The following is a 60948-nucleotide window of genomic DNA, read 5'->3' on the forward strand; positions in this document are numbered from 1 at the left end:
GGGTGGGCGATTCACTGCAGCACCTTGGTTACCACATCCCTCTCCCCCCAGCAGCACTGAACAGCCTTAGAAGGGGACGAGCCTTTCCACCTCTCTCTGCTTGTTGTAAACAAGATGCTAAGTGACTCTGGTGACCGGGGGATGCCTTGATAAGTGGAGGCTGGAGGCAGACAGGTGGGATCAAAACCAGAGCCTTTGCCAACCGAAGCCACGCGAAAATGTTGGCCTTAACTTCAAAGTTTCTCCAGCTAATAAATCAATGTTGTTATGGCAACAGGCGCTAATGTCATATGCGTCAGGAGTCGTTGCACCCAGGATGAGGCTTTCCACAGGGGGTGGGGGTCGCGTGGGTTAAAGCGTCCTCTGAAGGAGCAGCTAAATGCATTTCAGGGTGTCTTTGTGCAGCAGGTCGAGTGCCCAAACGGCGCAAGGACCCAGGCTACCTCTGATGGGGTGATGAAGTGGGGATTTTCTGTGATATTTTTATGAATTCTCCCTGTGCCTCCGTTTCCTTCTGAACTGGCATTGAGAGCCGGCGGGCAGAACCCGCGCCAGGGGCATTTGTGTCACGGCGCTGGCTGGGCCGGGCCGGGATGAATGGGCCGCTAAGGCCCAGGCTAGAAAGTGCTGAAACTGACTTGGATCGAGGGGGCGAACCCAAGCAGACAGTGGGAACCCCAATGGCTGGATAAGTCACAGCAAGCTGCCAAGCAGAGGGAGATGGTTCTGCTTCTCTGCTGAGCGATGAAGGGCAAAGTCCCCAGCTCGAGAACAAAGGGGAAAGGTGTCCGGTGGCTGGACTAAGGGCTGCCCTGTGGAGAGACGCAGGGCAGGGCTCTCACCTGGGACTGACAACAGGTTAGGGAGACAGAGAGCAGGAATGGATTCCACAGCAGCTTGGCTGGCTGGTTAAGCTGGCTTGGCCAGAATGGACGGTGCTAACCTAAGGATTTCCCAGTGCTGTGTTCCAGCTGACTGAGAAACCCGACTCTGCTTTGAAAAGGCTGCCTGGAGTCCCTGCAAATACCCATGGAAGTGCATGCAAAAGTAAAGGATGTCATGGTCTCTGACCTGGGGTCTCTCTGGGCCGAGTTCACGGTGTGAAGTGGGAGACTGGCAGCTCAGTCTCAGAGGTGGTAAGACCATGTGGCCTACCCTGATGGAAGAGTGAGACCCCAAGGGGTCTGCTGTGCAGAAGGGGTTCCTCCCAGGGCCGGTTGAAAAGCTGGGGAGAAGCACAGATCCCGTGGCTCTGTGACAGTGGGTTTCCCAGGGTACAGCCCAGAGGCCGAGGCAGGAAGAGAGAATGGCGTGTTGCCTGTATCTAAAAGTTTTGTTGCTCTAAAGCAGCAATTCCTTCCCCGTCTCCCCCGACAGCATTGACACCTGGCGTGTATCTACATCCACTGGTATCAAAGGTGCTCAGACCGGTATCGCTTATTCCAGTTTGTTCCTACCTGCCTGGCTTTAGCTCCCCGTAGAAGGCCAAGGGCAGCGAAGACCCCCACGCCAGGGGATTGCTAAAGGGAGCTGAGTGTGAGCCTGGGGTGGGATTGTGTCTTAAGGAGAAAACTTATAACGGCATCTGAGAGCACCCGTGTAGCTGAATAACAGACGTGAAAGGGAGGAATGTGATCGTGTGATCAGGGCAGGGAACTGGGAGCCAGGGCTCCTGGGTTCTATTCCCAACTTAGCGGGTGCAGGGTCTAATGGCTAAAGCAGAGATCCCCAAATTGTGAGGTTTGCCCCCTGGGGGGACACAGAAGACTGTTCAGGGGGCACAAGCCATCCCCCATGGGGATGGGGAGGGAGCACAACCCAGCTCATCTCCTGGCCCCAGCCACCAGCCCAGCCCTGTGCCCGGGGTCCCAGCTGCCAGCCTCAGCCCCCAGCCAAGGCTCCACTCCTGGCCCCACCCCAAGCTGTGGCCCCAGCCTCGGCCCCTTGTCCATGTCCCCCACTCCCAGAACAGAGTCTTCGCTCCCTGCCCTGGCTCTGGATAAGGGGGGGGAGTCACGAGGTAAAAAGTTTGGGGACCACTGGGTTAAAGTAGAAGACAGAGTTCAGAACTCCTGGGTTCTATTTCTGGCTCTGCCATATAGACTTCTCACCCAGAGCTAGCAAAACCAAACCAAACCCACAAGGGATATGTAACTTAAACAAACCGTTTCAGACCTTCCTCCCACATGCATTTGGAGTCCGCATGGCTTAGGCTAGAGGAGATGATTCAAGAAGTCTTCCACATTTAGAAATTTCACTAAACAAAGACATTCAGAGACAACAAACAAAAGCCACAGGAAGTAACATAAAGACCGTTACCTGATGGGTAAATGAGAGGAGATGAATGTCTGAAATGTAACTTGGAATGATCAAAATTCATACAAACTAAAACCCAAAGGCACTACATGTTCCTCCAAGTATTACTCTAAAGGAATTAAGCTTATTTCACTGTAATGCACTGTTCTGTGAAGGCAACTCTTGTCCAACCATGCAGTACGGAGCCTTCTCAAGTGAAGTCAAGCTTCTGCCCATTGATCCTGAGAACTAAACAGCAAGCTGTGAAAATTAACTCCAAAGTTAAATATTCAAATAATCAGAACAATCGTTGTATTTCAATTCACAACAAAATATTTCCTCTGGTGTGAATGAAACCAAACCAACCCAGCTCCAGGTTCTAAACAACTTGCCCCTGACAGCTGCTATATTGTACATAAGAACGGCCCTACGGGGTCAGACCAAGGGTCCATCCAGCCCAGTATCCTGTCTGCCGACAGTGGCCAGTGCCAGGTGCTTCAGAGGGAATGAATAGCACAGGGAATCACCAAGCGATCCATCTCCTGTCGCCCATTCCCAGCTTCTGGCAAATTGTAAACCCCAAATATGCTCAAAATAATTCTAAAATCTGCTTTGTATTTTTTTCTGATCACCAATTGGGCCTAACCACACAGGTAATGTAACTAGTTCAGTGGTTTGCAAACTTTTTGAGCTGAGCTGAGCCGAGCCGAGCCGCCCCTTTGAGTTCCAATTTTGGGTTGCACCCCTCCCCCAAGCCAGACAAACATAGACACATGCAGGAGTAGGCTTGATAGCCTACTCATAAAGCTAGGAGAGACGTTAGCACAGCTTGAATTAAATTACCTACACCTGGAAGTCTCAAATGCACAGCTACTTACCAGTGGCACAGCCCAGGTTTCCTCAGCAGCCAGCTGCTTCTACCTTGCAGTCAGCCTGCCCCACTAAGGCAGGACCAATATGTGCCCCTCTGCCCCTTCCCCCTTGGATTTTCAGAGTGCCAGGGTCTCTGGGAGCAGAGCCAGCGCTGGGCAAGGTGTCTGCTGGGAGTGGAAATCAGCGTGGCAGATGTTGATGCTGACCCCCAGGCTGGGTGGCCCACTGAGGTGAGTCAGGGGTGGAGATGGTGCTTCCTCTCCAACCCCTGTGGGGGCTGGCCCGGGTTCTGCTGCACTGGCATAAGCCACCTGGTGTCACCATTCCCCCCTCCCGTGAACATTCCTCCAGGCCCCCCCCCCCCCCGAGGGGTGCACCCCACAGCCTGGGTTACCGCTGTCCTCTCTCTGAGTTTCTCAGCTTCAGAGGACCTTGGATCCATTCAGGGTCACCCTCTTTGTGCTCTGTGCTGACTTACCTTTCACTCTGGGCTTTGCTCCCCCGTTAAGGCTGTAACGAGCTGCGCTCAGTGAGGTCGTCTTCCAGTTGCATGCGTCAAGTTTCAAGGTCTCAGCGCCACCCTGAGGTCCGTGTCCACTTCAGATAAACCAGACTGAAGGTGAAATCTAGACCCCGCAGAAGTGCATGGGGAGTTTGCCATTGCCTTAAGTGGAGCCAGGATGTCACCTTCAAGCTCTGGGCAGCTCTGGCCTTTCACAGCTGTGGGTGGAAGCTTGGTGTTTCTTATCCTCTTAGCCCTTTCTACAATAGGATGCCAGGGCTCCGGCTGTATCTCCGAAGGGTCTTTCTTCAGCCACTCGGAGACATTGGCTAAGTTTCGCTCTACCTGACAGCGCTAGTATGGTTTGAAAGGCCTGATGCCTGGGATGTCCCTTGTCCCAGTGTCTCTGGCCTCTCTTTGATGGCTGCTGAGTGCAATCTCTGGCCGTGCTGACACTGCGGGGGCAGAGGACTCTCTTCAGATCACTGGGACCGTTTTAGGGAAGGCGGTTGGCCTTGCAGCTGAGGAGCTGGGCTGGGACTCAGGTCTGATTGCCGTGGGGGCAATGGCTCCTTCCCCAAACTGTGCACTGGGGGTTTGGAAGGAGGAGCAGTGGTCAGGAGCTCAGTTGTGCAGCTGATGGGAGAGACGGTGACCAGCAGCCCGGTACCCCCTAGCACCAACGCGGGGCATTGGAGACTTGACCCCCATCCAAGTCTAGCTTGGGGGAACTAAAGGGATGGCAGTACAAGATGGTGTGGTTACAGGGAATATCACCCACCCACCCTTACTCAGTGGGGTCTGGAGTGCGAATTTGAATGTCCACCTGTCTGTGGTTCCACGTGCTGGGCAGCAGGGGGCACTGCTCTCCTGCAGATGCCGGGCAAAGGGAAACGATGGAGTAGCTTCTGTTGCGTCTCCCGGATCTCACCCAGCCGTCGGCAGCTTGACCAACAGGCGGACTTGTGGGAGCTCGGGCAAAGGAAGAGGCTCCCAGTCAGTCCCCTGTTATCTTTGCCTTTAGCTCATCCAGGCATTTCTTGGAGCTGTTCGGTGCTTGGCACCCTGCGGCCGCCAGCCAGCCCAGCCTCACAACCCCACAGGTGGCAAAGCAGTATCGCCCCCATTTTACAGGTGGGGAAACTGAGGCATGGAGCGGGGACACAACTTACCCCGGGTCACATTGTGCTAGAGCTGTGGAGTTCAGGCTTCCCATGGTTGTGCTCAGAGCGCTAGGCCAGGCTGTGTCTGTCCATAGATCAAGACTCTGTTTAGAGGCACCGATTCCGCCCGCTGCTTTCTGCCCCTCCCCTCCCCCACTTGTGCTGAGACCTGCAAACACTCAGGCAAGCCTGGAGCACTCATCATCGCCCCAGTGTCTCTGATACTTCTCTGTGAAACTCCGATGTGCTTTCAGACAATCCCATCCCAGCCACGAGCCCCGCCAATGCCCCCTCTGCTGGTCTCCACTTAAGTGTGGAAGCGGGATTGGGCCCCTATCTTCTGTGTCACGTGCATTTGTACTGGGCCTTCATCCCCTCTGTCCTCCTCCTCCTCTTCTTTTCTCCATTTCCTGCTCTGCAGCCGCCGCCTGCCCTCTGTCTGTTCCACCTGCCAGCAGCGAGCCTGGATCGCGTGAAGGGCCTAAATAGGGAAACAATAAGCAGATATTTATAACCCAGGTTTCAGGTTCAGCCTGTGGAGCTGGGAGGCGGAGAAACCACCTTGTGCTCAGGGCTGCTCCGTCAGCCCCTGACTGGTTTTAAAATAGAAGAACTGTGTCCATTTAGATCGGCTGCGGTTTTGCTTGCAGCCCAGAAGAGAGAAAAGATCAGGAGAGAAATAGCCCGGGCTGGAAGGAAGGTTCCTACAAGCTAATGATTGTTCCTCTTGGAAGCTGCTTCCACTCCCGAGTTCAGAGGTAAAGTGAAAGGGACAGAAATATCTCCAAGAGGCCAGGAAACAGTCTTGGGTGTGATGGTGCGTCACACACTCCAACTGGTGCCATCTGTGCAGAGCTTGGCCGAAAATGCCAGTGCATGCTCACGAGGCAACCGGCTAACAATGGGGCTGGTTTGTTTCTGTTAAGAACTCTGCTCCTTCCAACGTGAGCTGCCATGTTTGCAGCGGAAAGGCAGTGTGGAGCGCTGGCCGGGCCTCTTTTATGGCCCTGTTGTTTGACTTTGGGGAAGTCGCTTCTCTGTTTTCCCCTCTCCCACCCATGTCTGTCTTGCCAAGGCTGCTTAGCACAGGAGATGTCTCCCGCTGCAGGGCTCTGCTCTCAGCTGAGGTCTCTGACCCTGTAGTAATGGAAATAGTAAAACTCTGAAAGATTAACTCTATAAATGCTTCATCATCCAGAGAGACATTGTCATCACCCAGCCTTCCTCATCCAGAGATAGCAAAGCGCGTCGCAAAAGGTCATGTCATCAGCCGCATGGTACAGGTGGGGAAACTGAGGCACAGAAGCGGGCGGGCGTGACTTGCCCAAGGTCACCCAGTGAATCAGAGGCAGGGCTAGGACGTCTTCATTGACTATGAAGTCCAGGATCCAAGTTCCCCACCTCGTGTTCTCATTTCCACCTGTGTAGGATGGTCCCAACACAGGATTCTTCTGTTGTATCGATGGTAACGTTTCGTGCCGGGGGAACTGACACAAGGTGCGGGGTGACTCAGTCCCTCAGTGCTGACCCTATTGCTATAACAAGGGGGCTAGATCCTCTGCATAGCCCCAGGGACATCCAGGAGGGGATTTGTATCATGCTTATACCGGATCCAGCTTAGGAAGGTGCAGACTGGGCCGGAACTCTTAACTCGCTAAAGATCCTCTGAAAAATCCTACCAGGTAACTGACATGAACTTCACGCTAGGCCTTCTGTATGCACGCAGCACCAAAGCAGGCTAGTTATCTTGGTCTGGACCCCCTGGTCCCCTGGCATCCCCCCTGCATGCTGCCTAATCTTGTGCTGCTCCAGCCCTCTTGTTACGGAGCGAGCAAGCAGTGCCCCCCGCCTTGTCTGCCCTTTATGCTAACATGTGACGTGCTCAGGAGAGAGCCATACGAGGACACAGAGGGCGCAGCAGACAGCTCAGCATAATGAAAGCTCTGCCACAAAATGCGGGGTGTGTGTGTGTGTGTAGGGAAGGAGGGTTAGATCAGCCAGGTTTGCCTTTATAACCGTTGCTACGCTCTGCGCGGGCAGTGGGGAACTGGGGTTAGATCCGCCAGCTTTCTCCTTTGTAACAGGCATAAGGAGGGGAGGGAACTCTCCCGAGGACAGGCAGTGCTGGAAGGGACAGGATAAAGCCAACAGGCTGTTAGATTGCCTCAGTAATTCGGACACTCCTGGGGGGGGCAGAGTGGAATTCTTCTGCATGAATCGTTGGGGGGGACCCAAGTGGTGGATTCAAAGGGGCTGGGCTTTAACATGGGCACTTGACCTAGATCCCAGGAAGCGGGGGAAGCAGCCAGCACTAGAGTTCAGGGAACCAAGAGAGGAGCAAGTGGCACTCAGGGCCTGCCCCAAGAAGGATGAACATTGCATCCCGATGCAGGTGATGGCAAGAGATAGGCTGGACTAGCGGTTAGGGCACTCTCCTGGGGGACCTGGGTTCAATTCCCTGCTCTGCTGCAGACTTCTTGGATAACCTGAATCCATTTCTCCAGGCCTGTTTCCCCATCTGTACAATAGCTCTGCTCACAACCCATACAAGAGCGGGAGGGGCTCAGATACCCACCAGTGGGTATTTGAAGATCCCCTGCGCCAGAAGTCTCTCTGCCAGTTCCATTACCAGCTCAGCTGTGCCATGGCCTATAGCTGCAGTATCAGCCCTGGGGGAAACTGACTCTGGTCCTTGCCCTCTCTCCCCCCAGCCTGCTCGAAACAGGCCTGACTGTACTATAGCTGTGAATCTGTGTCCCGAAGACCAGCCAGGCTGGCAGTGTCAGGGGATGGGCTGAGAGACAGAGTGTGTCTCCTACGTCCCTCGGGAACGTGTGTGCATGTTTTTCCTTTTTCCTCTTATGTGCATCTGTGCACGCTCTTCTCTGTGCTCTTACCTGCCAAAAGAGGCTTGCATGTAGTACATTTGTTCAGCCACTAGATGTCTCTGGGAGCTGTGTCGAATTCCAAGACAATGGTCCCTGGTACACAAGGGAGACAAAGCTGGCACTCAAGCTGTGTGGGAGCCTGTCTGTGGTTTTCTTTCATAAATGCCTCCTGTGGTTCCACATACCATGACATCGCCCACTTCCCCACCCAGGCACATCAGTCTATGGTACTTATATGATCCCCATCAGCGTGGTGATGCACTGAGCATCTCACAACACTCCTGTGAGGTACAGCAGGGCTATGATCCCCATTTTATAGATGGGGAAACTGAGGCTCAGAGAGACTGAATGACTTGCCCCAGATCAAACAGAGGAGAAAAATGAACCCAGAAGTCCCAGGCTAGTGCCCTAACCTCTGGACCATCCTTCCTCACACTCACTCACTCTCCTGCCTTTCCTTCTCCTTTATCCTGGAGGGCTGTCATGAAGGCAGCTCTCTCTAATGCCTCTCACCTTGCTGTCTAACCTGCCCCCTCCTCATCTGGTCTGTCTCTGGAAAGGTCAGATGATTCCAAACCCCTCCAGACTGCCACACGCAGCAACAGGAAGTTTTGCTACTGTCCAAACTGCCTCAACAAGGGCTGTCTGCAGTGAATGATCCTTTGTGACTCTCTTTGCTAGGCAAACGCCTTGGTCCACAAGCCAGCACTGACACTAGGGGCTGAGCACATGGGGGCCCTTGGCTGGCTGTCATCTTGTGACACACACACACACAGCTATCGGCAGCTGCCAGAAGGGACTACTGACCCCAAAAGTCTCCATAAAATCCAATCACCTTCAGGGTCTCCTCCCCCCACTTCTCCTCCATCTCACACACACCAGATGGCTAATGAGGTGAAGGCTGAGTTCAAGTCCAAAAGATTCTTCCCAGTGCAGCGTTGAGCCTTGGATGGTTTTCTCTGCGCGGCGTGTCCTGCTGTCTGGTTTGCTTTGGCTGTCTGTCCCTGGAATGTATTTGTTGGCAGGCCTGATAATGAGCCTGTAAACAAAGGATGCTGCTGGCACATGTGAGCCCTGCGTGTGTGACGGAGATGGGCAACCTGCTGCTCGCATGTGTGTGTTTATCCTTGTGTATGTGGTGCAGGTAGTAGACTGGTGTGCGGGGGAGGGGGGGGAGTCATGCAAGTTGCAGGGGGTGTGTCTGTGTGTAGAGCTGTGGGGGGGGTAACACTGGCTGTAGCATATGGTGAGTGTATATGTGTGTAGAAGGGGTGTAGCAAGGGGGGTGGCCGTAGTGGGGTGATGCGGGGTGTAGCAAGGGGCTCTATGCATGAGCATGCATTTGGGCTCATGCCTGGTGCTGCGTGTAACTGTATCTGTGTGTGACTTAGGGAGCAGTGTAAAATATGAAAGGGGGGGGGGTATGACAGGTTGGCTGAATCTCTCCTTGCCATGCAGGTTGCAGTGTATCCCAGATCCACAGGATTGGTGCTACGGCCCCAGCTTTGGAATAGTCTTCAGTGGGCCAGACACCCAAAGAGTGTCCCTCTTCCTCCAGGGTAAGCCATGCGGCTTCACTATCTCCTTGGGCTGGACCTCTGGGCCTTCAGCGCCCCTTCTTCATGCCGTGAGCTCTGTTCAGCCAGTCCAACAGAGACAGATTTGCCCACTCGTCAGGGATTAAAGCAGCTCACCCAGCCTTTGCAGTGACATTCACACGGGTTTGCTAGTCACCTGGAACCCAGCATAGGAAGTCCTTAGGGTAGCCCAGAGAACTGAAGGTTAAAGCATATTCCATTCTGGTTGGCCCAGAGGCCAGCCAAGGTGTAGTGAATGCCTTGGTTCCATCTCTGTCCATCTGACCTTCATCAGACGCCAGGGAGAGCCCTGGCTTCTTCCAGAAATCAGATCTTATCCCCCACCTCACACCTGCCAATCCTTTGATCTCACTTCCCTAAGGAGAGGTGGGGAAATCCATCTCCCTCTGGGGCCTTGGTTGCTAGGTGCCAATGTCCCAGCATTTGGATTTGCCACTGTCTTCTTAGATACTCCATTGATATGGAGACTAAGGCCCAGGGAGCTAGGTGACCCCCACACCTATGTCTCCTAGCCTTCCCTGAGAGCAAACAGTCCCCTGCCACCCACTGGGTAACAATGCCGCCCATAGGGGAAACTGAGGCACACACAGGCCTCACAAAACTATTCCCATTTTGTCACACAGATTCCAGTCTGGTTTTGTGTCTCTGTGTGATGCAAGGGCCAGGCAGGCTGGTGTCTAGGTCCCACGGTGATGGGTGAGCTTGCAATGCCCTGAGATACCTGCCCAAGTGGTACTGGGCTCCTGCTTTGTGTCAAGTCATTTTCAGCCTTCCCTGTCCAGCAGTGGCAGATCCCTAGGGCTTCTTACATGCTGCCACAACTTGGCTTATTTTCTCTTGGCTGATGGACTCCTGAGCTTCCATGCCTGGGCCTCTATCCCAGGAGAGGAACTGAAATTCCCCATGGCTCTGTCCAGACCTCTCGGAAGCTCAGACTCTTTCCACAAACAAAACCCAAACTAGGAGGCTCAGAGTGAATATGAGTCTGATTCCCAGTTACTCCTGCACTTGGGGAGCAAGGATGGGGTGGGGGCAGTTTAAAGTGTCTTTAAGCCATCTTTGCTCTTCCCTTATTCAGGGGCTGTTCAGAAACCTGCCCGGCCCCCAGTCTAAATGAGAGTCACCGCAGGGCTGCTGTAACTTGCGGTCTGCTTCCCTTGCCTCTCCGTGTGTTCTGGAAAGCAGAGAATACCTGCAAAGAAGTATGCTTTGGTCATGCCCCTGGAGCACCCGCTCCACCAGGGACTGAGAGCAGGGCCAGAGTAGATCCCTTGTTCCTGTTCTGCACCAACTGGGGAGACCATTTCCACCCACTTCAAGGCCGTGGGCTTAGTGTAATCATGCCTATTGTTTCCTACCCGGCCTGCAGCCTAAATAAGAGCAATCACAGGGCTGCTCTAACCTACACTTTGCTTTCTTCGCCTCCCTATGGCTAGCAAGAACTTGGAGTCTTTCAGATGAGATGTAAAAACTAAGGTCCTGACCACTTGAGTCCCCTACTTAAAATTCGACAGGCCCAGCCAATCTTCAGAGTGTTCAAAATCAGGCTCTGGCTCTGAATATTCTAGCTGGATCCCCGGTCTCTAACTCCCCACCACCACTGCAGTTTCAAGCAGACAGTATTTTTCTGTCTTCCTTGTTCTAATTCGCAGTGGGAGGCTGTGCTAGTCAATTGCTGCATCCCACCATGAAAGCAGCTGCATTTCAATGGTGGGCGTGAGGCAATTCCCGTGTATGCTCTAAAATGCTTTGCCTGTTTACTATTGTTGAGACTAAGCTCTGTCAAGCCAGAGGTAATTCTGTAACAAACAAATGAGGAGATTGTACCATTCGGGAAACATACAGTCCATGCATATATCATGATCGATCCAGTGTGACTCCTCACCCTGCCTATTCCTAGCTATCCAGAGAAAGGGGAAAATTGGCCGACTAGTTCTTAAAATGTCTGCAACCCTCAAGGAATGTTTACACATTGCGCCACAAAGAAAGCTATTAATTTCCATTCCCTTCCAACCCAGGCCAGGTTGGGAACCTGTAGCGGAAGGTGGGTCTGTCAATTTCAGGGCTGTGAGATCAGGAGTACTACCTACACTCAAATTCCCCCAGGAGTTATAAAGTGGATGATTAATGCCCATAGTTCTGTGTTCAACCCCAAAATGGCAGCAATCCTCCATAAAATGCACTTTTCTTCCAAACTGGATCCACTTATTACACATGCAAAGGTGGGCAAAGGATTCATATAAAACACCAGGTGTGGGAAGACGAAATCTTTCCACAGTGTCACCTTTTCCCTGAGTCTTAGCTGTTTCCCGGGCAAGGCCAATGGTGCCCTGATTAACTCTGTGTAGCAGAGCAGCATCAGGCAGTGCCTAAGGATCTGCGAGTGGTTTCCATTATGAAACCATTATGATCCGCACAGACACACCCCTGGAACCCCGACCTGGGATATTCTATCTACTACCCAAGATCCATAAACCTGGAAATCCTGGGCGCCCCATCATCTCAGGCATTGGCACCCTGACAGCAGGATTGTCCGGCTATGTAGACTCACTCCTCAGGCCCTACGCTACCAGCACTCCCAGCTACCTTCGAGACACCACTGACTTCCTGAGGAAACTACAATCCATCGGTGATCTTCCTGATAACACCATCCTAGCCACTATGGATGTAGAAGTCCTCTACACCAACATTCCACACAAAGATGGACTACAAGCCATCAAGAACACTATCCCCGATAATGTCACGGCTAACCTGGTGGCTGAACTTTGTGACTTTGTCCTTACCCATAACTATTTTACATTTGGGGACAATGTATACCTTCAGATCAGCGGCACTGCTATGGGTACCCGCATGGCCCCACAGTATGCCAACATTTTTATGGCTGATTTAGAACAACGCTTCCTCAGCTCTCGTCCCCTAACGCCCCTACTTTACTTGCGCTATATTGATGACATCTTCATCATCTGGACCCATGGAAAAGAAGCCCTTGAGGAATTCCACCATGATTTCAACAATTTCCATCCCACCATCAACCTCAGCCTGGTCCAGTCCACACAAGAGATCCACTTCCTGGACACTACAGTGCTAATAAACGATGGTCACATCAACACCACCCTATACCGGAAACCTACTGACCGCTATTCCTACCTACATGCCTCCAGCTTTCACCCTGACCACACCACACGATCCATCGTCTACAGCCAAGCTCTGCGATACAACCGCATTTGCTCCAACCCCTCAGACAGAGACAAACACCTACAAGATCTCTATCAAGCATTCTTACAACTACAATACCCACCTGCGGAAGTGAAGAAACAGATTGATAGAGCCAGAAGAGTTCCCAGAAGTCACCTACTACAGGACAGGCCTAACAAAGAAAATAACAGAACGCCACTAGCCGTCACCTTCAGCCCCCAACTAAAACCCCTCCAACGCATTATTAAGGATCTACAACCTATCCTGAAGGATGACCCAACACTCTCACAAATCCTGGGAGAAAGGCCAGTCCTTGCCTACAGACAGCCCCCCAACCTGAAGCGAATACTCACCAACAACCACATACCACACAACAGAACCACTAGCGCAGGAACCTATCCTTGCAACAAAGCCCGTTGCCAACTGTGCCCACATATCTATTCAGGGGACACCATCACAGGGCCTAACAACATCAGCCACACTATCAGAGGCTCGTTCACCTGCACATCCACCAATGTGATATATGCCATCATGTGCCAGCAATGCCCCTCTGCCATGTACATTGGTCAAACTGGACAGTCTCTACGTAAAAGAATAAATGGACACAAATCAGATGTCAAGAATTATAACATTCATAAACCAGTTGGAGAACACTTCAATCTCTCTGGTCACGCAATCACAGACATGAGGGTCGCTATCTTAAAGCAAAAAAACTTCAAATCCAGACTCCAGCGAGAAACTGCTGAATTGGAATTCATTTGCAAATTGGATACTATTAATTTGGGCTTGAATAGAGACTGGGAGTGGCTAAGTCATTATGCAAGGTAGCCTGTCTCCCCTTGTTTTTTTCCTGCAAAACCCCCCCCAAGACGTTCTGGTTAAACTTGGATTATTGCTGTGCACATTGTAAGATGAGCTGTTGCCAGCAGGAGAATGAGTTTGTGTGTGTGGTTTTTGGAGGGGGGGTGTGTGGGGGGGTGAGAAAACCTGGATTAGTGCTGGAGGTGACCCACCTTGATTATCATGCGCATTATAAAGAGGGGTTTCAAAGGGGGATGGGCTGTTGCCAGCAGGAGAGTGAGTTTGTATGTGTGTGTGTGTGGGGGGGGGAAAGGGTGAGAAAACCTGGATTTGTGCTGGAAATGGCTCCACTTGATGATCACTTTAGATAAGCTGTTGCCAGCGGGGGAGTGGGGTGGGAGGAAGTTTTTTCATGGTCTCTGTGTGTATATAATGTCTTCTGCAGTTTCCACGATATGCTATGCATCCGATGAAGTGAGCTGTAGCTCACGAAAGCTCATGCTCAAATAAACTGGTTAGTCTCTAAGGTGCCACAAGTACTCCTTTTCTTTTTACGAATACAGACTAACACGGCTGTTACTCTGAAACCTGTCATTATGAAACCTGGGTTTTATGGATCAGGGTCTCAACTGCAAAAATGGACATGATGGTGAATGAAGTCCCAACCCCCAGCCGATCTGGCTGGTTTTAAGTCATCGAAGGTGTCAAACAAAGGGAAGGTCAATAGTAGGTGTGTCTGTCTATGAAAGTGCGGACCGTATGGGCTCCCTGTTTGTGCGTGTGTCAGAGCGGGTTAGTTTCTTAGCGTGAAATGGCTGCTAATCCTGTTGGCCCTGCAGAGCAGAGGGAGAGGGGCAGTGGACAGTGCACTGCACTATTATACAGGACTCTTGGGCTGTCACAAACTGCCTGGGTGACCATGGGCAAGTCATTTCCATTTCCTGCTCCGTGCCTCAGTTTCCCCATCTGTAAAATGGGGAGCGTGATGCTGACCTCCTTTGTAAAGCACTTTGAGATGACAGACGAACCCTTTATCAGGGCTGAAAAATGTTATTTTTTGCTTCATGCACCATCAAGAAAACTTGTCACCTGAATTCTGGCTGAATCTTCTGTTCCTCGTGGCAGTGAGGTCAACCACTGCAGAGTCTCCAGTTTCCAGGCTGAGTTTGCAGGGTGTAAAGTTAATTTAGGGTTGATAAATGGAGGAAAATTGGTCCAGAACATCCTAGAGAAAGCCTACTGTGTGGGACTCCCACCGCATGGTGTTCGGAGAGTCGTTTTTATAATTTTCTGGGCTGGCAGATTTCAAAACTGGGTTTGGTTTTGTTTGAAATGGCAAAGTTAAGAAGATGTCAACTCTGGCGATTAAGTGACCTGCCCTGGGAGCCTGTGGCAGAGCCAGGAACTGAATCCAGATTTCCTGCATCCCAGGCCAGTGTTTTAGCTGCAAGACCAGATAGGAAGCTACTACTCATGCAGAGTAAGAACATTTCGCTGTAAGTACTTTGCCTCTGAATGCTTCCATCACTTAGACACTGGGTACAGCATGCACGGCCTCCAGCCCCTGCAGTTCCTCCTGCCAGGCCTCCTGTTCGGCCATGAGGTAGCTGTTGTTTTAAACAAACATTAAGGAGAGAAAATCAAACACAGTTGCTGGGAGGCACGGCACAAACGGGCCAAGGCTAATGCACTTTGGTGAGGCACAGACAGTAATTCCATAATCCTGCAGCCTGCCGCTGAGACCTTGCAACTCGTATCAGGTGTGGCAGGGTCATCCTTAGCACTCCCGGACTTGGCTATCCTGGGCTCTGACACCGACAGGCCTCCATGGGTTTGGGACTCATGCACAACACCTCAGCTGTTTGCTGGGGGCGGGGAGGGGGCTGTGCTGCATTGCTAAGGCCCGGCAGCAAGATGGGACTGCAGGGGGGACTGAAGGCTCAAACCTGAATTCTTTTTCCCTGTGGAACTTCTACCTCTCACATTTCCCTCCCAGCTTTTCACTCTTCTATCCCCTCTGCCCATTCCTCCGGTCTTGCCTTATCCTTCCCCGGCCCTCATTTCACTGCTGCCTGCTTCTCTTTTATCCTCCCGGGGCCCTCCTCTCTCTCCTTTCTTTCTCCCTCCAGCATTCCCTTTCTCCTTGCCTTTCTTTCCACCTGCCACCCCGCTCCACTTGATTTCCCTTTCTCCTGTCTCTGTCCCTCTCTCGATTCCTTTCTTCAGTCTGATCCCTCTCCCTCTCCCCTTGTCTTACCCCTTCTCCTGCCTTATCCTACCCCTCCCCGTTCTTCACCCCTCCCCCCATCCCTCCTGCCTCCTTCTCCTTGTGTCTCTCTCTCCGTCTCTCTGCTTCCTTCTCTCTCTCTCTCTCTCTCTCTCCATCCCTCCTGCCTCCTTCCCCCTCTTCTCCTCTCCTCTCTCTCTCTCTCTCTCTCTCTCCATCCCTCCTGCCTCCTTCCCCCTCTTCTCTCTCTCTCTCTCTCTCTCTCTCTCCCCATCCCTCCTGCCTCCTTCCCCTTATTCTCCTTGTCTCTCCCTCCTGCCCCCTCTTCTCCCAGCCTCTGTCTCTCTCTCTCCCCGCCCCTCTCCCCGCCCCCGGCCGGGCTGGGCTCTCCACTCGCCGGCTGCGGCTCTCGGGCGGGCAGGGCGAGGGAGGCGGCGGCTGCAGCATGCGGACGGGCAGCGGCGGGGAGGCGGCGGCCGGCGGCGGCGGCGGGGCGCCGGGCCCGGAGGAGCGGCCGGCGGCCGGGGAGGAGCCGGGCCCGGGGGCCAAGCGCGGGCAGCAGCTGCGGGGCGGCAGCATGGGCGGGCGGGCCGGGAAGGGCTCCCCGAACGGGGAGTGCCGGCGCGGGGAGCCGGAGGCCGAGCCGCCCCGCGAGCCCAAGGTCTCCTTCTCGTGCAGCGGGGCCGAGACCGAGAGCGGCTCCCCCGGGGGGCCGGACGGGGCCGGCGGGGAGGAGGGCGGCGAGCCCCGCGGCAGCCAGGCGAGCTTCATGCAGCGCCAGTTCGGGGCCATGCTCCAGCCCGGGGTCAACAAGTTCTCGCTGCGGATGTTCGGCTCCCAGAAGGCGGTGGAGCGGGAGCAGGAGCGGGTCAAGTCGGCGGGGGCCTGGATCATCCACCCCTACAGCGACTTCAGGTACCGGACCCTGGGGGGGGGGGGCTGTAGAGGGGAGAGGCCGGGGGGGGGAGAGAGGGGCAGGGACCCCGGGTTGGGGGGGGAGGGACCCGGACCATCCACCCCTACAGTGACTTCTGGTACTAGACCCCTGGGGGGGCAGGGAGCCTAGGCGTGCATAGGGGGGTGGGGGAAAGAAGGGGGGCAAGATCAACCTTTCAGTGACCTCAAATACAGGGGGAGGCCGGGGAGGGATGCGGGGGGAAAAGAGGGGCAGAGAGCCCAGGGGGGTGAACCCGGGACGCGGGAGGGGGAAGAGAGAGACAGGGAGCCCAGGTTTGGGGGAGGGAACAGGACCATCCACCACTACAGCGACTTCAGGTTCTGGGGGAGCCCGAGGCCAGAGGGGCAGGGGGACCTGGTTTATCTCCTTCCCCCCCTCCCCTCGCCCCATCCCACTGATCAGCCCCTCCAGGGTAGGGAGGCGGCTGAGCACCAGGGGGAGAGGCCAGGGCTGGCTGGGAGGCTGGGCGACACTTTGGTGAGAGGGCACCTTGAGCTGTGCCTGGAGAGTGGAGGGGCTGAGAGGAGCTCGGGCTCCGTTTTACACCTTCCCCTCCTGTCTGGCCCTGGGGGCACGGGGTCCCTGATCCCCAGCTGAAGCAGCCGCAAGAGCCCCACAGAGCCCCATCTGAGCGGGCACCAGGCCGCCGGCGTCCCTTGGGGACAGGGAGTGAGGAATCCAAGGTGGGTGCCTTTGACAAGGGCATCCCTTCACCTTGCCCCTGGGCCGGGCTTTTCCTCCACCCAGGGAGGCCTCTGAACTTCTTTGCCCTCCCGCCCAGGTGCCTGTAACCAAACAGGAAGCCATCACAGTGACCCAGCAGTGTTCAGAGACCCAGCTTTGTCCACGGTCACTCGCAGAGAGGCAGAAATGGGAAGGCAGCTGCAAGGAGCAGGAATAAAATGTGGCCCAGCCCAGTGGGCGATGGTGCCCCCCCCGTCTAACATTCCACAGCTGGTGCAGGGGAGCTGCACCTCTTAGGGCAATCTCCTTCTCCCTGCCATCAGCACTGGGCTGGCCACGTAAACGGAGCGGTGGAAGGTAGGGTGAGCATAGCAGCGGCCGAGGATCTGGCCTCTCCCCTTATTTAAACATCAGTGATGCAGCAGCTTTGTGTGTCTCTCTCTGCCCCTCTCCTCCCCTGCGCTACAGGATGTTTTAATGAGGCCAGACTGTGTTCCTAGCTTTAATTCTCCAGGGTGGGTGAAGTCAGGTCCTCAGTGCTGAGGGTTTCCAGCAAGATTTTTCATCCAGCGCCATGGGACTAGAGCCCCTTGGGTGTCACAAAGCAGAACGCAAGCTACTGCAGCAGTGTCTGTGTCCTTTCCATCTGGCGTGTCATACAGTATTCTGTCCCCGTCCCCCCCCAAGCCTCCTTTGCCAAGCCCTCGGGAGAGCTTTGAATGCTCCCAGTGTTTGCAGAGTTAAATTCAAGCTGCTCGGGGGGTTGGGGGGAGGGAGGCGTATGATCTGATCAAATATAGTACAGCTCTGTGGGTTTTTGCAGTTGTTATTGGGGGGCTGAAAAGTGGCCCACGACCCACACTCTCCAAGGCAAAAGACTGCACAGAAGATGCAGCGGTCACCAGACATCTGGGTGCTCAAGCCCCCTTAGGTACCATTTTCTTCCTCCTTCCCTTGCTGTTCCTGCTCTACCTGCGTCTCTCTCCGGCAGCATTTGGTAAGTTGGTGGCTGGGGGGTCAAACAGCAATGCCGGCTGTCTCCACCTCTGGGGAGGAGGAGATCCAGAGCACCCATGCCGCTGTCAGACAGTCTTGCAGTTCGTTCCAGCCCCTCTGTCCTGGTAGCCGCTTAACCTTGTTTTCTGAACCACCGGGCTCTTTTATTTCCTTCATGGTTCTGCTGCTGTTTTCTGTCTGTTTATATGGGCATCTCGGCAGAGGATTGAACTGGGTTCCAAAGCTGTGTGTGGGGATTTTGGAGGATCTTCCTTATTATTAATCCCAGGGGTCGCCGTGCTCGTCTGGATCCGCAGGAGCGGCAGAGTCCTGTGGCACCTTATAGACTAACAGACGTATTGGCACAGAAGCTTTCGTGGGTTTTCACAGGACTCTTCGCCGCTTTTACTTATTATTTGTATCCTAACAGCACCTGCAAGATCAGGGCCCCGTGGTGCTAGGGGCTGTACAAATATGTAGTGAGAGATTGTCCTTGCCCCCAAAGAGACAGGGCAGTCAAAGGGTGGGAGGAGAATCCAGGGGAAACGATTTGGCTGAGGTCGTACAGCAGGCCAGTGTCCTAGCAAGGGATGGAACTCGGGTCTCCTGACTCCCAGTGGAGAGGGGGCACTGGACTGGATCGGGCTGTGGTTTTTGGAGGAACAGGCTGTCTGGTAGGTGACCTCTGGTTACATGCTTGCCGCAGTGCATGTCAATGTTTCTGTAGTGTTTCCCCAGTTCAGAAGACTGTAGCTCCTGTCTGCTGACTGTGATTCCTTACAGGAATTCTCCAGCAGGTCCTATCCAGTGGATCCCCTTCCCCCACTCCCCATGGTGTGGGTCCCTCTCAGGGAAGGGGCCATATATGCTGCAGGGCTGAAACATGACTGACATACTCAGAGGAAAGGCTCCCTGATATATGGCCTTCACTAATCCCATTCTAACAACCTGTAGGGTCATTAATCTTTTTCTATGAGTCTCTGTTGTAGCAAGCTCTACCTTTGCCCTCCTTGTCAATTACCACCACACATCATTTGTCTTGAGGCATTAATGCAGAACAAGCAGCTAACATAAAAAGCGTGATTCGCACCAGTGTAGAAGGGAAGGATCAACTCCATAGAAATCAATTCAGTCCCAGTGGTTTCAGGTCAGAATTTGCCCCTGAGTGTCTCTCTCCCCTGTTCCCCCGCCTTCATTCCATTTGTCGTAGCTTTGTTCTAACGTTATCTGGGGTGGTGCGTTTAAATGATATTAGACCACAACTTGCATTGACATCTGTTTCATCTTGACATTGTACTCTCGTCTCCATTGTCTGTCTTGACCTTGTCATAATGAGATCACTGTGGCAATGCTCGGGCTGTGTTTAAGAGAATTAGGAATTAATAGTGCCATGAAGAACACACTTGCTCCCCATGGGCTATTTCTCGCAGTCAGACATTGGGACCATTTCTAAGCATTTCTTTAAAATTGTGTTTTAACAAGAGCCGAGGGCAGACAGTGCCTTGCACTTTTGTGGCGCTTTTGTTCAGTGCTCTGCAAACACTATCCATTGTGCGGCTCCACTCCGCAGTGAAACATCTCCTCCTCTTCTATCCCATTTTACGGCAGACGAGACACTGAAGTCCCTGATTCTGCAATGGGCTCGGTGTCCGCAAATCCATGTCCTGATTACAGAAACTCCAGATGCCAGGGGGTTCTGCCTGGGCACCAGGCTTTGCTCTTGCAGAGCTCCTGGCATAAATGGGGACTACGAGATTTGCCCAAGATTATGCAGTGAGTCAGTGTTAGAATTGGGAATAAAAATCCATGTGTGTTTTGTTGTGGTGTGCTTCAATCACAAGGTCATCTGGTAGGCAGCAGCGAGGGCAAAGAACTAGGAGGCAAGAGCATTGGTTCTGTTCCCAGTTCTGCCACCATCCTGCTGTGTGACCATGGGCACATCACTTCCTCTCTGTGTTTTTTTTCCCCCTCCCACTCTTTGTTTTGTTTATTTAGGCTGTAAACCCTTTGTGGACAGGGACTCATTCGCTAGTATCTAGTGCAATGGCTTCCGCTCTCACCTGGGGCCTTTAAGTGCAGAATAAAAAGAACATATACACTGATCTGATACATACACAGAGAGAGCAAAATCTGTGAAGAATTTATCTCAGAAATCATATCAAGGTGCATACAGATTTGGCTTTATTTGATTTCCACTCTACATGCGGTTTCTCATCCCAAAATCTGATCAGGATAATGGAATATGTTTCCAGCAATGTTTTCCTTGCAAGATCCATTTTCTCATTTTAAGATAAAATCATTCCCATCTGCATATGTGACATCACTTCATAATCACACCCATTTGCAGAATGTATCTCATCACGGGCAGAGCACTATAATTATTCATGCAAAATGCAAGGGGGAGATATGCTCGAGGAGCTAAAGTTCCTATTTACACAAATATTGAATTACTAGGAGGCAACAGGGTGGCTGTTTCCTATCACTAGTTGCAAATCTGATAAAAACCTTGTAAATTACATGCTGAAACATACAATGCAGAATTGACCCACCCAGTGATGAGCTGTCTTGTGTTACCCTCTCCATTTATTTCCTGTTCCTGGTGCCTTTTAAAAAATGTCTAGTTAGCACTTTTATCCCCAGTTGAAGCTAAATTTTTAAAGCTAAGATGGGACAGATAACTAAGAGTCAGGACTCATGGGTTCTATTCCCAGTTCTGCAGTGGCCTTGGGCAAATTGCTTAATTTCTCTAAGCCTCAGTTTATCCCTCTGTAAAATTGAGACAGGAGGGTCAGGAGATGTAATACACCAAAGCATGTTTATTAAATGCTTCGAGATCTGTGGATGTATAAGACACTATAATAGCACCAAGTGGTGTTATAAAAGAGTTTTACAGCCAGCCGGTAGGAACAAACACACTGGGCAGACACAAGGGCCATCTAGTATAGTATCCTGTTTCTGACAGGGGCTAGTGCCAGGTGCTGCAGAGGAAGGTGCAGGAAACCCCACAGTAGACAGATGTGGAATAATCTGTCCCCACGTTAGGGTGCATCCTGATTTCTAGTAGTTAGAGCTTGGTTTAAGTCCTGAAGCCTGCATACAACCCCGGAACGTTAGAAACGAGAGCAATACGCTTTGGATGAGTCCGTTAGTTGCAGTGGCAAATGTGTGTGTGTCTCTGTGTATTTGCTTTGGGACTGTCTGGTGTAGATATACTCGGAGTTTACTCGGAGGATCAAAAATTGCCAAAGGAGTGACTGGGAGTCCTGTAATCTGACTCAAAGGCACCATTTCCCTGCAACTGCAGATGGGAAATAAACCTGAGCAAGATGCTTTACCAGCAGGACCTCACCCGAAAGAAAACCCTGCAATAGCTTTGGAACTGCCAGGCAGGGCTATGTCAAAGCAAGTGTTATGGCAGGTGTGAGTTTTAGATAAACAATTTTGTGCCAATTAGCTGAACCCTTTATACGCATGGCAAGTTGCCCATGTGGCTTTTGATGCTGCAAAGCATGCAGCTGCTGGTCTAGTAGTCTTTACCAGAATTTGTGTTGCTTCCCTGGGATGTCTGGCCTGTTGTTTCTGGTGGTGGTGTTTTTAAAGGGACATCTTAGCTGCATATTTATATGATGCCCTCTCTCTCTGAGCTGAGAGACCACTCTGATGAACTGGTCATTACTGATATCCTCGGTGATTCTTCCTTGCTGTGGAATTAATGCAAAGTGGTCGTAATTGATAGACAGGAGACAGACTTTGTAGTTTGTTCATCAGGAACATGAGCTAGCAGCTACTGCTTCAGGGACATGTTTTAAGGGTTTGGAAACTTTTTTTTTTTATGACTGCTAAGAATGCTGCAAAGCAACCCCCAAAGGATCCGTAAAGGAAATTGGTAACCGATGAAATGTCACACACAGCTGTGTTGGAAACCTTGCGTACTTGACGGTTTGAGATCGGGTTCAATAATGTAGGGCTCACTGTATCTTAAACACCTGGGCCAAACTTTTCAAACCTGGTTCCTACAGTTAGGCTCCTAAACCCACTTAAATAAGTGGCCCGATTCCTTTTTTCAAAAGCAGTGATGGCCACTGCTCCCATGGACTTCCGTTGGATTTGTGGGTGTGCAGCATTTCTGAAAAACAGGTTGTTTGTACTTAGGTGCCTCAATATTGATATAGGAGCCTAACCTTAGACAACTGGTATGACCCTTTTGGCCTTAGGGCCTCATCTAAAAGGTGCTGAGGATGTGGGGGCTCAGCACTCCTGAAAATCAGGACCTTGCTCTTTGTGTCTTTAAATCCTTATTTATCCTGATGGCTATTAATCTTCAAGCAGCATCATGGCTAATTAAACATTGCATTGGTTAATGGTAGGGGGATGACTCGCGTAATAGAAGGGAAAGAACCGGCATGTGTTGCTTGTTTACTCTTTTGACTCACCCTAAAATTTCTGCTTTCTGCACTCTGGTAATGAAGCATATTTTAGGCTGGGCTGGAAAAATATTTGATTGCTTGCACTGTTTCATTTTCTCTGGCATTCTGTTGCTGGGGTTTAGTTTACAAATGTTCCCTGCTCTGAATCTCTGACCACGGTGAGCTGTCCGTGGTGCTGAATTCTAATGCGCTCGAGATTTCTGCCCAGGAGGACTCATACCATAGAATCAGAGGACTGGAAGGGACCTTGAGCGGTGATCTAGTCCAATTCTCTGCACTCATGGTGGGACTAAGTTTTATCCAGACCATCCCTGACAGGTGTTTGTCCATCCTGCTCTTAAAAATCTCCAATGATGGAGATTCCACAACCTCCCTAGGCAATTTATTCCAGTTCTTAACCACCCTGACAGTTAGGAAGTTTTTCCTAATGTCCAACCTAAACCTCCCTTGCTCCAATTTAAGCCCATTGCTTCTTGTCCTATCCTCAGAAGTTAAAGAGAACAATCTCTCTCCCTCCTCCTTGTAACAACCTTTTATGTACCTGAAAACTGTTCTCATGTCCCCTCTCAGTCTTCTCTTCTCCAGACTAAACAAACCCAATTTTTTCAATCTTCCCTCATAGGTCATGTTTTCTAGACCTTTAAGCATTTGTGTTGCTGTTCTCTGGACTTTCTCCAATTTGTCCACATCTTTGCTGAAATGTGGCGCCCTGAACTGGACACAACACTCCGGCTGAGGCCTAATCGGCGCGGAGTAGAGCGGAAGAATCACTTCTCGTGTCTTGCTTACAACACTCCTGCTAATACATCCTAGAAGTAGTGCTTGTAGGAGGAATGGGGATGATCTGATGGTTTGCTCTGTTGTTGTTGCATCTGCAGTCTTGAAATTCCAGTGGCAAAATTAAAAAGAATTAGTGCAAACTTCTGCAGCAGGCTTCTGCGCCGAGGGAGTTGAGAACTCCGAAGCCTCTGGGACACGTAACTCCCTTCCCACCGTTCCCTGAGAACACTGGCATTGGCAGTGCTGTTATTATTTACGATTTGTATCGGGGTAGTCCTGGTGTCATGGGCCAGGACCGCATTGTGTTAGGTGTTGTGCAAACACAGCAAAAAAGCACAGGCCCTGTCCCGCAGAATTTACAATCCATTGTCTTCATAATCTTGTATTCTCTCCTGAGCGTTGGGTTTCTGTTAAGTCAGGGAGCAGGGTGCCTAATGGAAGAGGTGCCCAGAATTTACATGCTCATATCCCATCTTTAATCGCTTTTAAAACTATATTTTCAGTAGTGTGGAATGGATCCGTCCTTCCACGTGCTCACTCTCCCCTGAGGAATACTTACTAACTTGGCTTTACCCAGCTCTGCTATGCGATTACACAGGATAGCTCTTCTGAAAACACAGTAAGTGATCAGGGCTCGTTTGTCAGTCTCAGTGGGCCATATTTGGCCCTGATTCCCACGGGGTTGCAATGGGATTCAGGTCAGAGGAGAATTTTTCCCAGTGTGTCTAGATTTATTCTCTCCGTTTTTCACAGCTCTGCTTGGCTAATGCCCACTGGGACTTGCAGCGTAAACAGGGGTCAGTTTACAATGAGCCCTCAGCTGCGCACCTGGTTCTGCCACTGATTCATTACCTGACCTTGGGTGAGTCCCTGAACCTCTCTGGGCCAAACTTTCCTTCGAAAGAGCTCTGCTTCCACTTAGGCACCTGAATTGGTGGCCAGATTCTCCCAAGAGCCCCATGCAACGGGTGCTGGGCAGCTCTGGCCAACTCATTAGGTGCCTACATGGGGGAGGAGCAGTTCTGAAAATCTGTCTCCAGTTGTGGGTGCTGAGCCCTTGGCAATCTGGCCCTGAGCTACATTGGCGGATCTGCCCCTCTGTTCCCCCCCATCAAATGGCACGATGTTCCCTTCCTCCCCGGGGTGCTGTTAGACTCAATGAATTCTCTGTAAAGCACTTAAAGACTGGCTCTGAAGTATTATGGTGGGAGTTCTGTTCCCGGCCAGCAACTCAAGATATTGCCCCCTCCATCTCTAGCCTCGTGGAGGAAGACTTCTTCCTTCAGTCCATCAGCCGTTTCATTCACCCCAGACCTTCCACCTCTCAGCTACACCCCCAAGTGCCAGCCTGGAGCCTGGTCTGCCAGAGCCACTGCAGCTCTCTAAACACTCAGTTTGCAAGAGCTTTTCCATTGCCTCCATCACTCGCCTCGTGTCCCGGCCAGCCACCGTTGTGGGGCCTCTTGGTGTTGTGTGAACGGGGCTGGCTGCCGGCCACCCTGAGCGTCGGCGCCAAGTGGCTGGACATGCCCGGAAAGCGAGCCAGAGGCACGCAGGCTCAAAGGTGGCATGCAGACCCCGTGGCGGAGGCCAGGACAGAAAGTTTTGCTTCGGCGCATCCCCTAGAATCCTGAGCATTTTGCTGCAAACTCGCCGGGCAGAGCTACCCTCGAGAGTCTTCGGGGTGTTTTTGGATCTAGCGTGTAGAATTTGGGGCAAGGGGGCGAGATGGCTTGTGCAGTTGTTAATGGATTTGGGGGCCTTTCATCTCCATCAGTCTCCCCCTACTCCAGCGTTCCCTGAACTCTAAGTCCCCCCTGGGACTTTGAAGAGGAAGGGGGGTGGTCTTGTGGTTAAGGTGCGACATAGGAATTTGGGAGCCCTGGGTTCGCTTCCCTCTCTCTGCCTCAGGTGTCTGTTGGTAGAATGGGGATAATACCTGAGTCGCGGGACTACCTTCGCTCCTACAGGTGAGGCGCTCGGATACTGTGACGTCTGGGTAGCTGGAATCCCAACCACGTACTCGCCCCCTGAGGGGGTCCTGGTGGAGCTCTCTTGTCACCCGTCGCTACCTCTTTGACTGGCCAGAAGGGGACCCTGAGACCCAGAGAGATGAGGTGACTTGCTCAAGGTCATACAGGAAGGCTGTGTCAGAGCTGGGAATAGAACCCAGGCCCCCCAGGACAAAGCCACTAGACCATACTGCCTCTCTCTCCTCTCCGCTGTGTCTGTTCCCTCTGCAGCCTCTGGGGATAATTGAAGGGTACCTTGGAGACGCACCCCTCGCTGTGCTCTGACGTCATAATTGTGCAGCGGTGACCTCACTAACTCTTGCCTTGGTAACGTCTCAGGTGCAGGCTGTCGCTGGAGAACGGCCAGGGGGCTGGCTGCAAAAGGACTTTTGCTTTTCCCTTTGAAAGATGCAGGTTTACCTCTATTCACATGCCAGCCTTTATTGGGGGGGGGGGAAGAGCCAGCCCCCCTCCCCCAAATGTACACTAGCTCCTCAGCCAGCAGTGACCATGTATCCGTCTGCTCCCCCTCTCTGGGTTTTCAGTGGCTTGCGCCTGCCTTTGCTTGGGTCCTGCGGCTTTGAGACCTTTTGTGCGGCGAGATGCCCCCAGGAACTGCACGAATAAATTGCCGTCGTTAGCTGCCGTGATGCCATCCCTGCCATCTCCCGTGCAGAAAACGAGGGTCGTCGGCGCCGCACCACCACGCCCGGCGGCAAAAAACGCATCCCAGCCCCGTGTCATTATCTTATCGAGCCGGGTGTCTGGTGCACGGGGGACGAGAGGCTGGGAATTAGCCGACACGGCCAATTGCTCAGAGACCCCCTGAGGTCAGACAGAGGGCCGGCCCGTTGGCTGCATTCCTTGATTCGGAGAGAGGAGGGTGTGCAAGGGTTTTTCTTTAGTATCGGCCTGTTAAACCCGCAGCGGTCTCTCTGTCCCCCCCCCCCCCCCCAGCCCCCCTGAGCAGACACATGATTGCTCCGCTGCAAGGGGTTGGCGCGTTCCCTGAGCGGGTGAGCACCATGTTAACGAGGAGACGGGAGCAGCATGCTGATGTTAGGATGGGGCTGTGGGTCTCTGCTTCGACCTTGCAGGCACCTGGGAAAGGTCGTTGCTGGCCTGAAGGTGCGGGGAAGGGCTGGGGGAGTTGGGGACGGATAGAAAACACACTGGGGAGGCGAGAGTAGACCCCCCCCCCACCTTAATCCGCCCGCCTCCCTCCTTCTGACGGAGGTTGCAGGAAGCATTGGCTTAAGCTGCAGTTGTACGTGATTCAAACCAGCGTATGCCCAGCCTCTCTCTGGAGGCAAAAGCACCTGAATAAATTGCCACACAACACGCCAGCCCATGCCGCTGTCAGCATTGTGTGCACGAGGGGCCACGCAGTCCCTGACAGAGCGAGCGAGGCTCCCTTCCCCTGCCCACCACTTCCCCCCTTCCATGTGGAGCTGTGGGGAGGCTCTGGGGAGATGGGGTTTCTGGAGTCAGTTCTGGAGAGTTTCCACCTCTCGGCCCTGAATGGCCCCGGGTCAGAGGGCCCCGATCTGGCAGGAAGCTGTTTGTTCTCGGAAGGGAAGCGCTCTCAAGGGGTTAGAGCAGGAGACTGGGAGTCAGGACGCCTGGGTTCTATTCCCATTTCCAGCGCTGCCTTCCCGGCATGGCCAGGAAGGACGAAGGAGCCGTGTGGAGCTCAGGAAGTTGAGTGGCCAGTAGACCCCAGGTTGCTGAATTGGGGTCCATGCCCCTTGTCCCTGTAGTGCCTCCCCCAGCCTGGTTGGTTGTCCCAAGCAATGGGGGTTTGCAGATCCCTCAGGATCTCGCTCCATTTCCTGCTGCTCCGTCTCCCTTCCATCCCCTTAGCCCCCGTTTTATGGTCCAGCCCCATGCTGATCCAGCACCTTGAATGTGCACAGACCTAGCGTTAGAAAATCCACACTCTGCGGGGCAGGGGGGCCCTGCAGACACCCCCACCACGGGTGACCTCATCCAGCCCTTGGACTGCATGTGTTGCAGTCAGGCCCTACACAAGACAAGCACAGAGCCATATGAAGAGGAGGGTGGAGGAAGGGAGGAGAAGGGGGGGCAGGTTCCAGAGAGCTGGGTTTGGGGCAGGAGGGACGGGACACATGGGAAAGCTTTTCCCAGCAGCCCGACAGCAGGTACGAGGCAGGGAGCGGGGGCAAGGGAGAGGAGAGGGAAGTGGGATGAGGGCTCGTCTGGTGTCAAGGCACCACATGGCATGGTGCCCACTGTGCCTAAATGCTGCCATCAGACCACCCCTCCGGGGCAGAGCTGGCAAATCGACCCTTTACGTGGTGACTCCCCACTCTGTGCTGCTCGGAGCCCCAACCAGAAGTCTATTTCTGCAGGGCTCAGGAGCTCCCTTCACATGGGAGATGCCTCCTCCCCTGGCAAGGGAGAGCTCCAGCTGCTTCTCCCCCTGCACGGCCTCCCACGCCCGCTTCCCAGGAGCACAGTTGTGAGGATGGGCAGGGGCAGGGGAGCACGGTAAACCAAGAGGAAACCCAGAGGGCTTGTCGGTGATGTCTCCTTCTGCTCTGCTTCTCCAGGTTCTACTGGGACTTCACGATGCTTCTCTTCATGGTGGGCAACCTCATCATCATCCCGGTGGGCATCACCTTCTTCAAGGAGGAGACCACGGCCCCCTGGATCGTCTTCAATGTGGTCTCCGACACGTTCTTCCTCATGGACCTGGTGCTGAACTTCCGCACGGGGATAGTGATCGAGGACAACACGGATATCATCCTGGACCCGGAGAGGATTAAGAAGAAGTACCTGAAGACCTGGTTCGTGGTGGATTTTGTCTCTTCCATCCCTGTGGATTATATTTTCCTCATCGTGGAGAAGGGCATCGATTCGGAGGTGTACAAAACGGCCCGGGCCCTCCGCATCGTCCGCTTCACCAAGATCCTCAGCCTGCTGCGTCTGCTACGCCTCTCCCGGCTTATCCGCTACATCCACCAGTGGGAAGAGGTAAGGGGTCTCTCTCGGCCCGATGGCCTTTGGGCACCTGCCTGCCTCTGAGGCCGGCTGGGCTGCATTCCCTTCCTCCATCAGCGCACAGGCAGCTTCTTCCGGCGCTCTCGCCCCGAGTCCAAAGGGCTGAGATGGATGAGTTCAGGCCCCTCAGCTCGAGGAGGTGGCTAAGCAGGGGCGAGTTATGGCTCTGTAGCCAAAGGTGCTGGTTGCTTAGAACGCCAGCCGAAGAGCCCTATGCCATCAGCCCCTCTGCAAAACCGGTCCTTGCTGCCAAACGTGCAGTGGGTTTTGTTGATATGGGCCCCTGCCTGCTGGGAATGGACTGAGACTTGGCAAACTCATTTCACACAGGCCACCAAATTGCCGTCAGATGGTGATGACTGGCTGCCACTGATACAACTGTCCTGGCCTGGATTTTCTTGTCATCGTAGTAATAATGGGATTGAGTCTAACTTATTGTCTCGCTGGCTAAAAGTGATTTACAACCCTAAGCTAAGTCTCCCATAAGTCTCTAAGTCTAAGTCTCTCCTGGCGGTGTCCCCCATAGCTGGGGAAACTGAGGCACATGCACCGAATGACTTGCTCGAGGTCATCCAGGGAAGACGTTGTCAGAGCTGGGAATAGAACCCAGGAATCCTGACTTCCGGTCTCCTGCTCTAACCGCTAGAGAGCACTCCTGCCTTCATTCAGCTTGTGGCCCGCCTGGATTATTGTTAAGCCCCTCCCACCCCGCCCATGTACTACCCCTGCATCTCCTCCTGCTCCCTGCACCCCACCCCCCAGAGATGGCATGGTTGGGGACACCAGTCTCTGAAGGGTGCCAGCCTGAATAGCCAGCTCCTCCCCAGCTTGAGAGGCTGGTGATGGTGGTGGTGGGGGGAGTGGTTAAGGTGTGTATCATGGCCCCCCGTTTCCCGCCCCAGGCTGAGTGTCGCCCAGCTGACAAGCCCACAGGCACCCGCCCCTGTGGTTCCGTATCCGTGTCCGGTGTGAGCTGTGGTTACCTGAGGCATACATTGCAACCACGTGTGTGTGTTTGGGGGTGGTGTCTTTTGAGGCTCCCTTTGAATTGGGCAGGTCCGTCCTTCCAGTGGAGGTCAGCCCTGGGAGAGGATCGCATCCTGCAGCCCGGGTCATGGATCAGGACTCCGTTGCGCTAGGCGCTGTACAAACAGAACCAGTCCCCGCCCCAGAGAACTGACAGTCTAATACGCATGTGTCTGCAGCACGTGTGTGGATTCAGTGTGCTGTGTGCACACACGGGGAGACGCGAGTACCTCTGGGATTGTGTATCTGATAAGTGTGCGCTGTGCATTTGTGTGCCTAGAGATGTGAATGGACATCCGTGTGTGGCTGGGCGTGTCTCCGTGTGTCTAGGCCCTGGTGTTTGTGTGTGCACATTCACACCCTCGTGCACAGAGACAGCATGGACTAGTGAACCGGAGCACCACTGCCACTGACTCGACTTTGAGCAAATCCCGTCCCGCTCCCTGCCTCAGTTTCCCCTTCTGTAAAACAGGCCGTCTCACAAAGACGGTTGGGAGGATTCATTGCTGTGTTTTCTTGCCTCCATAGCACTTAAGTGCCTGCAAAGTGCTGTGTAAGTGCTAAGGAACATGCTACAGGGCGAGTGACTGTAAATGCGGGTGTTGGGGGCAGGTGAGGGTTTGGCGTGTAGCTGTGTGGCTAGGGGTGTAGCGGTAAAAAAAGAAGTGGGTAAACTACACTAAACCCCGTAGTCCCCATCTGAGAAGTAGGAAAACTCCCTTACCCTCATCTACGCTGCCGAGGTGGTGGTGGGGGTGTTATGTACACCTGGGGCTGTGCGGGTGAGCTGGGATGTGCCTCTGCCATGCATGTGCAGTGTGTGTGTGTGTAGCGGTTGCCTCTGTGTATGGGGTGTGTGTGTGTGTGTAGCCAGTTGCCGGTGTATGTGCTGGTTGTCTCTGTGTGGGGTGTCTGTGACGGTTGCTGGTGTGTGTACCAGTTGCCAGTGTGGTGTATCTGTTGCCGGTGTGTGTACTTTGTGATTGTGTGTACCGATTGCCTTTGTGTGTGGTGTGTTTACTGTTTGCTGGTGTGCATAGCGGTAGTGTGTGTGTGTGTGTGTCAGAGTATATATCAGTTGCCTTTGTGTGGTGTGTGTACTGTTGCCGGTGTGCGTGGTGGTAGCCTCGGGGGTGTGTGTGTGTGTGTGTGTGTGTGTGTGTGTACTGGCTGCCGGTGTGTGTAGCAGTAGCCTTTGTGTGTGTGTGTGTGTGTACCAGTTGCTGGTGTGTGTAGCGGTAGTCTCTCTCTGTGTGTGGCGGGTTGTGTACCAGTTGCTGGCATGTGTGGTGTGTACTGTTGCTGGTGTGTGTAGCGGTAGCCTCTCTGTGTGTGTGGCAGGTTGTGTACCAGTTGCTGGTGTGTGGTCTCTCTCTGTGTGTGTGGCAGGTTGTGTACCAGTTGCCGGCGCGTGTCGGTTTGAGTTTCCTGACCGCTCTGCTGCTTGGGTGTTGCAGGTGCTGGCGGCTGCGGTGGGAGCGCCGTCTGTGTGATGGGGAGCGGGGCCCCTCGCCCGCTGCTCCCTGAGCTCGCACAGGACCGAGGTGGGCCGTGAACTACCTGCCGCTCCCTGGCGTCTCTCGCCCTTCGCTGCTCTCTCTGGGGAGCCAGCGGGTGAGAGAACGCTGGGTGCGAAGGCAGCGCCAGCGCCCCTCTCCTCGCAGGGAACGGCTCTGAGCGGCAGCGGGGATGGGATTGACTAATGGCTCTGCCGCCCAGCCAGCGCTGAGAGGATCTGCAGTGCGGAGGCTGGGCACGGTGACATCAGCTCGGGAGAGAGGAGCCCGACCCCCCCGGGCTCTTCCCGGCCGCTCCTCTCTGCTGCAGTCCAGCCTGGCGAGGTCGGGGGCTCTGGGCTGGAGTTTTGCAGCTGGCAGCTCCAGGGCCCGAGGCCGCGTCTAGCACAGAGAAGCCGACCGACCGGGCTGAGCTTTGAAGGTCACGGCCACCCAGGGCTGCAAACCACCAGCCTTGGCCTATCTAAACAGGAGCCAAGTGCTGGGGTAGCGCCACCCGGCGGGTGCCCTTCTCTCTGCCCCTGCTGGGTGGTTGTTTTGGCAGGGGGGTGCTAATAAACAGTTAGGATTTGGGAGTTCCTGGCTCCTGGGGCTGCCTTCTGAAAGTCGGGCCCTGGCCCTCCTGCTGACAGGGGACTGATTGAAATGCCTACCTCGGTGCTGGCTGAGCCCAGCCCCCTTGCTTCACCCCACAAATCTCCGTGCACGGGGGGCTGTGAGAGGCAGCTGCTTTGTCCCTAAATTCCCTCGTCTCTTCCCATCCGAAGATGGCCTCTCAAAACCATCCCCATCTGCCTCGCCGCTAGCAGGAAGGGGAGCGAGTGCCCCAGACTCCTCGCCAGGGGCCTGCCTCAGTTGCCCCGGACTCTCCTTTCTCTGCCGAGCTCCCTGCCCGGCTCCTCATCGCCTTGTGGAGAGACAGGTTTGCTGGGCCTCATCCCAGACTTTAGGAGGAGTTTTCCCATGACCCAGAGCCAGCCACCCGCTCTCAGCTCTGCTCCACGGACGCCCAACGCTTGGCTCTGGGAAGGGAGCCTGGGCCAAGTCCTACATGGATGGTGCCACCTACACTATGCCTGGCTGTCTTCTGCCTAGGTGACCCCAAATGCTCCCCACACACACACACCCGTGATACCCCCCCCCCACACACACACAGCCTCACGGAGACTGGCTGTCAGTGGCCGATTAGCAAAGAGCAGCGGATACGTCTGTGCACGTCCCGCCATGTTTTCACGCACGTGCGTCTGCCTCCCACCAGGGTCGGTGCTTATGCTCCATGTTCACAGTGGCATCTGAATTGGGGATTTCCTGGCAATGGGATCTGGGTCTAAAGGGAGTTGGAACAAGGGGCCAGTGGTCAGAGCCCAGAGCGAGGAGCTGCCAGGTTCTAAACCTGACTCTGGCCCAACTCTTGGGCCAAACTGCCTCAGTTGCGCTACTTTTTTGTGCCTCAGTTTCCCTACCTGTAATATAGGGATGGCATTTACCTAATCCTTAAACCCTCTCTGGGTGGCAATGGGGACAAGGGATCGGGCACTTAGATTCCTTCCCTGGCACATTGCAGAGCAGAGGCTGACACAGCACAGTGATGGGGCCTTTGAATCCGAGGGAACTTGGGAATGATTGGGGCCTGCAGAGACCATCCTGCAGTTTGCCGGCTGTGATGTCGCATCTGATGTCATAAGCATGATGTCACAGGCTGTGGGTGTGACAAGGCCAGGAGCAGGGACGGTCTCACCTGACCCTTGCCCGGAGGGAGCGCACCGATTCCTTGCTGGGGTTGGGCAGGGATTGGGATCCAAGTGGCATCCCCTGCCCTAAAGGGAGATTGGGATTTGGGGGTCACACCCAGCTCTGAGGGCAGCATGGGCTTCTGGGTTTGCTTTCTGCTGAGCCTGGCCCACACACGGGGCCCTGGGTTGGGTCGCTGCTGGAACGCTCGGCAGGGACCCAAAAAGCCCAAGCTGCCCCATGCTGCCTGCTGCAGGTTTCCGTGCTGCGAGGAACCCCGCCAGGGAAGCGCCGCTCACACTGGATCAGAGCTGACAGCCCGCTCACTGCCGTCGAGTCCTGTCAGCGGGGAGAGTGGCCCTGCACCGTGACCCAACTCAATAGGGGGAGAGCACAGCGCTGTCACTCCCTTGTCTCTGTTGGACGCGGGAGACTCCTTCTGCGTAAGCACAGGGTTTGTGGGACCCCCTGTTGCCCAGAGCTCCGGGGAGCTGCTTCCCTGCACCTGATGGGCAGGGGAGCTGATGCTGACACATGCAGGGCTAAGTAGCGGATCCAGATTCTTGCTTTGGGCCTCACTTTTGTGCCATCATCCACCGTCTCTCCCATCCTGCCCCTCCCCCTGAGTCCCTGCACAGGGGCTCTCAACCTTTCCAGCCTCCTGTCCCCCTTTCAGGAGTCTGATTCGTCTTGCGTAGCCCAAGTTTCACCTCACTTAAAAACGACTTGCTGACAAAATCCGCCACAAAAATACAAAAGCATCACAGCACATTGTGACTGAGCAATGGCTGTTTCTCATTTCTACCATATAATTATACAATCCATCGACTGGAATATAGATACTGAACTTACGTTTCTGTATGCAGCACCCAGAGCCGTGTAAACAAGTCAATGGTTGAAATTTTAGTTTGTGCTGACTTTGCTAGTGCTTTTTCTGTAGCCTGGTGTAAGACTAGACAAATCTCTAGCTGAGTGGAGGTACTGCTCCCCGGAAGATCTCTGCGCATCCCCGGGGTATGAGTACCCCTGGTTGAGAACCACTGGGTAGTACATAGGAATTGGGTCATATCCCTTTCAATAGTTTGGGAGCCTTCAAGTGGGGCTTTCCTTTACTTCAAACCCCCAGCTAACGAGCTGAAACCGGGGAGAAAGGAAGACTCCTTATCTCTGCTTACAGCTGAGACCCAGAGAGAGAAAGGGACTGGCCCAAGGGAGTTGGTGTCCGAGCGGGGAACTGAACCCCCATCTCCTGGATCCCCTGTTCCTTAACCTGCCAGGAGCACGACGGCAGGAAACCAGCCTCGGCTGGCAGCACTAGCTGCTCCATTAGCTCTTTTCCATCTCTTCTGTCTGTAATTCCTTCCCCTCCTGTCAGTGTCATGCATGGGTGCAGCAGCCCTGCCTGTGGCCAGCTCCCTCCCCGTCAAATAGCTCCTATTAATAACCATGGCGGGCGGCCGTTTGTAATAAATATTTAATTTCGTGCCGCCTGCTTCCTTCCTTCCAAGCGGGAACGTCTAAACTGCTGTTTCTAGCCCTGTAGTGTGAGCCCCGCGAGTCCGAGTCAGTTGACCCAGGCTCTGAGACACGCTGCCATGTTGGGGGGGGGGGGGGGGGTTGGTTACCTGCAGTGTCCCATGTCCTTCGGCAGGGAAGTCAATCCCCTGCGTGCTGTGTGAGCATGGTCCACCCACATGCCTCTGTCCCACCGTTCTGAAAGCTGAGCCCTGACAACCAGAGAATGCCCCCTCCCCGCCCCGTGCTGTGTTAAAGGCCTTCATTCATCCCTCTCGCCTCCTGTCTCTCTCCCCGCCCGGACTCATCCTTCCTCTCCTTGGATGACCCAGGGTCATAATGACGTGTTGACGTTACAGTGTCATTGTCACCCTTGGAAACAAAGGACCATTCCCACCTCTGAGCAATTGTTTCAGGCTCTCTGCAGACTCATGCAGATGCTGCTGCATTGGCCCCATGTGGGGCGTGTTTACAAGGTTTGCTCTAACAGGTAGAGACTTGGGGGTTTTTACTGGAAGTTTGGATGATGGCCAACAATTGAGAGGTTTGTCCTTGCCCCCTGCCCTCCCCTTTAAACACACGCCCATTGGGACATGCTGGCCTACCCCAGGCCCTGCTGTGGACACTCAGCGGTATCTCTGTTTTCAGAGACTCCCTGGATTGTCTCCTCTCGCAGTGCAGAGTAGCGTTCCCTCTGCTCACCCCAGTCCTGCCAGCAGGTGTGCGGGCTCAGATTCCACAGGGATGGGCTGTGGTCTAAGAAGCTAGATAGAAAACGTGTCTCCCCTGGCTTCTCCTGGAAGTGCCCTTGTGGGGTATGGCCGGCATCGGTTTCAGAGTGGTCCATGTCCCACAGTGCCCAGCTGTGCCCAGGCCTGCCAGGTGACTGATGCCCCGGAGGCGGGCGTCTCCCTCTGTTAAGATTTCATACATGGCAGTTACAAGCCTGTATCAAGCCGCTGCTGAGAGATCTCAGAGCCGGTTGAGGAGGGATGGCTCCAGAGACCAGCCCTGCAGCGGTGGGATGGGGGTGCCAGGCTCGCTCACTAGTGATATCGGGGGGGAAGGGGCGGGAGGGCTGCCTTGGTCTGGGCATTAAACTAGGTAGAAGCGAGTGAGAGGATTTGAAGCACGTTTAATATCTCCCTTCTGGGGTCTTTGAAACAGTGCAAGATGCTGGGTGCAGGGCAGATGTGGGTTGGGAAATAATGCAAAAATCCCCTGCATCTGGACGTGCTATGGAAAAGCCTTAGCTTAGATCTGAGCTGCAGGATCCTTCTTGCGGTTCCTGGAGACGGGGGAGTTTTACCCTCAAGCTGTGGGGAGACTGTGCTATGAAACACCCATAACCCCCCCCACACACACACGTGTTCCTGCCTGTTTGTTGCCTCCTGGCTCCTATCTTCTGAGTTTATTGACGTGCGTGTTTTCACACTGTCAAGACCCCTGCAGAAGCAAGTCCTGGACTGTCTCCTCTCCCACCCCGACCTCCCCCTGGTTCTAACCACTGGATCACGTCACCGGTGATAAAGGGGGGTAAACTCATGATGCTCTCAAGCTGGGGACTTTGTCGTGCCATAGTGTAAGCTAACAACAGTCGCTCTGAGCTAAGGAACAAACTTTTTAATTCCTGTGCCACACGCCATGAGTCATTGGCACGGGTTAGTCCCCTGTGTGCTGTCATGTGGCTATGGACAGTCCTGGGTAAAATGGTCAGTCCTGTCCCGTATCCTGATTCAGGCGGGGGCAATGCTGGATCCAACAGGGGAAGCATGTAGGAATTGCTAGGATGCACCCAATGCTGGGGAGGAACAGGGGTAAGTGTTCACAGCTCCAGCCTAAGTGTTCTGGCTTTTATTCTCAGCTCAGCCCCTGGTGTGTGGTGTGATCTTAGATGTGTTGCATCCCCTGCTCTGCACCCCCTCTGTAGTACGAGAAGGAGGAAGAGGATGGTCTGGTGCCTACAGCACAAGGCTGGTAGGCAGGACTCCTGGGGTCCAGTCCCAGCTCACTTTCTGCCAGTTGCCACTGACTCGCTATGTGACAGTGGGCACATCCTTGCTCCGTGCCTCAGTTTCCCGATCTGTGGAACAGGGCTAAAATTGGGGGAGGGGTATTGTGAAGCTTAATTGCTCCCTGTTTGTCAATTGCTTTGAGATCCTCAGCCAGGTGGTGCCGTACAAAGTGTCACGTATTAGAAAAGCCCCAGGCAGGGGAGGAGCCTCTCGTTGGCCTTGGAAACAGAAGCCCAGTGGGATTCAGGAGCCAGGCAGCTGCACTGAGTTTCCACTTTGCCGGGGTGCTCTGGGCGAGGGGTGGGCTGCAGAGCATGGTGCCCCTAGGAGTGGCATCCCCAATGCGGCCCTGTCCCGTCTGCTCCACTCGGGAGGAGGGAGTTCGACTACCAGTGGGAAAGGGCTGCTGCCGGAGAGGGCCATGGCTGGATCCTCTGTGCCCTGCGCGGCCCCCGGTGTTTGAGAAGTGAGGGAAGCTGAGCTGAGCGGCTCCTTCAGTGAGAGTGAAACGCAAAGCAGCTTCCCTGAGAGAACCCCAGATCTGTCCGCTCGAGAGGCTAAAACCCTCTGTGATGCCTCACATCTTAACCCTAGGCATGGGCCCGAGAGAGGACTGGTGGCTCCGTGGCTAGCCCCTGGGAGACCTGGGTCCAATTCTCTGCTCTGCCCCGGGCTTCCTTGGGCAAGTCACTTAAGGCTGAGTGCCCCAAAATCGCTACATCCCTTTGCAGGTCTGAGCCCCCATCTGTGAAATGGGGTTAACAGCCGTTCCCTACTCCCAGGGCTGCTGTGACGATCAGTGCATTAACAACGGTGAGATGCATCCTAGATGCACCCTTGGGTGTGAGACCCAAGTCAGCCTGAGGTCCTGATCCATGTGGGCAGGCCCCTGTGTGGAGCTGGCTGGGGGCCTCAGTCATACCCTGTGATCCCCCAGTCAGCCTGGCCCAGGTTTTATCCTCTGAGCTTGGCAGGATGCAGGCTCTTTGAAACCCCGTGCCTGCAGCGTGCGAAAGGTTGGTGCACCCCTTTCCTCTTCTAGCCTGCTCAGGTCTCCTCCCAAAGTGACTCTCTCACTGCTCACAACCGCTCTTTAGCAAATGCAGATTTAGGCACCCGGCCTGCATCTTCCCAAGCCGAAAGATGTGGGCGTGGGTCCATTTCTAGCCCTCATTGATAAAATTGTGCTAATCATCTTTCCCCGTGCTTGGCAAATGCAACCTCATTCTCGCAGAGCCCTGGCAAGGCAGGAGATGTTGTTATTCCTGGGGGGGGACTGAGGCAGACTAGTGGCCACACTCCCGAAAGTGGTATATGTTTTTAGCGCCCAACTGGAGAGGGCTGGGGGCTGATTTTCAGAGCGCCCACAACTCCTGGCAACTTCCGCTGCAGCAGGGGCAGCTCAGCGCGATGTGTTAAAGTCAGGCCCTAGCGTGAGCTGGATTCCCCAATGAAAGGCGGTGCTGGAAAGCGGTGGCTGAAATGATGTGCCCCAGGTCTTCAAAGTGGGGGGGGTGCTGTTGCGTTACAACGGAGGATCCCAGCTCCCCGGGGTCTGCTCACATCGCTGGCCCCTGCCTCGTGCTCAGGTTAAAACTTGTGTGCAGTCCTGCCTCCTGGAGGGTGGCCGGTGATGCTGCGGGCTCTGCATTTCTAGGTAGGTGCTGAGCTCTTAACTGTCCCTAACGGGGCAGTAACATAAGATCTGTCTGTGCAAGGTGCAGATTTCGGCTGGTCTAAGCTTACGGCGCTCAGGGTGAGAAAAATCCATCGCTCGGGGAGGTTGTGTGGTTATAGCACAACCCCTTTTATCACTGTAGGTTGCGTCTACACTACAGGGTTATGCCAGCATAGCAAACAGCTGCTTCTTTTTCTCCTGAGACCTGCTACCAGGAGCCCCCCACCCTCCGGCTCACCTGGTGTGAGAGGGGAAATTCAGTCCCCTGGCTTTTTCCACCCCATTCCAATGATCTGGGGGTGGGGAGCTTTGCTGTGGGATTAACTTGCTGGGACTTGGGCCCACAGCAGCTGGCTAACCACAGCCCGTGGGGGCTGCTAGCAGAGTCCCCTGGTGATGGGACTCTTGCATATTCTCATCACCAGCCCTGTTATCCGCCAGCACCGAAATTAACCAGTGAATTTCCACGCCAGAGGTCTGATTCCTTCCTGGTACTCCGTCACACCTGGTTATGTCTTGGGAGTTACACCACGAATGATTCTAGCTCCGCGGTGAGAACCCGCTTCCATATCCATGTCCCCTGCTGGCCTGTTAGAGACTCCCCAACCGCCACCCTCCAAAGCAAACTTCCCTATGCTTTGGGCCTTTCAGGATTTGAACCTGGAGCCAGACAGGCCGCTCGCATTTCAGCCCCGTGTGTCGAACAGGCCGAATAGGATCCTAACAGCCCTGAGGGTGGAAATCTGGCTCTGAATTTTGCACCATCTCTGCTGTCAATGAGGCTGGTACTCGGATGGCATCATTTCCTTCCCTCCCCCCACCTCCCGCACATGCCCTGATTTCAGGGTGGCCTTTGCCTGGCTGCGGGGGTGGGGGAAGGAGAGGAAAGGGTCAGTCTGGTGTTTTGGTGGATGGGCTTCTCTGTTTGATTTGCCAGGCCTATGGGGTGAAAAGCATGTTGAAATGGGGTTGGGAGTGGGGGGAGATCCAAGTGCTTTGTGCCCTGTTCAGTTTGGGGGAGCTCTGGGTGTGCCCCTGAGGGGTCATGGGGGGGTAAATCCAGCTGTAGCTTAACTCAGATGGAGTCATTGGGGTAGTTGTTAGTAGTAGAGAGGCAATGTGACTCCTTGGGCTAGGGCCCCTGGAGTCTATTCCTCTCACCGGCTAGGACACCTAGGTACTACTCCTGCTGGTTGAGCTTTGGCAAGTCACGTCTCCCCGTGCCTCAGTTTCTCCATCCATACAATGGGGTAACGACCCTCCTTTGGAAAGTGCTGTGAGATCTACGGGTGGAAGTGCGAGGTGGTATCATTATTGAGGGCCCTGTACAAACATACAGGGAGATACAATGCTTGCAGTCTAGTGTTAGCCCAGAGACCAATGTATTTAATCCTGTGGTGCCCACACACCTTTAATCCGTCAGGAGCCCAGGGTACTGGAAAGGGAAGTGGCTGCAAGAGAGCACATTTTCCATAAACCCCGCGATTCATCCCTTCTAGGCAGCAGAGTTTACAGGCTGGAGAGAGAGGCAGGGTGGCCTAGTGGCTGAGACTCAGGACACCTGGGCTCTGTTTCAGGCTCTGCCACTGGGCAGCTGGGTGGCCTTGGGCAAGTCCCGTCCTGCTCCGTGCCTCAGTTTCCCCGTCTGTAAGATGGGGGTAATGGTACTGCCCGCACTTTGCGATCTGCTGAGGAGAGCTAGGGATCGTTGCGGGTCAAGCTTTGCTGGATCGGGGCCCAAGAGCAGGAAGACTGAATGCAAAGCACATGTCAGTGGAGGCAGGGGAAGCCCAGGTGCCTAAAATAACGGCAGGCTCCTGCCGGGAACAGAGACCGCTTTCAAGCGAACAGATGTCAGTGAAAAGACGGGCCCACAACGGCCGCTGGCTGCAGAGTTCCTGCTCTTATTCATGAGAAGAAGAACGCAGCATCTGCCAGCATCGTGCAGCCGTGTGCCCGTCCTGTATATAAACAGTGCCACTCATGCCAAAGGAGTCCGTTGCCCTGTTGGCCCAACCGGCTTGCCAATATTCCCATAAAGAAAGAGCCCTGGTGTCTTTAATGTCGGTGCAGAAACTCTGCGCTTTAAAGTCTCCTCCTCTAGATCCGCTCACAGCGCACTGCGCGGAAGTCGATTTTTTCCCCTTCAGAATGTGCCCGGCTCAGTTAACCCAGCTGGGATTTGAACCCATGGTTCCTGAGCATCTGGGAATTTCGAAGCGGGCGCTTCTTGTGCTAAGCAGCCCTGTCTTGGCTCGTTAGCATCATAAGCAGCTGTGAATCAGAACCCATGTGAAATGGCTTTCTTTGTACTGTGGATATAACAAGCAAGCGGCGAGAGGGGGTGGGTGGGTGTGTGTGTGTGAGAGAGAGAGAGAGACACACAGACCGACCGATTGCCATCGGGCATATGGAGACAGTACAGATGGTCCATGAGGGCAGCTAAATAGTCCCTAGCTCTTTGGCCAGGTGGCTGCAGGCTAACAAGGCACCAGTTTGCCCATGTTGTGTGACCCCCTGATTCTGGTCCTGCGTGTAAGAGGACGTGAGGGGCGGAAGGAAAGCAGTCCTCTCTGTTAACATACAGCAGGTGATTCCTGAGCCCCGGCTCCCTAATGCCGGGCAGCTGGGCCTGGAGCCGTGCAGAGCGTTGCTGCCGGTGCCCTGCGGAGCTTGCCCGGTTTCGGTTGCAAACTCCCAGCTCAGCCCAGGTTCGGGAACCCTTGGAGAGCACCAGATTTGGCTTGGAATCAGGTGCCACACGAGTGTGATGAGCCTGATGCTCAGGGGAGGGGGTTGCAAATCCCCCAGGTCAGAGTGGAGTGAAAGGCCCCAGTGAACCCTGCCACTCATCTCCGCTAGGGAAGCTGCTGCTGCGTGCCTGGTACAGGGCACTGCTTTGCAGCCGCCCCCCGTCGGGTGCTGCTCCCTCTGGAGTGGGCCGGTGCAGGCTGGGACAGCAGGGGGAGGACTGGCTGGGCCTGGGCACCGTGGTCTCATGCTGTTTGTTTCCCCCCTGGCAGATCTTCCATATGACCTACGACCTGGCCAGCGCGGTGATGAGGATCATTAACCTCATTGGCATGATGCTGCTGCTGTGTCACTGGGACGGCTGTCTCCAGTTCCTCGTGCCCATGCTCCAGGACTTCCCCAGCAACTGCTGGGTCTCCATCAACGGCATGGTGGTGAGTGCCGGGGGGGAGCCACCTCCTGCGCAGCAAATAGAGCTAGGACACGGTGCTAAGCAGGGCCGGCTCGAAGGTCCCTTCCCCGGCCAGAGCCGGCCGGTTCCCGGTTCTCCTGGGGCTGGGCTGCTCTAGTTCAAAGTATCCCGAGCGAACGGGGCTCCCACCGCATCCCGTAGGAGACGATTCCTCCAGCCTTATGCCATCAGCCTAAAAGTGCCTTTGGTCGGTTTCATCCCGTGACTGCTGGCCAGTGCCCCCCAGTGGCTCCTCTCCTTGCCCGGGGTTGAACCCCGCCCATGTGTGTAGATGGGTATGTCCTGTCCCCGGCGCTTAGCCAGCCTAGGTCTGTCCAGTCCTGCAGCCCCTGCAAACCTCTTCATTGTTTCCGATGCTTTTTTTTATCCTCAGCTCCCTCCGGTTTCGTCCCCTGTGTTCTGGCGCCAAGGGGCGCTGCACACCGGCATCTGGGTGCTCTCGGGCTGGAGTCGCATCAGCTCCAAAGGGTGCTGGGAGCTGGATCTCCCGAAGCCAAGACCCATTCAGAACCCCTCTCCTCCTGCTAAGGTGATGAGCAGACACTTGCCTTCTGCCATCCCTGCCCCCTTCTGGCAACTCCACATGGCAGAGTCTCAAACCTCCCTGAGGATGCTCCCTCCCCACTGCTGTGGGGGCAGCTTCCGGGATCCTGGCTGTGATCTGTGGGGCGGGTGATAGTTAGCCCCTAGCCAGCTGGTGCAGCGGGGAGCGGAGCCAGTCTCCCGGCTGAGCTGTCCTGGGGGAGACAGGAGGATACGTCTCGCTGTGATGTCATGGACACAGGAGCAGGGCTTGTTCCTCTCCCGCTCTGGTGCGTCATTAGCCAAAGGGGCTGGAAGCCAAATCAATGCCCTGAGGCCGGGCGCTGTGTCGCTGGCAGAGAGCTATGGCTTGGAAGTACACAGCCCCCTCCCTCCTTCAGGGGAGCTAAGCAATAGCAGACAGAGCAGAGATGTTGTGGCTTCTCTCTGCTTCCTCCCTCCTCCCCCCATTCTCCTCCAGCAATAAAACTGCTATTAATAAATAATGGGACGTGCTTTTAATTGCATTATCGCGGCCTTGCAGCAACATCATTAACAGATCTCCCCATCCCTACGCACAATTCCCTTCCTCTCTTTCCATCTATCCCCTGTAGCCAGTCTGCATCTCCTCCTCTCTCTCTCTCCTTGTGTTTTCCTCCCTCCATCTGGGTCTTTCTCCCCTTTCCTCCCTTGCCTTCCTCTCTTTCTGACTGTTTCAGTCCCTTTCTTCCTCCCCTCTCTGTTTACCTCATCCGCTTTCATTCCTCCGTGTCTTACGGTTTCCGTCTCTCTCTCCCCTCCACCCCCACTTTCCTTGCAATGACTGAGACACAAGAAAGGCTTTTTCCAACCCAAGCAGGAGTTCTAGGAAGGGGAAGGTATTGCCTCAGCAGGATCCACGACCTTGAGGATCAACCTGAAACCGAAACTCAAGCCCCTAGCACAACAAGCCCGGTGTGTGTCTTGGGGCATATCACGTATGTGAGTGTCGGGCCCTGTCAGTGTTATTGATGGGGCGGGTACCTGCCTTTATGTGTGCGTGTGTGTCTCGTGCAGTGGGATTGTGATGCACGTAACTTTCTGCACATGAATGTGGATGCTTATAGGATTCCACCCCGCTGCCTGGAGACAAACGCTGGGGCATGTACAGAGATGCTGGCTGGCCAGTGGCAGGAGTGGTTGTTAGATGTATTACTGTAGCACTTAGATTGGAAAGAAGTTGAACACCGTCCAAGGGAAGCATCGCCGAATGATCAAAAAAGTCTAATGGTTCGCATTCAAGTCAAATGAAGAGATCCATCTTCTAACTAAACAGGTCCTGCTCTCTCCAATGGTTGCCCAGTGTTCTCAGGTGGTACGGCCTTTTGCTCCGAATGCCTATCAATTTCCCGGCGAGAACCACCTTGGACGTGTACCTAATGCAAGAAAGATGGAAAAGGCCCCACGGAAGACCTGAAACACAATGGCTGCATGGTGTTGATAGACTCCATCACAGTCATCCTACCTCGTCACGTGCCAGATTGGGCTTAGGACAGAACATCATGGAGGCACATAACACATTCGATGGTCCCTGCACTGTCCATGACAGCGTGAGAATTAACAAGAGGCCCAACCGAGATCAGGGCCCAGTTGGTCAAGGGTAGTTTGCCATTGCCTCCGATGCATTTCTGGTGTTAGGAAAGGCCAGCGATCAGCCTCAAGATAACCCCAGGTCACCATGCGGTGAAGGTTGGGGCTCTAGTGGCTGCCATAAGGGGAAAGTGCATCTGTGAGGAGGACGGAGCTGTCTGGGGTCTGGTATGAGACTGTGGGACGAACTCCTCCAGGAAACGAGGACCATCCCAAACCTCCCCACCTTCTTCTCCAAGTGTCCTTTGACCTGCCTTCTCTAACATCAGCATGGAGCAACCTGTGGATTAAAATTTCCAAACCAAGACACTCCCATGCACACTGCTCCCCTAGGGGAGAGGATGAGAGAACAAACCACATGGGACAGATGCTAGCCCAGTTGCTTATGCCTCATTGTAAGGAGCTCAGCTCCTATGTTCATGGGCACAGTATAAGACTCTAGTGAGAACAGAATAGAATATGCAAGGCAAGGTAAGGCTGGAAGGTGTGGGTTGCTCTCTGGCTCTGGGCTCCAGGTTCTGTTACAGTGAATGGGATGAAGTCTGGGGGCTGGGAGTCAAGACTCCTGGGTTCTTTTTCCAGCTCTGTCACTGACTTGCTGTGTCACCTTGGGCAAGTCACTTGTCCTCTCTGTGGCACTGTGTAATCACAGAGGAAAGGAATAATGAAGCTTCCCTGTCTTCGAGGGGATCTCTCTATCCCTCACGGACCCATCACAGATGTAGCTACCGTCAGCAATAGTTCGGTGCAACGCTTTAATTCCACGTACTTCTCTGCTTCGAGGAGTGCACTAATTGAGCATCACACCGCTCTGTGAAGCAGGTGTGGTGTACTGCCTGTTTTACAGAAAGGGAAACTGAGGCACAGAGCTGGAACTCAGGAATTGCTGCCTCCCAAACCTGTGCTCTGACCGTTATAACACACCTTCCCCAGAACGGCATGCTTACTGGTCTCCGCTTACGGGTGTCCATGTACTATCCCCTCTACATCCTGCTTTCCCAACACACTGGTAGCTTTTCATTTCTTGCATTCTCTCTCCTGCCACACAAGCCAAGTATTCCAGCACAAGTACTTTAATAAACTCGGTGCCCTCCAGACTGTCTGAGCTCATTCTCTTCACCGGGACCCGCATTCCTCCCTCCCAACCGAGGCTTCTGTTAGCTCCTCATCCATCAGTAGGATTTGGCAGAGTCCCAGCTCACTGACAGATTATATAAACCTACCCTTGTCACGTCGGCCTGGTTCTGGGAGCCAAGTGACAGGCAGAGTAAAGACAAAACGCTCCCAAGCCAAGGGTGGATCTATGTGGGGGTGATAGGGAGACAGGAGATTGGGAACCGGACACTGAACAAAAGGGTCCAGGTGCATTAAAGGCCTTTGGAAAAATGTACTGAGCAGATCTTTTGAAGGAGCCTTTGCAACCTGGACTATGCAGCTCCGACCGCTGCCGACGCAAAGCAGCGCCCCCTGCTGGTGGAGTTCCATTGGCACCCAGGGACTCGGGCGTTCTCCTTCCAAGATCTGGTCTTTATTTTGGACCTAAACATGTGACCTCTGAGGCTGGGTCAGTTGCATTTTGAAACAAATCGTTAATACCAGGGATGCGTGCGTGGTCATGTGGTGCACCGATGTGTCTGCACATGGATGTGGATGCTCATAGGATTCCGCCCTGCTGCCCGGACGCAAACACTGGGGCGTGTGCAGAGAGGCTGGCTTGCCCCTGGGGCGGGGGGTGTACGGTAGAGCATGTGCATGGCCATTTGGGGGTGTCTGTGTATGCATGCGGCAATGGTTGTGTACGTGTGTGGTGACTCAGCTGTGTACATGTCTGCCAATGCTGATCGGGAGAGTCGTTATGCAGTCTGTGTATAGATAGTTGGGGGGGGGGGTGTGGTAATAGTAACAGTGGGAGATTAAGCTGCCCGCGTGTGTGGATGGGGAGTGTGTGAGAGCGTTGTAATGGCCGTGCGTGTGTGAATGGGGTCTGTGCGTGCGTCCGCGTTCCCCAGCCAATCTGGAAGGGTCAGGAATGATCCGTGTGTTTTGCCTCTAACTGCATCCCAGCTGCCCTCTCCCCTCCCAGCCTGGCCCACAGGGTTGCCACTTCCCTCTGATTTCAACCCAGCCGGTTTATGTGAATCTACACACAGACTGATTATTTTTTCTCCTTCTTTTAAGCTGGGCAGCCCTGGAGTTTATGGCTCATGGCCTGGTGGCTCCTCCCATTTCCAATCACCAGAGGAGGAGAATCCGGCCCCTCCCATGCAGCTGGGACTTGGGCTAGCACCTTGGGCCTGATCCTGCCGTCTCGCAAGATGCTTTTCATGAGAGTCCTGCCTGAGGCAGGACTGCAGGATCAGGCCCTTGGCGTGGAAGGGAAGATGCTACTCTGTGGGACGTAACGGGGACTTGGGGTGGAATTCAGTGCTTAAATCCCATTGAAATCAATGGGAGTTAGGCGCCTAACTACCTTTGTGGATCCTACTCGGGGTGGTGCCTAGACCTTGGGCTGCTCACGCTGTCTGCCCAGCCCTTGTCTCTATGCTCTGTTCCCTTCCTCGGTCACCCAGAATAGTATAAGGCCCCATCTATTTATTCAAGCCTTTGGCTGATGACGCGGACTTGTGCTATTCTAGGCTGAAGAGTCATTTCCCAAAAGCTCGGGTTTGCTTCTGAGCGTTGTTGACGGTCGTTAATAAATTATGGATAATATTTTCATTTTTGTAAAATGCGCTCGGGGATGCATGCGTTTTCATAAACCAGTAAAAACAACCAAATAACTAAACCGGGGTGGGGGAGGGCAGGACTGATTGCACCTTGTTTCCATTGACGCTATGCAAGAAGTGTAGAGAGGCAGCATGTTCTATGGACACCTCCAACCGCCTTGTGTTTATTTCTTCCTGACGCTGGGTCCAAAATCATGTCTCCCGACGCCCCAGCAAGACGCTAGCAGAGGGGTTGTGTTTTAAAAGCGGGTCCCAAGGAAGATCTGAGCAGCCGCTTCCACACGCAATCTCTCACTCGCTCACTACACACACACACACACACACACACACACACACACACACACACACACACACACACACACACACACACACACACACACACACACACACACAGAGCAGTTGTCTTTTATCAGCTGGTCTCCGGGAAGCGGAGAGTTGGGTCTGAGCAGCTCCTTCCACAGCCACACAGGTGCGCGCACACGCTGAGTGACGCCTCTGACGCGAGTTATTCGTCGCTGCTGATGTTGTCTTTGCAGAACGATTCGTGGAGCGAGCTCTACTCCTTTGCCCTGTTCATGTCAATGAGCCATATGCTGTGCATCGGGTACGGGAAGCAGGCCCCTGAGAGCATGACGGATATCTGGCTCACCATGCTCAGCATGATCGTCGGAGCTACCTGCTACGCCATGTTCATTGGCCACGCCACCGCCCTCATCCAGTCGCTGGACTCCTCCCGGCGCCAGTACCAGGAAAAGGTAAGGAAGCGCGGTGTGTCACGCTGAGGGGCGGGTTGCGGCCTGTGTTTGAGTGGGAAGCCTGGAAGATTTTTTCACACTGGAGACGGTGCAGGTCTGCGGGGTGCTGGGACGCAGCGTGACTGACCCAGGCGCTTTGGTTGGGGGTACTGCGATAACCACGTCCTCCTCCGATGATGATCACAGAACCAGTGCTCTGCTGGGCCCGATCCTGTGCAATGCTGCTGAGCGCCTCCTGAGCTGGCTTCAAGGGGAGCCCAGGTTGTTCAGTGTTGGCCCCAAAAGCACAAGTTGGGGTGTGGGGGATGCTGCGCCCTGGGGGCACTATCTACCCATGGAATGTCCCATCAAGGCCCTGCTCACTTGATCCCCAGGTCCTGGGAATTCTGCAAGAGCAGGGATGTTAGCCCATGTGCCTGGGCTGAATTCCTGCCTGGATGATTACCTTCTGCCCCCTGAATTCCCCCTCTGAGGTTTCAGCTGGGTGCGGGTTTTTTTTCCTCATTTCCAAGCTGATGTTCAGTGCAGTTGTCAAACAGCTCCCCCGTTTCACCCCAGAGGTGGCTGCATTGCATGGGGAGGCGAACTGAATCCCTAGGTGTCACGTGTTCACCGTTTCGGGATACAGGATATTATGTATTTTATTGCTGTAACTGCAGTCTGTGCCTGGAAGCAAACTGGGGCTTTGTCCTACTGCACTGTGGATAGACTTTGACTCGACCCTTGTCTTCAGAGAATGTGCTGAGCGAGGGTTTTCTTGACACTTAGACAACATCCTTCTCTGAGGTGGAACTGGGTACCTTGGACAGGGAGACTTTCAAGTCACCTCCACTTAATAGCGCCGAGTCCAGGACCATGGACAGAGATAGTGTCTCCAATAGGATCAATAGCTCAAGGGGGATTCAGACCTGCACATGGAGACACAAGCCCCAGCCATCGTCAGAATCATGACCCCAAGTGCAGGAACTGAGCTGTTATATTAAGGGGGAACCAGTGCCCTTATATTAACAGGGAGCCAAGAGGCGTGTTGGAAGAGCCAATTGACCAGATGCCCAAGGGATGCAACTCTTTTAAATAACACAGAGTAGGTGCATCTCCCGTTACCTTTAAAACACAGGCATAACCCATGGAGACTTCAGATCCGAGTGTCCAATGGGGCATCCTGATCAAAGCCGGGGCCACGCAAGATGAGCCAGGGCAACCATGGGGTCTGTGGGCTGCACCCTCGTATTGCAGGGGTGGGGGGATGCAGGCTGAGTGCCGGGCTGAATGCAGCCTGGCATTATAGAGGGGGATTAACAGGGCCTAAGGTTTAGGAAAACGCCAGCAGATGGCCCCTGGTTCAGGCAGGAGAATTTTGGCTGCGTGGCTTTCTTGGGGACGGATCTTGGCTTTGAAAACTTGCATTTCCCTTTGCTCCGGCTGTGTCGTGGGGGCAGGGGGCTGGCCCATCCTGGCTGTGTTACGAGAGGCAGGCGGTCTGTGAGCCGCAAGGCGACTAATCATCCTGCTGCTAACCCCAGAGTTTACATCCTCACCAGATTGCCGTTTCCCTTCATTAGCCGGTGTCCCGGGGGAGCCCGCGCTGCCGGAACACGGCCTGCTCCACATACGCCTCCCCAGGGAGCATTTGGGGAGCTCGTCAAGACAGGCCTGGAATCCTGAGGGCTCCCGTGGGGCTGGGCGCGCGTGGCAGTCGCTCCTCCAGCAGCCAGGGATGCAGCTGCTTCTTGGGTCCTGGAGTGGGGGCAGGGGGGAGAGATTCTCACTGGAGGAGCCTGCCCACCCCGCATTGCTCAGGCAGACGGACCGCCCTGCTCACGGCTCAGACCCCTCCCTCGGTGGGAGGGCCCGCATTTGTATGGCGAGTGCCCCACGAGCCTTACACCACAGACGGAGCGTCCTTTAGAAGGGGGCCAGATCCTGAGCTCCTTAGTGAGGACTCCAGGATCTGGCCCACTGAGAGAGCCTCTTCCGCACCCCCATTTCTACTGCGTTCTCCCTCCCGGCCCCTCGGGCACCCAGCTTCCTGCCCCCGCCCCCGTGCCCGTCTCCCTGGCAATGGCTCGGTTTGGATGCCTTTCCAGCACCCGAGGGGATGGGTCGATGCGGAGGCATTTGCAGTCCCAGTGCAGGACAGAGCCGGGCTGTTCACAGATGCCGAGACAAAGCTGGGATGTCCTTGGTGCACGCCAGAGCCAGGAGGTGGGGAGGAGAAGGTGACTTTGCTCTTCCATCAGAGCGACGTGGAAGGGCAGCTGCTCAGGGGCGGGGGGCTGTGGGCACAGCTCGGCTCTTCGAATAAATAGTCCCCGTCCCCTCTTCCTCCCCACAGTGTCCACACAGAAAGGAGTGTGCTCTGGTGGGTCAAGCGGGGGGCTGGGAGTCAGAACTCCTGGGTTCTGTTTCCTGCTCTGGGATGGGAGCGAGGTCTGGTGGTTCAAATGGGGACCTGGGAGTCAGGACTCCTGGGCTCCCTTCCAGCTGTATCACTAAGTGACCTGGAGGCAAGTCAGAGGCTTAATTTGTGCTTGTAGGCCACCCACACCGCTACCATCCGGACCCCCGCAGGTTTGCGTGTCCTCCTCCTGTGGGTCCAGAACACAGCTGAGAACCAGTCCCAGGAACTGTGGCTGCTCCGGGTCCCTTTGCTCTAACCACGTCCTTCTACACAGCTGGAAATGGAACCCAACAATTCCAGCTCCTAACCCCTGCTACTCTAACCAGTAGTCCACACTCCCTCCCAGAGCTGGGAAGAGAACCCAGGAGTCCAGACTCTTAGCCCCTCTGTTCTAACCATTAATAATGCTGCCTTTCGTTTGTATAAAGTGATGACAGGGAGTTGAATCCCTGCATCCTGCAGCTCCATTCCAGGCATCCCCTCCTCTCTGACCCCGCGGCAATGGGATTACGTGGCATCAAACCAGTCCTGTTGTTGTACAGAATTATCCTTAGGCAGGTTGAACTACGCCATCCAGGCCAGGCCACGGGGGCTGTGCCAGGCGGCTCAGTGCAGGAGCAGTTGGGAAGGGGGGTGGTGTTTTGGGTACTCCCAGGATGGGGGAACTCAGTGTCCCAGCAGAGCCCAGTTACTGCACTGATACCAGGGCTGGTACCTCCAAGGCTACAGCTCAACACGGGCATAAAACACAAACTCCTTGAACTGCTCAGGTCAGGAGGATGCAGGGTGGAAACCAGGCCAGGGCCTGTGGGTTTGCTGGCAGGGGGAGTTTTGAATTCCTGGCACCAGCTGAGCGGGGTTTGGTTTTTCCTGGATTCTTTAGATCTTTCCATTTGTGAAAAGTCAACGTTCCTGCAGTAAGGACAGAACCACTGAGCACTAGCTATGGGGAGGGGCAGCGTGGGGGGCGCTACCTGGCAGCCGTGCCCTGCCAGCGCCAATTGGGACCCTGGTCGGGAGAGCTTCCCTGGCCCCCATGATTGTCCCTCTGCCAGAGGGTGTTTCCAGCTCACTCCATCCTTTTGTCGCCATCCATCCCAGAACCAGGGACCAAGCTCCCTCGCTGCATGGGTTTCTCCTGTAGGGAGAGACGGGGCTCCCGGGGCTGCTAGTGATTGGAGCAGCTGCCAAAGGGAGCGGGATGCAAGGCTGGTGTGTCGCGGAGCAGCCAGGCCCGGGTGGCTGCTCTCGGCTCTTCCCTGCAAGGTGACCTCCCCACTCCACCCCTGGAGCTGAGAAAGTGACACTGGCAAATTGCTGCAATGGAGTGAGGCTGCCCAGGCAGCTGCTCTGTGCCAAGCGCCAGGCAGCAGCCAAGTGGCCTGGCCGGAGCGTGGCAGGGAGGGGAGCGAATTCATGGGCAGCAGTTACAGAGAGCTGCAGCGTGGGATGGCGACAGCTCAGCTGTGGATACAAACTCCTCCTATCACCCCCCAACTCCCCCCCACGCTCCCTTGCACTCCCCAAGCTCTTGCCCCATCTCCCACTCCCCACACCCATCCACCTTCCTTCCCCCCGTATTCTCCCGCCTTCTTACCAGCAGGAGGCCGGATGCCTGGGTTGCTGACTCGCTGTCTAACCTTGGGGCTCTCTGTTTCTCCATTTCCCCCATCGGTACAATGGGGGTCACGGTGCCAGCCCATAGCAGAAAGAGGGGCCAAGCTGGGAGATTGGGGTGCAGCTTCAAGTTGGGATTCAACCCCCCAAAAGCCTGGGGGGAGAGGTTCAGAAATGGCTGGGGAGGGTGGGGGGGGGAGTTCAGGCCTTGTATTCCCAGCTCACTGGGACCCTGGGGTTGGGCAAACAGTCAGATTCTTGCTGAAAGTGACCCCATCTCTGGTGCTGAGGTGGGAAAGTCAAAGAAATTAGCACACGGCAGCTGAGAACTCCTGCTTTATCACAGCCCAGGCTTAATTTGGGCTAGAGCTTGCCAGGGCTGAGCTCCTCCGGGCCGGGCAGGTCAGAGCCCCCAGCTCCTCCAGGCCGGGCAGTTCAGAGCTCCCAGCACCTCCGGGCCGGGCCGGGCAGGTCAGAGCCCCCGGCGCCTCTGTTTGCCGCATAGCTTCTGAAAGTAAAAAAAATTGCTTGAGCCCTGGCACCTCTTTGATTACAAATGAAGCGCTGATCAGAGCCTTTACCCAGCTGGAACCCCCAGAACCAACTTCCTGACCTAGAACCACCTGCTGCTCTAGATGTAAAACATCTCGCTGAGCTAGAACGACCTGCTGATTGAGCACATCAGCCTCCATTCAGACCCCGTGATTCTCCGAGCGGATTCCAACTCTGCCCCCCCCCCACCCCCCTCCGGCCTTTCCCTTCCTCAGCTGCCCGCACCTCACTTTCCTGCATCTGTAGCTGTCCAGCTATCTATGATCCCCTTCCATGCTGCTCATTAAAAAGGAAGGTGCGGGGGGGGCCTCAGGTGGGAGCCGGGGGCTGTCGCTGTGTCTCTGATGACGGTGAGCTGGTGAAAAGCAGCAATTTCCCCCCCCCACTGGGCTGGGAACTCATGTGCTGGGGACTTTGACAGGCCGTGCAGGGGTGGAGGAGCCAGACAGCCGTGGAGCGTGTCAGGCGAGCAGAGAGACCTGCCAACGGCTGGCTGGAGTCCTTGGAGCAGGAGCCCCTCACTGGCCGGGAGCGAGCGTGGATGGGCAAAGACGAGGGGCTCTGCTTGTGGTTCTCTCGGGGGGAGGGGGGTGTCTCTGAGCTTAGCTGTTGGGTCGGGGCTGGAGCTGACAGCAAAGGGACCAGGGCCCCAAGAGCACCCAGCAGCACGCACACAGCTCCCCCGGGTGCCAGTGGTTTGGTGCCCATGGGTGATGCTGTGATGCGGGGGCAGGTAGGAACCGGCCTTTGCTGCCCCTGGGTTTGCAGGAGGGGCGGGATCTGAGATTGCACCAGTCTCTGCTAAAGGCCCCAGGTGACAGAGCTCCCACCCACACTGTCTGAATAACTGAGAGGCCCTGACCCCGAGCCCCATCTCCAGACACCTCCAGGCTGCTGGGACATCCCGCTATAGCCCCGCTCTCTGGGATGGGCTGACCCAGAACCAAACGCCGGGGTGCGGGACGTTTGGGCTCTCTGCCCGCGGCCGCACCCAACGCCTGCGATTGGTTTTGTCCCCCCGGCAGTACAAGCAAGTGGAGCAGTACATGTCCTTCCACAAGCTGCCCGCCGACTTCCGGCAGAAGATCCACGACTACTACGAACACCGATACCAGGGCAAGATGTTCGACGAGGACAGCATCCTGGGCGAGCTCAACGAGCCCCTGCGGGAGGTGAGGAGCCCTCTTTGGGGGCTGGAGGAGGCCCCCGGGGTGCAGGTGTCATCCCTAGAGCGAGGCGGGGGCTGCCCTACCCCAAGAGCCAGGCTGGGGGGAGGAGCCCGAGGGAAACGAGGGTCCCCCTTCTCCACACCTCCTGTCCTCCTGCCTTTGTTTTCGGTACCTGGGTCCGTCTCTTCCTCCCACTCACCCCCTTCCCCGCCACATCCCCCATAGGAGATTGTGAACTTCAATTGCCGGAAGCTGGTGGCCTCCATGCCCCTCTTTGCCAACGCGGACCCCAACTTCGTCACGGCCATGCTCACCAAGCTGAAGTTCGAGGTCTTCCAGCCGGGCGACTACATCATCCGCGAAGGCACCATCGGCAAGAAGATGTACTTCATCCAGCACGGCGTGGTGAGCGTCCTCACCAAGGGCAACAAGGAGATGAAGCTCTCGGACGGCTCCTACTTCGGAGGTGAGTGCCCGCGGGAGGCCCCCGTGCTCGCTGGCCTTATTCCGCGGACACTGCTGCGGGGGGATGGCAAGCGTCGGGCTGGCACTGCCGTTCTCCAGGCTGGATGCTGCGTCCTTGGTAAGCGGGAGCGGCCTTCTATGCAAGCCCCACTAGGACAGCGCTTGGTTCCCGCGGGAGGGGGCCGTGGGCTAGTGTTTAAAGCTGTGACCAGGAGCCAGAACTCCTGGCTTCTATTCTTGGCTGGGCCACAGACTTGGCCAGGTCGCTCCTTCTCTGCGCCTGCTCCCTGTGTCTCCCGGGAGGGTTGCGAGGCTGGCTGTGTTAGCCTGTGACGTCTCCTGATGGCGGGCACGGTTTTATGGTAACGTCCTGGTCCCCCTCTCACCCACCCCCCGCCAGAAATCTGTTTGCTGACGAGGGGCCGCCGCACGGCCAGCGTCCGGGCCGACACCTACTGCCGCCTCTACTCGCTCTCGGTGGATAATTTCAACGAGGTGCTGGAGGAGCACCCCATGATGAGACGGGCCTTCGAGACCGTCGCCATCGACCGCCTTGACCGCATAGGTACCGGGGGGGGCAGGGATGCTGGTCCGATCCACGAGCTGGGGACACGATGGAGGGGGAGACACTCCTGGAGCCCATCCCCTCTCACGCTGGCTTGCCCAGGCCCCGTGCAATCACTCCTGGGCTCAGGCCTCCGATGGAAAGGGGGCCCACCTGGGGGACAGCCTCTGGCCTGACTCCTGAGGCCCAATTGCTGCTCTGGAGCTGAGTTCCAGGAGCTCTGCAGAAGTTTGGCTGCCCTGGAACCAGAATGTCCCGGGGAGCAGTTGAAGTGGGAAGAAGCAGTGATAGCAAAGACAAGGGGAGGCGTTGGGGGTGGATAGAGGACACTAGACATTAATAGGGAGAGTGTGGGTATGAGCTGGCGTGCGGGCTGCAGTCCTAGCTATCTGTGTCGGGTTCTCTCCCCAGGTCAGGGGAGGGGTGGCTACCTCTCTGGATCTCAGTCGGGCGTTGGACCTCAGGGCCTTGTTCCCTCTTTAAAATTGCCCCACAAATCCTGCTGGGAACAGCCAGTTAGATTAGCTCCCTCCTCGCAGAGGCTGGGCTTGGAGAGCCTCCTCTGCCTGCCTCTGGTTTCCCGCCTCCTTCCCCTCTTTGGATCCCCAGGGGCGTCCTGCAGAGCTGGCAGCCTGGGCATTGACAGCCCTGGGTACCCGAGGACTAAGGAGCCGTGCACACCTGCTCATCAGTTTCCTTTTTGCTCCCCCAAATCCCTCTTCAATCGCACCTCCTGCCCCATTCCTCTCTGTCCCACCCTTCCCAGGGGAGTCCTGGCTCGCCGAGACTCCCCCATGCCCCTTCCCTGCAGCCGGGGGAATTTTCCCTTTGCTGGGGCCTGCGTCTCGATCAGCTAGCGAGGGAGCCAAAGGCTGCGAGAGGGGCTGTCAGTGAAGGCTGATTTATGGTCACTGGGGCGTTTAAAACCTAGGCTGTAAGGACCAGCCCTGGACCGGCCAGGGAGGACGAGCCAAGCACGTATAGGCCAGAGCTGGGTACATGATGATTCTTTTGTTCAGTGACAGTTCTAACATTTTCCAGACGTTTCGGTCCTTCGAAAAGGTTCATTTTAGGTCTGTGCCCAGAGCAGGGATTTGAACCTGGCTCTCGCACATCCCTGATGGGTTCCCTCACCCTTGGGCTAAAGGGTATCGCGGGGGGCGCTGAAGCAGCCGCACCCTCCCCGCTCCTCCCTTTTGTCATCGGCCGAACGATTCACAGCAAATTCACAACCAGTTTGGGGTCGACCCGAACGGCACTTTTCATCGAATAAACTGTCTGAAAAATATCGTGCCACGTAGGGTGCCAGGACTGCGGCGTCTGCCGTGGCTGGGGAGCTGTTAACGTCACGGGGCGGAGAAGGTCTGGATGCAGGGAGGCCCGTGGCTGCCCTGTGACTTTTGGCTTTGGCAATGCGAGCGATGCATGGAGAGGGGTCAGGGCGGGATAAAGGGCTGGGCTGCGGGGACTGCATGCAGGAGGACAATGATGGGGATGTGACTAACCCTCCCCGCCCCATTTTTCCCCTTCCCCACCCCGCAGGGAAGAAGAACTCCATCCTGCTGCACAAGGTCCAGCACGACCTGAACTCCGGGGTCTTCAACAACCAGGAGAACGAGATCATCCAGGAGATCGTCAAGTACGACCGGGAGATGGTGCAGCAGGCAGAGCTGCAGCACCGCACGGCCATATACGCGCCCGCCCAGCCCCAGGTGACCTCGGCCATCGCCTCCCTGCAGCAGGCTGTCGCCATGAGCTTCTGCCCCCAGATGGCCAGCCCCCTGGTGAGCTCCGTGGCCCTCGGTTCGCCCAGGATGATGCGGCGCCTGCAGTACGCCCAGGGCGTCCCCGGCCCCTTCTCCATCTCCCCGGTGCTGCTCCAGCAGCAGAACCTGTCGCTGCAGCAGCAGCCGCCGCCCCGGCCCCCCTCCACCGGCCCCTTCGCCTCGGTGGTGTCCAGCCCTCCGACCCAAAGCCCCCGGGCCAGCCGGACGTTCCCGTACGCCGCCCAGGGTCAGTCGGGCTCCCAGCTCTCCCTGACTCAGCAGACGGCTCCTGGCTCTCCCCAGCGGCTGGCCGTCCACAAAAGCACGCAGGCCCTGCACACGAGCAGCCTGAGCGAGGAGTCGAGGCCGTTGTCAGCCTCGCAGCCCTCCCTGCCTCACGGGATCTCGCAGACCATGACCCAGAGCCCTCCGCCCTCGGCCCACGAGTCCAGCACCTCCGTGGCTGGGGTCCAGGCTTCGGCCTCCCCTGGCTCGGGCCCCCAGGCCGGGCTCAGAGGGGCGGTGCCGCCCCGCGTGGCCCTATCCCACCAGATGTCCACCAGCTCTGTCTACGCGGGGGCAGCCGGCAGCCAGCAGGACTCGAGCGGCGCCCGGAAGGATTCGGTGGTCAGTGCCCCCGACTCGGACCCAGCCAAATCCAGGCTCTCTTCCAACTTGTGACCTTTGCTCCAGGCCCACTCATCCCGGGTGGCGGGGTAACGGTGGGGCTGCCAAGCAGCTGCAATCTCCACCCTGTCTCCACGCTCCCGCCTGCTTGTTTCCAACTGGCGAAGGCCCCGCCCTGGCTCGCTCCCTAGGGGAGTGGAAATCAAAGGGTTAATGAGCCAACCGTGGGGGGTCGCCACCCCCTGACTCGAAACCTGCAACCGGGGCCTCTGATCCAACGGGGGCCTGCCCCCCTTCTGTACAGAGCACAGCAGCCGGGCGTCGCTACCACGCGCTGTGCCCGGAGAGGCGTGGGCAGAGGCCCCCTGCCCTTCCCTGGGCCGGGGGAGGTCCGATCGAGCCTCCCACACGCCCCAATGAATCATCTATGACCAAAGTCCAGACCCATTGCTCGCTGCCACTGCCCGTGTGAAGAGCATCGTCCATCCGAACCCACTGACTGCACCATAGAAGCCATAACTAGTTAATCTCTTGATTATGAAATCTGTATATTATATATATATATATACCCCTCCGGGGCCTGGTGGGATAGGGAGGAGTAGTCGGAGGGGGCTGTGCCCCTGCCAGGCCCCGCCAAGTTCCCCACCCAATGTGTTCTGCCTCCTGGCACCGGCCTGTGTCCAACGTGAGCCTGAGCCCGTCCCTTGTGCCACACGCGGGGATGCCGGGGCGTGGGGGGGGGAGGATTTGGAAGGGGACGGGCACCGTGGCCGTGTGGTTCTGTCTGCAAAGGCCCGTGAGGACAGGCGCGTCCTGGGGCTGCCACTTCCTCTGCCCTTGCTGGACTAGCCTTTAGGGCTGGACACGTCTGCCTCGCCCCCCCCACACCTCATCCTATCACCCCTGCCTCATGCCCTGGCCCCTCTCTGCTCCCTCCACGGCGCCTCGCCTCATCCCCACCCCCTTGGCGTCAGAGGCAGGGAGGAGGGGATCTCCTTCCCCAGGGACTAGTGCAATCCCTAGCCCCACTCCCAGCCTGGGTCTTCCCCCTGCCCGCCGCCCAGGGTCCCATCAGACTCCCTCATGCTTTTGCTTACACCTCCCTCGCTCTGTTCCAAGGAGCGGCCTCCAGCCTCTGCTGCCTGGCCCGGGGGCCTAGGGAGGGGCCACCCGGCCAGGAGGCCCCAGTTCACATCTCGCTCGCTGAATGTTTTCTATGTTTTTAATAGAAAAATCAATGTCAAGCTGCTCAATACGCGCCCCTTTTCCCCTTCTTCTCCCATCCTCCCCCCACATAGTTTAACGGGCAGAGCGAGGGACTGGGCGGTCTAGTCCCTGGCTCTGGCCTGACTCGCTGTGTGGCTTTGGGCAAGTCGCCTCACCTCTCTGTGCCTCGGTTTTCCCCATCTGTAAAATGGGGATAATAATACTTACCTATGTGACCGCACGAGGGGTTGGGAACTAAAGTGCTTTGCGAGCCTTGCAACAGAGATGGGCAAAGTATTATTATCTATTAGCATCCCTGCGCTCTGCTGGCCCGTCTCCTCACCTTCCCAGGGCACGGCTGCCTGGCACCTGCATCCCAGCTGGCTCCTGCAGACAACAGGACGCACAGTGAGAACAGTTGAAGGCCTGGAGCCAGCCCGCTTGGGTACTGATTAACACCCCCTCTCCCATGGGAGGGTCCTAGGGCAAACTTGCTCTGATCTCTCTATATCGGTGGGCCCCACGTGCCCCCTCTGGGACGCTGGCACTGCAGTGGTGGGAGAGTCGTGTGCTCAGCCCCTTGCAGGATCTGCATCTGGACCCTTTCCCTGCTGTCCCTGCAGTACGATCAATTCACATACCAGCCTCTACGAGAGGCTGCTCCGTGACACTGAAGGTAAGTGAGACCTGGGCATGAGAAGGTCAGGGATGCTAAGAGGAGAGGGTTGGCTTTGGGAACTCCTGGCAGAGCAGAGAGGGCAGGCAGGCTCCAGGAGGCGGCTGGGCACCCTCTCCGTGGGTGGCTGCCCCCTCTTGACATTTGCACTTTGCAACCTGGGGGGCTGTTTGTTTTTCAAGTGCAATATTGAAACGGAAAGCGCCGGGCCCGGCGAGCATCGTCCATTCCCTCCTGCCGCCCTCATTACGGCAATAATTGTGCCAGGCCAAAGGACACAAATACTACTCGGCCTCTAGCCTGGCCCCTGGCCTGCAGGCTGCAGGGGCTGTGTGTGGGGTGCAGGGCATTCAGGGCAAAGCCTCTTTCACCGGCAGCTCCTGCTTTGTCCTACAAAAGCAAATTCCCGAGCGAGCTTCCGTCGTGCTGGGGGGAGCAAAATGCCCGTTAGCTTAGTAAGAAAGGAAATGAGGGGTGGGGGAATTGGGGCGAGGGCTTTGTTAATGATGAATCCAGAGTGGGTTGGCAGTGGGCCTTCACTTCCCATCAGCCCCTCGATCTGGGGGCTACACCAGCCAAGGGGACAGCATTAGAGGCAGGGTCAAAAGACCCCCCCCTTTCCCTCCACAGCCAAACACCCAACTTGGGAGAGCTTGGGTCTGAATTTAGCAGCTTGGGCCCATCTCTGTAGCTGAAGTGCAGGGCGTGTATGGCCGGGGGGGGGTTACCACATCTTGGCAGGACCAGCTGCAATTCAGCATGGGCTCCTGCCCCTACCCCTACCCTTCCAGCTGCCTTGCAGTGTTTAGCACCACCCAGGGTCTGTGGTGTCTGCATGTGTCTCTCGCCATTGGGCATGCTGTGTGCGTCTTTCGTCCCGTGTGCGTCTGCATGTGTGGGGAGGCGCCGCATTGTCCGCATCTGGAAGGTAGGGGTTGTTGCGGGGGAGCAGAAGCTGGTTGAGGGCTTGGGCCGGGGGAGGAGGAAGGAGGAATTCGCTCTGGGCATGTGTGTGTGTGGGGGGGTGTCTCTCCCTCCCTCCATGTACAGGGCTGGAATTCAGCTGGTAGAAGGAAGATCTCATGCTCACTGATTTCCCACCCTGGGAGGCATCAGGACTGCTGCTTTCCAGGCCCCCCTGCCCCCCTTTCTCAAGGCTGGCATCCCTAGGGGAGGCAGAACTAACTCAAGGTGCCACTCAGAGAGGTGTGTGATAAATCAGCCTGTACCTGACTCCCATCAGAGCAGGCACCAGGCCTTGCCCCACCCGCTCCCCTGCTACGAGGGACCCTAAACGTGTTCCGGCCCCCTGGTGTTGTTCTAAACTGCACCGCTGAGGTAGGGGCCAGACTGCCAAAGCCAGCTCAGCCTAGGGGAGAAGGGGCTCGCGCCACCCCATCTCTTGTGTTACCTGGATTCCTCCCAGGTAAGACGCCGTGGGGAGGGGAGATGCAGAAGGTAAAGCAAACGATGCCTGGTGTAGCTGCACTTGGACTTACTGCCGGGTTGCCTGGACTTACTTACAGCACAGCCCCTCCCCTCCCTCGAGCCAGAGTCCGGGAAGAGCTGTGGTATCCATCCTTCTGCATTTTGTGAAGGCTCCTTACAGTACATGTTCCCTGGAATCTCAGACTCAGGTTGGTTCACCTGAGCTGAAGCAGGTGATAATTTTTCTCCCCTTAAAGGGGATCTGAAGAGCACAGTCCCCGGGAGGTTTCTTAATGTCAGGTGCAAAGTGCTGGGATTGACTTGGGCGTTGGAGGAAGAGCATCTGTTTTTCTAGGCCAGCAGGAGTTGAGCTTTTAGGAAGGGGACGATCCTTTTAGTGCTTTTCTCGCCTTTGATATGAGTTTGTTGCCAAGGTGCGTTAGTGCTTTGTGTATGAATTTTTTTATGCCCGGTTCTCTCAGGACTACCCCGGGGCAGGTGGCACTGATGGCTAATGGTGATGGGAGTGATTAAACACAATGTCCATTTTTAAGCATTTTTAAAAGCAAAAGCTGGGGCAGCAGACTCCAGCCCGCGGGGGCTGTGACCTCCTGGAAGAGGCTTGTCGGAAAGCAAGCCCTGTCCCGGCACTGATGAGTTGGGGGACAGGGCCAGCACAACCCCTTGGCCTGGTGAGTAGTCCTGGTGTCACGCCTGGCCAGTGCTGAGGTGTTTAATCCTCGACGTCTGATCCACAGCGGACAAGGCGAGGAGCGGGCAAACGGTCAACGTGTTTCTTATTATCGATGCTACTTACTAATATCCGTCTTACGCTAACGTGCAGCCGGTACCTTTTCGAAGGCAGAGGCAGGCGAGCTGTGTGTGCTAACGCCTGTATTCCTAGCATCCTTGCGCCTTTCATGTTGAATGTATAACCGATAACGGAACTCGTGGTGACAAAAGCCAATCAAAGCGCCCTGTCGCTATGGAGACGGCTGGATTGTCTCACTGGCACCTGTTTCCGTCGGAGAATCCACTTTTTTTTCATCCAGACCATCCTGTGCAATAAACATGACAGCCCTGGCAGAGCTACGCAGGAGTCCGTCCTCTTTTCGCTGCTGCCTGTCACATTCCCATTGGCCTTCTCCTCGCCTCGTCTCCACTCCAGCCAGCTGCCCCTGCTTCTGTCTATCCCCTACCCCCTTTTCAACCCCGCTCCTCACCCCAGGCTTGCTGCAGCAGTTCCAAGTGCATCGCCGAGAAATCAAGGCCCTCTCTCCCAGCCTGGCAGGGTGCTCACAGTGGCTCCTCTCCCACTGGGATGCTGGCTCTGGAGAGGAGCATCCCCAGCTGCAGCCTTTCCCAGGAGGAGGTGCTGTAGGGAGCAGGGAAGGGGCACGCCTAGCTACTCCAGTCCTGGCCTCTCTCAGCCGCGGGCGCGGTAGGGTACGCTGTCAGAAGCGGGGGACAGCTGGGACCGCCCCGCTGCATTTCTCTCCAGCTCTGTTGCCAGGTGGAGACGTTAAGATTGAAACAGCCTCATTTTGAGGATTTTTGTATCTAAAGAAATCCCCAGGCCGGATCGCGCTGCTCTTTGCGCCGAGCTGCCCAGCCCACTGCAATGCCGTCGTGTGTTTTAGTCCCCACTGGTCCAAGACCATCTTTATCCTCCACCTGCACAGGGTGGCACTAGCCCCCTTCCACACACACTACTCC

General features: G+C 55.5%; 1 protein-coding gene across 4 annotated transcripts; it reads left to right on the top strand.

Annotated features, from left to right (window-relative positions):
• Window positions 1-3199: 3199 nt before the first annotated feature.
• HCN2 (hyperpolarization activated cyclic nucleotide gated potassium and sodium channel 2) lies at window positions 3200-60384 on the top strand. 4 transcript variants are annotated; one of them, XM_043535995.1, is made up of 10 exons: window positions 3210-3398; window positions 14686-14811; window positions 16221-16457; window positions 27973-28396; window positions 40929-41090; window positions 46542-46760; window positions 52356-52502; window positions 52725-52965; window positions 53365-53529; window positions 55072-60384. In XM_043535995.1, the coding sequence occupies exons 1-10, from the start codon at window positions 3253-3255 to the stop codon at window positions 55974-55976; spliced, it is 2772 nt and encodes a 923-aa protein (XP_043391930.1). In that variant the 5' UTR covers window positions 3210-3252; the 3' UTR covers window positions 55977-60384. The 4 variants fall into 4 exon arrangements, with proteins under 4 accessions (XP_043391932.1, XP_043391930.1, XP_043391931.1 ...); XM_043535996.1 differs by lacking the exon at window positions 14686-14811 and having other exon boundaries at window positions 55072-60383; XM_043535997.1 differs by lacking the exons at window positions 14686-14811; window positions 16221-16457 and having other exon boundaries at window positions 3200-3398.
• The last annotated feature ends 564 nt before the right edge of the window (window positions 60385-60948 follow it).

Source organism: Chelonia mydas, chromosome 25, assembly GCF_015237465.2.
Source record: "Chelonia mydas isolate rCheMyd1 chromosome 25, rCheMyd1.pri.v2, whole genome shotgun sequence".
Taxonomy (NCBI): Eukaryota; Metazoa; Chordata; order Testudines; family Cheloniidae; genus Chelonia; species Chelonia mydas.

Excerpts from the sequence above, each read along its gene's own strand:
- HCN2 (XM_043535995.1), top strand. The coding sequence starts at position 3,253 with ATGTGCCCCTCTGCCCCTTCCCCCTTGGATTTTCAGAGTGCCAGGGTC. Across the intron at positions 14,812-16,220 it reads CAGAGTAAGAACATTTCGCT|CGGGGCCGAGACCGAGAGCG; the intron begins GTAAGTACTTTG and ends CTTCTCGTGCAG. Across the intron at positions 16,458-27,972 it reads CACCCCTACAGCGACTTCAG|GTTCTACTGGGACTTCACGA; the intron begins GTACCGGACCCT and ends CTGCTTCTCCAG.